The sequence below is a fragment of the Haliotis cracherodii genome, unplaced genomic scaffold, assembly GCF_022045235.1.
Source record: "Haliotis cracherodii isolate W230 unplaced genomic scaffold, xgHalCrac1.p SCAF_19, whole genome shotgun sequence".
NCBI classification, from domain to species: domain Eukaryota; kingdom Metazoa; phylum Mollusca; class Gastropoda; order Lepetellida; family Haliotidae; genus Haliotis; species Haliotis cracherodii.
Window position 1 is genome coordinate 10,444,650 of NW_027266274.1, and position 72,089 is coordinate 10,516,738.

General features: G+C 41.3%; 2 protein-coding genes across 2 annotated transcripts in view; one reads left to right on the forward strand and one right to left on the reverse strand.

The window, feature by feature from the left end:
- Positions 1–6,828: 6,828 nt before the first annotated feature.
- LOC139466752 (uncharacterized) lies at positions 6,829–58,289 on the reverse strand. The gene is made up of 35 exons (XM_071248416.1): positions 58,230–58,289; positions 56,781–56,920; positions 53,770–53,939; positions 52,957–53,117; positions 52,121–52,197; positions 50,288–50,370; positions 49,922–50,132; positions 38,099–38,178; positions 36,199–36,348; positions 35,036–35,138; positions 34,244–34,392; positions 33,494–33,604; positions 33,150–33,216; positions 32,329–32,429; positions 31,241–31,399; positions 30,507–30,629; positions 29,733–29,825; positions 27,973–28,030; positions 26,715–26,864; positions 25,994–26,073; positions 24,576–24,691; positions 23,089–23,193; positions 22,144–22,222; positions 21,315–21,429; positions 20,834–20,914; positions 20,179–20,288; positions 17,910–18,023; positions 16,910–17,071; positions 15,780–15,908; positions 12,881–13,011; positions 12,400–12,528; positions 10,664–10,787; positions 9,903–9,999; positions 8,387–8,494; positions 6,829–7,640 (listed from the first exon to the last, which is right to left on the reverse strand). The coding sequence occupies exons 1-35, from the start codon at positions 58,280–58,282 to the stop codon at positions 7,564–7,566; spliced, it is 3,996 nt and encodes a 1,331-aa protein (XP_071104517.1). The 5' UTR covers positions 58,283–58,289; the 3' UTR covers positions 6,829–7,563.
- An 11,241-nt stretch (positions 58,290–69,530) lies between these two features.
- Positions 69,531–72,089, forward strand: part of LOC139466857 (uncharacterized) — an 8,034-nt gene continuing 5,475 nt past the window's right edge. The window contains exon 1 of the mRNA XM_071248598.1: positions 69,531–69,870. Coding sequence (XP_071104699.1) covers positions 69,531–69,870 — 340 coding nt within the window. The remainder of the gene's footprint in view (positions 69,871–72,089) is intronic.

Here is a 72,089-nt window from a genome sequence, read left to right on the forward strand (position 1 = left end):
AGGTGACTATGCTTGTCGTAAAAGGCGACTTACAGGATCGGGTGATCAGGCTCGCTGACTTGGTTGATGCATGTCATCGATCCCAATTGCGTGGATCGATGCTCATAATATTAATAACTGGATTGTCTGGTCCAGACTCGATTATTTACAGACCCCCGTCATAAAGCTGAAATATTGCTGAGTGCGGCGTTAAACAACAAACCAACCAACCAACCAACCCAAACCGGATGTGATTATTTCCTTAAACAAACTGAGCTGCAGAACTGATTTCATTGTGGTCCTAGTTTCTCTGACAGAAGGTATCCGTAACCAAGAACTCTTAATGAGGCCAGACGCATCTACACTTTTCGGCTATCTAAGTGAGCTATTTCAAACGCATTTCATTATAAATTTATATCAGTGTACTTTGATAACATACCTGCTTGTAAGGTGATTCAATCTTTCATGTAATCAGCACACATCTATTTTCATGACCTTAACTAAAATACAACCGCAGCGAGATAATAGCACTTGTTAGCTGGCATTTGCCTTAATCGGAAAGAACAGGACACAATTGATCGATCATCTTTATTTATGGTAACTACACAATGTGTATGATTTAATTACAGATGTAATCATCTATTGTGACATTATGTTCATAAATGTATGGGCAAAGTCAATAAATGTTCATTATTATGAGAATAACTAACGAGCTACGATGAATCACGGTTCATCTTTCCCGGGGGATTAATGTCATAGATCCTGAGTAATTCCGAGTTGCGAGATGGTTATCCTTCTTACCCATAATCACATTGACACCTTTGAAGACCCCATCCCTGACCACCAAGAAATTTCTAGCGGCTCTAACTAAAACAAAGGTATCTCTATGCAAGCGAGCGTTTCACGTTATATCGGATTGTGTAAAATAGTTCGCTATTACCGTTCAAATTTACTATATTTGTTTCACTTACAAAAACAACACGCAAAACGTAAGAAACGTGTTGTTCCATTTTATTCATTAACCTTAACAAATGCAAGTCAACATCGGCGAGTGCTAGGATGTCTGCATCTTCCCGAGGAAAGAGAGTTAACTGACTTTAAAAGTACAGTTTCCACCCTTGCCGAACTAGGCTGGAATTCCTGGGCTCGATCGTAGCGCCACCAGTGGCTCTTACGAGTTATGTCCTTTCTATGCCTCTCCTATTGACCAATCAGATTCAACCTCTCGTATCACTTGCATTTGCTTCAAACAAAACGGTGGCGCCCAGTCAAGACGATCTGATTGATAATCTAGATCTATATTGTGATAAAACGAGTCTTACATCGCGAAGTGCAGCAAATCACGTGAGCACCTTGATTAAAAGCATGAAAAGATTTAGAAACTATCTGTTGACAACGAGTTAGCGGTGCACATGCTTTGCAAATCCTGCAGTCGACCGAAATCTACATGACACTTTACGAACCGGATTTCGATTTCAGCGCGCGATTTTGATTGGACTATGCACAGACTCGTTAGTCCAGCCAAAATGTAACTCCATAATCACATGTTGACGTAATTTTGCAGTAGCTCAATACGTAAATTTTAAAGTTGATGCCAGACATGCATTCCACCTCATAGATGGACGGATGTGGAATATTTATCAAGTTGCAGTTATTTATTCGGAATCAGAATCCAGAATTATACAAATCAGCACGTGGGTGATAGACTGACAGATCGAACGAATGAATGAAAAGTCCAATGGAAAGCCGAGTTATTTATAGAAATTTGTAATTCCCAAGAGTTGTACAGAACATCTAATACCCTCCATACGGTTTCCTTTCTGGGGACGAAATTGGACTACAGTACACTACGTTTATAACGAACACGCTTATAACGAACTGACCAAAATAAGAACTTATTTTTTAGTCCCGGCCATTTGTTGTATATATGCTGTATATACATGCTTATAACGAACTACGGTTTTACGAACTAAACTTAGTGGTCAATTTGAGCTCGTTATAACTGTTATTTACTGTATATCCAGTAACCTCAGTAACGTACAAAATTATACCACCAGTGCATCAGTATGAACGTTGAATGAAGAGACATCATGATGTTAAGTCTAGTTTGTGAAACAATGTTATGTGGTAGCGTTATTGTAACTGTATTTATGTTGAATGTAATTGACTTGTATAGCCACGTGCATGCACGTGTGTGTGTTGCTGCTTGTACTTGTCCGGACTGATGCCGATTTATGGTGCTAGCTCAATGAGATACCATGCCGCAGTTTAACATGAGTAGCCATCTCAGACACAGTATACTGACTCCGAGACGACCAGTCCTTGTTTTAGCCCCCCAATGCCGAGCGCCAGACAGGGTCACAACAAGTACCATCTTTTAACGTCTTTTGGCATGACGCGGTCGGAGATCGAACCCGGACCTTCCGCTCTCTGGGCGGACGCTCTACCACTAGAGCACGGAGGCGGTCCAGAATATCAGGACTAGGGACCTTTCTTAATTCAGTCTCCATCCACAAGAAGTAGGAGTTAGCAAATGTGGCTGACTAATGTACACAACCTATTTATTGTGGTACCGCATTAATGTTTACATTTCGAAATCACATCGGCATTATCTGCAATAGAAGTGGAACTAGAGATAGTGATATAAAACTGATTTTACCCATATCTTGATAAGTTTCATTTATTTATCAAGAATTAAATCATTTTAAATTGGAAACATGCACATAAAATGTTTGCTATTCTGTGTTAACATAACTGTACACGTCAATACGTAACTAGAGCTCTAGACAACTCACTAACGTAACCATTTTGTGAAAAGTCAAGGGTTCACTGTTGTCACGGTTTGTGATTGTGCACTCTCTGACAAACCCGATATCAACGCCAATATGAACATTATTTACCTAATCAATATATGCACAGAGCTGAACCTAGATAAAGTATAATTTCAAATTATTCTTGTCAATTATGTATCTAAAATAATAATGTAAATGAATTAATACACACTTGCGACCTTTAAGGCGGGGGGATGCTAAAATGTACAGTAATTAACTCACATATATGTATAAACTTATCCGACTATACACTTAAGCTTTGGGCGTGTAACGTATTTCTAGTAGATGGTACTGAGGTGATAAACTACAAATATAATTGATGCAAACTGCCGTTCGCATCCTTCTATGTGTTAAGTAGTGATACCAGCATGGAGATAAGAATGTGGGTGGAAACATCTTTCCTGTCGCTGTCTCAGAAATGGGGTTTAACGTCCTGTCCAAGATTATTGCACTTATATAGCGACGTGCATACACGTGTGTGTGTGTGTGTGTGTGTGTGGCTGCTTGTACTTGTCCGGACTGATGCCGATTTACAGTGCTAGCCCACTGAGATACCATGCCGCAGTTTAACATGCATACCCCACTAAGACACAGTATACTGATTCCGAGCCGACCAGTCCTTGTTTTTGCCCCTTAATGCCGAGCGCCAGACAGGGTAACAACAAGTACCATCTTTTAACGTCTTTTGGTATGACGAGGCCGGGGATCGAACCCCGGACCTTCCTCTCTCTGGGCGGACACTCTACCACTAGACCACGGAGGCGGTTCCATATGGGATGGGGATGTTGTTCCAAATGTCAAGCAAAGATTGGCCCAACTGAGTCGGCGTTGCAGGTTGCTCCGGTCCTGTCGTAGGCGTTGTTTATCTCATTCCAGAAATGTTCTATGGGGGAGAGGTCTGGACAAACAGCCGGCCATGGTAGTACAACAAAGTTATGTTGCCTCAAAGTATGTTTCAAGAAATATCAAGATTTACAACATTCTGGGCCTCAGGGAAGCTTTCGAAGGTTTTATGGTAGACATGTTGACGGCATTTCCAGATTTGACGCATCAGTTACAAAAACAATGTCCGATGTTATTCCTTATTTTGACTTGAACAATATGTTCATAGGTGTTTTCAGGTAAAGAATTTGATTTACTTTTGTGTGTTGGGTGTGACGGGTGCCACCGCTCGGGCAGGATACGCTCATCTTTCGCAAACTCCTGTTGTCATCACTATTTGATATTGATTCATGAACACCACCTCTTAGTATGGCCGGAATCGTACAATCAACGATTTAAGCAGAGATTTCTTATGAAAATGGAAAGGGTTGTGGAAACACGTCAAAAGACGTTTCTGCCTACCTATCCAAGCACGGGTTGAATGATATAAAATTCTCCTCTCAAGAGATAGTTCTGCCTACCTAGCCAAGCAAGGGTTGAATGATATAACATTCTCCTCTCAAGAGATAGTTCTGCCTACCTAGCCAAGCAAGGGTTGAATGATATAACATCTCTCCTCTCAAGAGATATTTCTGGCTACCTATCCAAGCAAGGGTTGAATGATATAACATTCTCCTCTCAAGAAATAGTTCTGCCTACCTAGCCAGGCAAGGGTTGAATGATATAACATCTCTCCTCTCAAAAGACGGTTCTGCCTACCTAGCCAAGCAAAGGTTGAATGATATAACATCTCTCCTCTCAAGAGATATTTCTGGCTACCTATCCAAGCAAGGGTTGAATGATATAACATTCTCCTCTCAAGAGATAGTTCTGCCTACCTAGCCAAGCAAGGGTTGAATGATATAGCATCTCTCCTCTCAAAAGACGGTTTTGCCTACCTAGCCAAGTAAGGGTTGAATGATATAACATCTCTCCTCCCAAAAGACGGTTCTGCCTACCTAGCTAAGCACGTGTGGAATGATATAAAAACTCTCCTCTCAAACGACAGTTCTGCCTACCTAGCCAAGCACGAGTTGAATGATATAACATGTCTCCTCTCAAACGACAGTTCTGCCTACCTAGCCAAGCAAGGGTTGAATGCTATAACATCTCTCCTCTCAAGAGATATTTCTGGCAACCTATCCAAGCAAGGGTTGAATGATATAACATCTCTCCTCCCAAAAGACGGTTCTGCCTACCTAGCTAAGCACGGGTGGAATGATATAACATCTCTCCTCTCAAACGACAGTTCTGCCTACCTAGCCAAGCACGAGTTGATGGAAATAACATGTCTCCTCTCAAAAAGACGGTTCTGCCTACCTAGCCCAAGCAAGGGCAGAGTAATATTATGGAAAGGGAGGTTAAATACGCACTTATTGCCTTTGGCTTGTAAGCTCATAATCTTTGGCAGTTTCTGAAAGTAATCGTAAATGTAGTTTAATTTCTATATAATTACCTATTCTTTCTGTAAACTACATCATTGGCTAAACTTATTGTTTTCCAAATTCATGTAATTAATTATTCTTTTCACTTTTCTATTTCTCGTTACAAACATATTCCAATTTTCCCGTGGTGCATTTTCGTTATGTTCTCATATTGTGCCAAGCTTTGACTGATGAAGTGTCCTCTCTCAGCAAGCTATCTCAACTGTCTTTAATTCATCTTTTCCTTGATGGTAGCATATTACTGTTATGTTTGTGATTGATTTGCATAGCCAAAATAGTCATATTGCATTTTACGTGTTAATTGCAATCCACTGCGAGATCTCGCGCATTGCATGACATGAGGTTATTCTGTTTGGTACACATTGTGGTGCAATTGAGTGTTGCCAATCAAATGTTTTTCTTGCTTTTTTTTCAAATAATATGTTTGTTACAGTGTTTATCGCAGTACATATAAGTATTTTTAATTACTGTTACGAGTCAGAATATCTAGTTAAGCATAGGTGCATCGGGCAAAACATGAGTTTTACTCGTGTTTCACTGCTAATCTGCCTTGTGCACTTTCAGTTGTTTATATGAATGCCGTATGTAAAATTTCAAACTTCGCTTATCATTTACATTGAAAGTAGTATTACTATTTCAAGTTATAGGTGATGATGTCAATGTGTTGCGAAGTAGTAAATTACTGTATCATTTCCGTTATATTCAAACAGAAGCTGCATCAAAACGAATGACTGTCCTGAACAATGTTGCCAATATTGATGGGATCCTCACACGTGCCGGAATCTTGCTGAAAAAACATCAACCGGGTGGACATAAGATCCTGGATATATGGCATCAAGAACCCTACAAAGTGGTTGGAAAACGAAAGCCAAACATCGACATCATTACTCCATTGAATGGTGATGGAGTAAAGAGAGTTCATAAAGAGGGGGTGATTTTACTGCATTATGGATAAATTTCCAAATCAAAATTAGAATATTGATGTCAGAAAAAACAAGGATAGTGCTCTGAGAAAGTATCGTTAACAATAGCTATGTACACACATGTATTGGTTTCAGAACATCAAGAGGCAATTGGTCACTGTTATTGCACGTATCATTTAGGGTGTGAATGTGCATTTAACACCAGTGAGTTCTCCTTAATACGTCTGATGTGTCAACAATGAGGGGATTGTCTTGTTCAGACTCGATTATTTACAGACCGTCGTCAAAAAGCTGGAATATTGCGTTAAACAACAAACAAACAACATTGAGGGAAAACACCTCCGTACACATATGCAGCCAGGAAATATAACACAACACAAGATATCGTTCGGATGCAACATTTGTTGTTTATTCATGAAAGAAGTAATAAACACATTAAAACAAAAGTAGGCTTTCAGCTCTCCTGGGTTTGTACAGAAACATTACGTCCCCCATCAACGGAAGATAAATAAATTAATGCGAAGATAGTCAGTCAATCAAATGTCTGGTATATCAATATGTGACATATGTACATTTTGCAACATCGGAATTATGTGAATTGATATGTTTTCACCAAGGATAACATTACAAGATTCATATAGAAAGAGATTTTGAACAGAGCTGAAAACATAACGACAAAATCGCTTACGGTATTGAAGTCGGCCAAGTAATGTCAATGATCATATTGGATGTAATAAAAAAGTATCATTTAGAGAGGAAGTCATCATCAAGACTTTTAGTAATGCATGTCTCCGTTTTGTGAATGACCATGCAGGTACCCGTAAGTGATTTACAACAAGACGGATGAGTCAGTGTAACACAGCTTAGAATACAACAAAATGATTCAGAATAACATTGGTTGATACTTCAGAAAGGTTTATCTCAAGTGATACTTCACACGCATGATGGAAAAGTTGGTTGGTTGGTTTGTTGTTTTACGCCGCACTCAGCAATATTCCAGCTATATGACGGCGGTCTGTAAATAATCGAGTCTGGACCAGACAATCCAGTGATTGGCATCATGAACATCGATCCACGCAATTGGGATCGATGACATGCATCAACCAAGTCAGTGAGCCTGACCAAACGATCCCGTTAGTCGCCTTTTACGACAAGCATAGTCGCCTATTACGGCAAGCATGGGTTGCTGAAGACCTAATCTATACCCTGGATTGAATTAACGTTTTCATGTCATTCTGAAGCATATCAAAGATGAAATATTATTTGAAACAAGTTGACATGGCTGATCTGTATCCTTTTGTTGGTTGATGTTTGTTGCTGAAGTCGAATGATATACATTGCGGTTGGCCGTGCAACACGTGTGCTCGGTATCAGGCTGACATAGCCCTCATCTTGGATTCTCACACCGTTGAGCGCCTCTCACATCGTGTGAATAAGGCCTTGTGGTTTGCTGATCTACATGTTCTAGTATGTCCCGTACACAAACTGGCTGGTGTCAACTTGACATGCCGTCTGAATAGCCTCCACCGTTGCTGGACCATCTACAAAGACAGAAATTGACTGAATGAGTGAGTAAGGATGGTATTACGCTTTTAGCAATATTCCAGGACATCACGGCGGGAGACACCAGAAATGGGCTTCACACATTGTACCCATGTCGGAAATCGAACCTGGGTCTTCCGTGTGACGAGCGAACACTTTAACCACGAGGCTACCCAACCTCCCCCTGAGCACTGTAACAAGTTCGGGATTGATGTCCTGTGGATCGTTAGGTGGAATAGATGGTTGGTTGGTTGGTTGGTTGGTTTAACGCCGCACTCCAGCTCCAATATTCCAGCTATATGACGGCGGTCTGTAAATAATCGAGTCTGAACCAGACAATCCAGTGATTAATATCATGAGCATCGATCAACGCAATTGGGACCGATGACATGCATCAACCAAGTCAGCGAGCCTGACAACCCGATCCCGTTAGTCGCCTTTTACGACAAGCATAGTCACCTTTTACGGCAAGCATGGGTTGCTGAAGATCTACTCTAGCCGGGAATCTTCATGGGTCCATATGTGTCTACTTGACCGACCTTATGTCATTTAAAAGATCCCAAAAGATCCCATTTTAAAGACATCAAACCACGTTTAATATCTATCCATTAAGAGAAGGTATGCATGTGTCTTAAGACTTTCACTTTTGGATGAAAGAAAGCAAAGTGCTATATTATGGCTCTGGCAACATATTACGCTTGCAAAATGTAGGTCGCATGTCATTGGCAAATGTAGAGGGTTATACCTAGAGGGAAGAATGTGTCCTTTGATATATCTTTTCTGGCAGCCTCGATGGCGTGTTTCACAGCCAACAACGCTGATGTAGCCATGACCAGGGGCGGCTCGCCTACAGCTGAAACAGAAGACCATCTTGATCATTTATGTGAACAAGAATCAACGGCAGGTTAACATAGTTTTTTAGATTGGTGTTAGTAGGATACACAAGTGAACTAGTGTGAAGGGAGAATATAAACATATCATGGTAGATCTTAGTTGGTGGTTCATCATCGTAATACGTCTCTCAACTTTGAATTAGTTTGTATGGTTTATATTCAATATGTGATATCTATCAAACTATTTTACTGTCCTTTTTCGGCAGGTATTCAATAACATGTCCCATCACTATGTGGCTTAAGATATTGCCAGTGCGATGTAAAATATTAACTCACTCACTCGCTTAAAACATCACTCCATGTACTTTGAACTCTCATGTGAATGTACACATTGCGAAACCATCGGGTTTATTTTAAACCTTATCATGAGCATGCGATCGTGAATCCCCATCAAAATAATGATGATACCACGTGTTCGCGAAATGTATTCATGCAGTGGTATCCACAGATAGTCAACAATCTTATGTTGATATAGTCAGGGCTGCTACATACAGTGCCTGACATTTATGTAACAGGATGCAGTGACGTCCACACGTAGTCAACATTCTTATGTTGATATAGTCAGGGCTGCTACATACAGTGGCTGAATTTATGTAATTACATGCAGTGGTATTCACACGTAGTCAACAGTCTTATGTTGATATAGTCAGGGCTGCTACATACAGTGCCTGACATTTATGTAACTGCATGCAGTGATGTCCACACGTAGTCAACATTCTTATGTTGATATAGTCAGGGCTGCTACATACAGTGGTTGACATTTATGTAATTGCATGCAGTGGTATTCACACGTAGTCAACAGTCTTATGTTGATATAGTCAGGGCTGCTACATACAGTGCCTGACATTTATGTAATTGCATGCAGTGGTATTCACACGTAGTCAACAGTCTTATGTTGATATAGTCAGGGCTGCTACATACAGTGCCTGACATTTATGTAACAGGATGCAGTGACGTCCACACGTAGTCAACATTCTTATGTTGATATAGTCAGGGCTGCTACATACAGTGCCTGAATTTATGTAATTGCATGCACAGTGGTATTCACAGGTAGTCAACATTCTTATGTTGATACAGTCAGGGCTGCTATATACAGTGGTTGACATTTATGTAACTGCATGCAGTGATGTCCACACGTAGTCAGCATTCTTATGTTGATATAGTCAGGGCTGCTACATACAGTGGTTGACATTTATGTAACTGCATGCAGTGATGTCCACACGTAGTCAACATTCTTATGTTGATATAGTCAGGGCTGCTACATACAGTGCCTGACATTTATGTAATTGCATGCAGTGGTATTCACACGTAGTCAACATTCCTATGTTGATATAGTCAGGGCTGCTACATACAGTGCCTGACATTTACCTTTTGCCCTCAAGACTCCGCGTGGGTTGGGGGCATTTTTCAGGAACTGAATACGGAAGTCGATAGGAATGTCCTTTCCTAGTGGGGGCTTGTATTCCTGCACAACACAGAATTTCATGTCAGCTACATAAACGTATATGCTACAATGCTATCACAAGTTTAAAGATGTGATGAAACTAGTTAAGCTGCAGTAAACTACGTATATAACGAACACGCTTCTACCGAACTGACTGTTACAACGAACTAAAATTAATTGTCCCTTTGAGTTCGTTATAACCATAGTTTTGAAACTAGTTAAGCTGCAGTAAACTACTTATATAACGAACACGCTTATACCGAACTGACGGTTATAACGAACTAAAATTAATTGTCCGTTTGAGTTCGTTATAACCGTAGTTACTGTATATGGATTAATATCCCATTAACAGTTGTAAGGGATAAACAATTAACATTTAAGAGCTCTCTAGTTTGCAAAAGAGAAATATTAAACACAAACAAAGATCAGTATGAATGCCAGCACATTGCGTCAGGAGCATACTTATGTCGCAAAGGCTGCCCACTTGCATATAAAGATGATATTGTGACCATGTTATCACGACCTAAATAACCAATATTTTTTATTGTGGATAATGAACGTAATTCACACTTTTTTATTCATTTTGAAAGAAAAACATCAGTGTGTGTTACTTCTGATGTTTCATTTGTTGCGATATTTCTGCCACGTGACACAATGTACCAATCCTACCCTAGACACGTCTTACCCATGTGCCATCAGTCAGGGCGGTACCAGTCTTGGGGTCAAAGATCATCTGTTCGGTCATCAAGTAGCCCAAGCCCATCACAAACCCACCCTCAGCTTGTCCCATGTCAATCTCAGGATTCATGCTGAACCAAGGTAGATAAAACAATTATTCAACTATTGCAAACGTATATCATTCCCAAATACGTTTTAAAGATTGTGCGCACACAGTACAATAATTCCTGCCAAATATAATTATTCTTCAGGCTGTTATAAAATCAGAAATTGCCCGGAAGAAGACATACATTGCTACAAAATATTGTGGTTTACAGAAGAAATATTTAGATTGATACTTAAAATATCATTCAGTCCTACAGATGTCTACTCTTAGTCTTACCTCTCTCCACAGTCATACAGGATGTCCACTCTGTTGATCTCACCTCTCTCCACAGTCATACAGGGTATCCACTCTGTTGATCTCACCTCTCTCCACAGTCATACAGGACGTCCACTCTGTTGATCTTACCTCTCTCCAGTCATACAGGATGTCCACTCTGTTGATCTCACCTCTCTCCACAGTCAGACAGGATGTCCACTCTGTTGATCTCACCTCTCTTCACAGTACTACAGCATGTCCACTCTGTTGATCTCACCTCTCTCCACAGTCATACAGGATGTCCACTCTGTTGATCTCACCTCTCTCCACAGTCATACAGGATATCCACTGTTGATCTCACCTCTCTCCACAGTCATACAGGATGTCCACTCTGTTGATCTCACCTCTCTCCACAGTACTACAGCATGTCCACTCTGTTGATCTCACCTCCCTCCACAGTCATACAGGATGTCCACTCTGTTGATCTCACCTCTCTCTACAGTCATACAGGATATCCACTGTTGATCTCACCTCTCTTCACAGTCATACAGGATGTCCACTCTGTTGATCTCACCTCTCTTCACAGTACTACAGCATGTCCACACTGTTGATCTCACCTCTCTCCACAGTCATACAGGTCAACTCTGTTGATCTCACCTCTCTTCACAGTACTACAGCATGTCCACTCTGTTGATCTCACCTCTCTTCACAGTACTACAGCATGTCCACTCTGTTGATCTCACCTCTCTTCACAGTCATACAGGATGTCCACTCTGTTGATCTCACCTCTCTCCACAGTCATACAGGATATCCACTGTTGATGTCACCTCTCTCCACAGTCATACAGGATGTCCACTCTGTTGATCTCACCTCTCTCCCCAGTACTACAGCATGTCCACTCTGTTGATCTCACCTCCCTCCACAGTCATACAGGATGTCCACTCTGTTGATCTCACCTCTCTCTACAGTCATACAGGATGTCCACTCTGTTGATCTCACCTCTCTTCACAGTACTACAGGATGTCCACACTGTTGATCTCACCTCTCTCCACAGTCATACTGGATATCCACTCTGTTGATCTCACCTCTCTCCACAGTCATACACGATATCCACTCTGTTGATCTCACCTCTCTCCAGTCATACAGGATGTCCACTCTTTTATTCTCATCTCTCTCCACAGTCATACAGGATGTCCACTCTGTTGATCTCACCTCTCTCCAAAGTCATACAGGATGTCCACTCTTTTATTCTCACCTCTCTCCACAGTCATACAGTATGTCCACCCTGTTGATCTCACCTCTCTCCACAGTCATACAGGATATCCACTCTGTTGATCTCACCTCTCTCCAGTCATACAGGATGTCCACTCTGTTGATCTCACCTCTCTCCACAGTCATACAGGATGTCCACTCTGTTGATCTGGTTCTCCCCGGTCAGAACGTCCACCTCGACCTCTGTGCACGTTACACCATAGATGTTGTAGTCAGAGAAGTCTCCTGATGGGTACGTGCTGTTGATAGCAATACATGTACTTGAGTGAGTGAGTTTGGTTTTACCCCGCTTTTAGCAATATTCCACCAATATCACGCCAGAAATTGGCTTCACACATTGTACCCATGTCGGGAATCGAACCCGGGTCTTCGGCGTGACGAGCATAGTCGGCATAGATATTAGACCAAGCATATTTATTCTACTTCTTTGCCCAATGTGCACTTAAGCACTTTAATCAGTTCATTGTTTCAATTTCAATTTCAATTTAGCAAAGCAATTAAACCAAAACTTCGCTTCCATAATGTTATAGATATATCCAGATGTAACTATATTTATATTTATCCATTTGTATAAAATTGTTGACGACTTACGAGCAACTGGCTGACAAGTCCACCCCTTCGCTGTAGCACTTAGCAACCAGCTTCTGCCAGGTAGGCTTGGTCATCTTGGCTTTGACCGGAGCCATCCGTGTCTTTAATAGTTGACAGCACTGCATGACTCCCTGTAGATGTTAAAGTTATAACTACGTTATTCTCATCAGGGACAAGCGTTAGCAAGTTGCCAAACATGTTGCGTGAAGTAATTAATGGTAACAGAATCAAGAGACAGTAAGGAACTTTTCAACATATTCAAATCTTTGAATTCATCCACTACCAAATTGGCAGTCTATAGACGTGCGTGCGTGCGTGCGTGTATTGAGAAAGGTTAAAGGGCAAGTTCACACGGAAATGAACCTATTTTTCTTGTACTTTTTCAACATTAAAAATGTTAACCTAGAAATGCCATAGACAAAAATATAAAAATATCACAATTAATTAACATATTTTTCGCATTGAAACTATTTATATTTTTCACGTTTACCAAGTGTTTTATTTCCATAACAAAAACACCATGGCTTATGCCCCTTGCAATATGACGTCATTGGTGCCAATTGATATACATTATGACGTCATCATGCTTTGTTAGAGCCGCTTCACGCGGTGTAGGTACAGGTGTGTGATTCTAGCGTCTCAGATGCCAGCCAGCATAGTGTTATGCTGAGTCACCACTGCGCCGGAGTGTGTCGTAGGCCATGTTGTTTTACCGCAAACTGGTACTTGATATCTTTTGCGTTGAGAATAGACAGGGACCCAGTTTATTGAAATGGCACCAATTACGTCATAATCTAAGGGGGATAACTCAGGCCTGTTTAGCTCGAAAAACGAAGGCCTCATAACGTTTTTGTTTTGTTTGTTGTTTAACGCCGCACTCAGCAATATTCCAGCCTCATAACGGCATGACATTTTCACACTATTGTGAGCTTCCTACTTTCACTGTGAAAAAAATGAGTGTATATTTTCAAACACAGATACTAACTAATTCTAAAATTGCGTTTTGTTTAGAAAAAGAAAGAAAGTGATTTTTGCGTCTACACTTCCCCTTTAAAGGGGTGGAGGGTTTTTTAAATGAAAGTTTGTTCAGAAATATGCTTAAAATGAATAGTCTGTTGGCAGTGGTGATAACGATGAATAGTTTGTGGAAAATACCCAAACATCAAAACATGTGTTAATAGTGACCATTCACTGTTTAATGGTTTTCAGTAAATGAATAGTTTGTGATATAAAGCCGGGGAGCAAAATATATTGTTATACAAAAAATACACTCGAGTATACCAAACGGATGCTCACTACAAATGTTTTATGTGTCATTCGCTTTTTACTTAATCCAATTGTCAAGACTTCAATTCCGATGCAAATAACAGTATCCTATATCTCTTCGGTGGTCTACACAAAACCACAACATCAGGTGTTTGGATAGAGTATCTTAATATCTTAAAATGGAAGAATGAGTTGAAAAAGTGTCTTGCCGGATATATTTTATACTAGTGTAATACTATTTAATATTCCTCGGCTTATCGCCTACTGTTTTCTTTTACGTTTGCTTCTCGCACTACTGGTTACTACTAGTTGTCTCGACCCGTGAAGATCCTGGATAGAATAGGTCTTCAGCAACCCATGCTTGCCGTAAAAGGTGACTATGCTTGTCGTAAAAGGCGACTAACGGGATCGGGTGGTCAGGTTCGCTGACTTGGCTGATGCATGTCATCAATCCCAATTGCGTGAATCGATGCTCATGATATCAATCACTGGATTGTCTGGTCCAGACTCGATTATTTACAGACCCCCGTCATATAGCTGGAATATTGCTGAGTGCGGCGTAAAACAACAAACCAACCAACTAGTTGTCTCACAGGGTGTATCGCATCTGCATCCCTTAAATGAGACATGGACACTTTCATATGTCACTTTCTGTCACGCCTAGCCGAGGAGTGATTTTCTTGTTGCTTCGACATCAATTCATCATATTGATGCCAACTATATATTTTAAGGTACATGCATATATCAGCTTTCTTCATGGTTAGCTAATTAACGCCATTGTAGAATCTGAATCACAAATGTAATCAATTGAAAATGTTCTACACTATCAAAAGGCGTCACGTACTAATTAAACATTAAGCTAAAGCACCATCCTGTAAGTAAGATTGGGAGTGAAAGGTTTAAGTTTCGATTTATTTCATGTATATTATTATATTAACGTCACGCCTAATGAGTGCAACCAAAAGGTGTCATTGTGACATCCAGTTAATAAAGTAACAGTGTTAGGGAACTTTTTTAGTTAATCTATTCATGTATCTATGTAACAAGCTAAGTATTTGTATTAGTGGACTTTTAGCCGAGGAGAAACCATCTTGCTTCCTTGACTGGACAGCGATTCATATTCATGCCAACTTTTTTTAAAGGGTAAAAAACTACTTTTAACCCATATACACTGCCTAAATCTATTTTAATTTCATTTTGGTCAGGACCCTCGACACTAGTAGATCATTTTGGTGTGAGATCATTGTTGTCGACTATTTTGTAACTTCTAAACATCAACGCCAAAGAAACTCAATCTTGAATGTATGCCTAAACATATTCCATAACACCTGTCTCTGTCCATGCTACTGTAAGATAGGTATCATTTCTATTTTTAAAAAAAAACATGCGACAACCAAAAGGTTTCGGTTTGGTTTGGTTTGTTGTTTTACGCCGCACTCAGCAATATTCAGCAATGTTTGTGTGTGTGTGTGTGTGTGTGTGTGTGTGTGTGTGTGTGTGTGTGTGTGTGTATATATATATATATATACATATGAATATATGTATATATGTGTATGTACAAACAGGCACAATGCTGATGTTGTTAGGTGTTGTCGAATTGAGAAGGGTGGATTTATAAACCAGCACATCGTACCAATGCGTTCACGTCGCTGGTGATGCTGCCACCAGATGTAATGGAGTTAGAGTTGGCCAGGGATGAAGTTGCCTTCACCTTGATCGTATCAATGGGGATGCCAAGCTCAAAGGCACAGACTTGCATCATCTGTCATGAACAAAGATAACCCATTATGCATATTTTACAAACAATTACTGAAAGTGTGTTCACATAATTACCATGTTTTCAGACGTATAACAGCTTTCTAAGTGTGAACACAGAACATCGAACCATCGAGACGTACTTCATGTTAAACTGCGGCACAGTATCTCAGTGGGCCAGCAATAAGAGACTAAGGGCTAGAACATTCGTCTGGGCTAGTACGGAAAGACACACACACACATATACACACTATAAGATTAACACACGCGCGCGTCTCTATATAAGTACAATACTCTTGACATTCAAACTTTATTTCACCTCGAACGACTGGCTTGTAAGTAATGAATCAAAACATGAAAACAAAATAGTTCTTACGATACATGAGCTGTAAAACTTAATATTATGTTTGGTTATGTAATGGTTGGTTGGTTTGTTGTTTAACGCCGCACTCAGCATTATTCCAGCTATATGACGGCGATCTGTAAATAATCGAGTCTGGACCAGACAATCCAGTGATTAATATCATGATCATCGATCCACGCAATTGGGTTCGATGACATGCATCAACCAAGTCAGCGAGCCTGACCACCCAATCCCGTTAGTCGCCTCTTACGACAAGCATAGTCACCTTTTACGGCAAGCATGGGTTGCAGAAGACCTATTCTACCCCGGATCTTCACCGGTCGGTTATGTAATGTGTGGAGGATGAAATCCTACATATTGAAACCTATAGGTCAGTAAAATGTTTGGCGCGGAATACTGGTGAACAATTACCCAAGGAGAGATGAAAATATAATCCAAACGCAACAATTCAACAAAGGTTTTAAATGTGCAACAGCCTACAGTGTCGATTATTAGTAACATCATGTAACAACAATATCAAGGCTAATAGTGACTGAAAATGTGCATATTCATTGGTCATCAATATGACAAATATACTCGTGCGTGTATCCCAAATTATAAATATACCCACAAACATGTAGCACTTTGATAATCATCCGACTGACCTTTGTGTTGATTCCCTGGCCATTCTCGATACCGCCGATCGAAATGGCGACGGATCCATCGCCATTGTATATAGTCATATAAACATTATATTTGGCGTGTGTGAACTTCAACTCGAAGCGCAGAGGCATCACCGAAATGCCCTTCTTCTTCCATCTGTTGGCCTTGATAAAATTAGAATGTAAAAGAAAGATAAACGTCTCAAAATAATGATGTTCGGTGGCCAAACGATCTACCTTTCACAAAATGTGTTTGTTTGTTTGTTGTTTAAAGCCGCACGCAGCTATATTCCAGCTATATGACGGCGATTTGTAAATAATCGAGTATGGAACAGACAATCCAGTGATTGACATCATGAGCATCGATTCACGCAATTGAGATCGACGACATGCATCAGCCAAGTCAGCGAGCCTGACCACCCGATCCCGTTCGTCACCTCTTACGACAAGCATATATAGTCGCCTTTTACGGCAACCGTTCACAAAAGGATACAGAGGTGACCCATACGTCTACTGCGCCCTAATTCGCTGTGCAGACTTGCATCCCCTGGGCACGCCAGAAACCTATGATTATGGGTCGAGTGCCTGCTCGCCCCGAATATGCTTCTAGGTTTGTTAGCACCATACCTGTGCTCATGGGTTTCACCAAAGTGGTAAACGTCTGAGAACTGCAACACTTCGGGCTTTCCTCCCACATCTAGCCGTGATTTAACTAGAATACTTCCCAAAGCGGCGTTAAACCCAACTCACAATTCACAACAAGTTCCCTGAAGTTTAAGGTCGACATGTAGAGCAACGCAGTGCATCAAGTTAAGAAGTAACCTTAATATCTATTCAGCAAATATTTCATGTAATTTGAAACAATACAGCAACAGGTCAATTGAAACCTGTGATTTCAAATATTCTCAAAATAATAAATTTGCATTTGTAAATGAACCAGAAATTACTAATACTAAGTCTTCTTTCGTTTCTTTTTCACTGCAAAGTGAAGAAACTCATGTACCTGGTTGAAAGCTGCAACTTGTTGTTTCCTGGCCTGGACATCGGCTGACGTCTCCAGTTGGGCCACCATGTTTTTGATCGTGCAGTATTTCAGAAGCATTCCATGGGCAGTTGTCTGTGACAGAATAAAACACATGTAGTTCGTATATACAAGCTACTTGACATCCTCGCAAATTAGATCTGTACTCCGTTCACTTAGGTTTAGGGTTGTGGGTGATTAGCACAAAATAGATATGGACCTGTGGCAGAATAATGAATAAAGATGGATTCTTAGGGGCTCTTCGCTGTCTGTTACAGGAGTTAGGACAATCTTAATGCTAAGGTCGCTTTGTGGACCGGAGCCCTGCACTCGCTTGTTCCAAAGGATGATATCTTAAGCCCCATTCACATGGACACTTTTACTTACGTGAGTATATATACTTACATAAGTAAATTTACTTATTGTGGCATGTGAACGCATTTGCTTACGTGAGTAAATATACTCCAAGCGACATGAGTACAAGTATATTTGCCACACCTGATGAGGTCTAGTAAAAGTATATTTGCTACACCTGATGAGGTCTAGTAAAAGTATATTTGCTACACCTGATGAGGTCTAGTAAAAGTATATTTGCTACACCTGATGAGGTCTAGTAAAAGTATATTTACTCATAAGTATAACTGCTCCTGGAGTATTTCTGGTCATGTGAACAGATTCTCTATTTGCTTACGTAAGCATATTAAATCCAAGATACGGATAATCAGGAAAATACGGCTGTAATTCCCTGCAAATAACATAACATGTTCATAAAATGTTTCGCGTGTCATGCGAAAGTAATCGAACCACAGTTTATCATCAAATGATCGTTTGACGACATTGTTCCACCAGTGTTGAGAACGTTCTCTCTTCCACAGTTCTCTTTCCTGGTATAATCCTAAGACTAATCCCTTCCTAAGAAAGTATGGAAAGTCTCTCTTCACCTCTGGTTGACTATCTCCGACAGCGACATGGCCTCAAGTGATAAAAGTCCACAACTTATTTATGAAATGATGTTTACTTCTGCCTTGCATAAACTTCATGTGAACGCAATGATAATTTACTTTTGCTTACATGAGTAAATATACTCCATGAGTAAATTTTGTCCATGTGAATGGGGCTTTAATGTAGGGGTATGAGATTTCAAACTTGCAGTCATTCCTATATTCAAACGGCTACGTAACCTTAGAAATATATGTGAAAGAGGTTAAATGGGTCTTAATGTCACGAGGACATGTATAATAATTTATACTTGGACTGACGAAGAATAGCTTCACGCTACTAACTTGTCAGTATTATTTCGCATCATATTTTGGATTCTTGTTATTTACCCATCATTTAATCACTGCCTCTGTGGTCCAGTGGTAAAGCGTCCGACCCCAGAACGGAAGGTCCGGGGTTCGATCCCCGGCCGCGTCATAACAAAATACGTTAAAAGATGGTACTTGTTGTTACCCTGTCTGGCGCTCGACATTAAGGGGATAAAACAAGGACTGGTCTGCTCCTAGTCAGTATTCTGTGTCTGAGTGGGGTATTCATGCGGCATGGTATCTCAGTGGAATGGCACTATATAATCGGCATCAGTCCGGACTAGTACAAGCAGCCACACACATACACACACGTGCATGCACGTCGCTATAAAAGTTCAATAACCTTGGACGCGACGTTAAATTTCATTTCATCTCACCTCACCATAATTTAATCAAGGTTGATTGGTTTATATAATCGAGTCTGGATCAGATGATCCAGTTATTGACATCATGAGCATCGATCCACGCAAATGGGTTGGTTGGTTTGTTGTCTAACGCCGTACTCAGCAATATTCCCGCTATATGGCGGTGGTCTGTAAATAATCGTGTCTGGACCAGACAATCCAGTGATTGACATCATGAACATCGAACCACGCAATTGGGATCGATGACATGCATCAACCAAGTCCGAGCCTGACCACCCGATCCCGTTAGTCGCCTTTTACGACAAGCATAGGCGCCTTTTACGGCAAGCATGGGTTGCTGAAGACCTATTCTACCCTGGATCTTCACGGGTCTATTTAATCAAGGGCAAAGGTAAGAAAAGTAAAGCGGATAACATTCATCTAATTCTTTAGGGACGCTGTGAATGAGTGACAAATATTTGGTAAGACGCTTTTTGGAGGTACCAGAAACTGAAAACGACTTATCGACCTGGTCATACTGGTTGAGCTGACACTGAAAGACGCATGGCGATAGGTTAAGCCAACATGACATGTACCCACCTGGCCGTTTTCATAGAGGTTTAGTTTCCTGAACTCCAGCGGGTCTTTGTTCAGGATTTTGGCGGCGTGGTCCAGAATTGACTCCGTGATGAAGATGGCAGGAGTCGACCCTGGTGGTCAGTAAATTCAAAACGTCAACGCCAGAGACTAATTGTCTCGATTATTTTGCCAAAACTGGCAAAATAATGATGAACATTATATGAATGGATTAGTGAAAGGGACCAGGTGTTCGTCAAAACGGTAAGCAAGTCCTGCTCTTCCGGTAGCCACTAAACAAAGGAAGTTTTTGTTTGTTCGTTGCCTTATGCCGCACCGAACAATAACCTGTTGATAATTGTCTTGTGCAATCTTTGTTTGTTTGTTTGTTTGTTTAACGCCGCACTCAGCAATATTCCAGCTATATGACGGCGGTCTGTAAATAATCGAGTCTGGACCAGACAATCCAGTGATTGACATAATGAGCATCGACCCACGCAATTGGGATCGATGACGTGCATTAACCAAGTCGGCAAGCCTAACAACCCGATCCCGTTAGCCTCTTACGACAAGCATAGTCGCCTTTTACGACTAGGAGGGGCTGCTGAAGACCTACCCCGGATCTTCACGGGTCGGTGAAACATGAATTATGAGTACAAATATTTGCTGATGGTCGTACCTGGAGATCGACAGGCAGTGTTGGTTGGGAGATTAGTCTTCAAAGCAACAGGTTTGAAATCCCATGCAGGACAGTTGTATGCTGCAAAATGTAACACTTTTTTGGTGCTCATATTTTAAAGCAATATCAATATATCGCCACTATTAAACGTTTCAAATTAGAAGCACAGACCTTAAGTCAAATCGTCGATCATAAGACCAATAGTATTAAATTTCTACTACAGGTCGTGTATTGCAGACCGCTAAAATGTCAACTAGATGAGGAGCATTCCGTTCTTTTACTTTGACAGAGTAAATAGTATATCTTTTTAGAAATAAACAGCTGGTCTGACAAAGCCCTAACAAAGAACTAGTAATTATCTTGGAGGCACATTAGTACCTTAGGATAAGAAATACATAAATGAAAATGAAAATACAATACGGCAATTATCTTGGATGCCTAGCCTACATATTCTTTGTTTCTGAAGGATGAGTGTCATTACCGCTATCCATCCATGGTGGGAAACCTCCTATTGAGCAGTCATTGGGCGACGAGCCGCAGTCGGCGTAAACCGTCATCTGTATTCCATTCAGCTTCCCATCATTGGTCACCCCGACCTGGCAACAGTGATATATGCCTTTATTGCCTGGACGACACGGACAATGTTGGTTTGTTTAACGCCGCACTCAGCAATATTCCAGCTATATGACGGCGGTCTGTAAATAATCGAGTTTTGACCAGACTTTCCAGTAATTGACATCATGAGCATCGTTTCACGCAATTGGGATCGATGACGTGCAGCAACCAAGTCAGCGAGGCAGACCACCTGATCCCGATAGTCGCCTCTTACAAGCATAGTCGCTTTTTACAGCAAGCATGGGTTGCTGAAGACCTATTCTACCCCGGATCTTCACGGGTCCCTTCCCTGATTTATTCAAAGGCGTTTAGACAAACATGTGTACGTATTTCTTTTCTATATTATATACTGTGAGTGTACAAAACAGACGGCACGTGAAGATCCGGGGTAGAACAGATGCTCATATTAATCACTGGATTGTCTGGTCCAGACTCGATTATTTACGGACCGCCGTCATATAGCTGGAATATTGCTGAGTGCGGCGTTAAACAACAAACGAACCAATTAAACAGACGAGGTGCGATTGCCGTTACCGGCTTTGCTCAGAGTAAATCAAAGATTTGGTTTGCTTGTTGTAAATCAAAGACGTGCTTGTGATCAACAGTTATGATGAATATGATTCTTAAACCACTTTTAGCAATATTCATAGCCATTTAATCGTCTGCTCGTATTTACTGAAACAGCATAGTCTCACCGTGTAATCCGCCATAAAAGGGTAGCGTTTCCCGATTGACTTCATGTTGGTGTGGAAGTTCATTGCCAGGCGAACAGGTCTGGAATATGTGAACCAAACATCGAGAAAAATTCGAAACCAACTATTATATATATGAAATATGATATGTTTGTTGTTTAACAATTTTAACAATATTCCAGCTATATAACGGCGGTCTGCAGGCAGTCGGGCCTGGACCAGACAATCCAGTGATGAACGAATCATGAAGTATTAATCAGTCGACATAGTCGAGCAAGTTGGTTCAGTTGGTTGTTTTACGCCGCACTCAGCAATATTCCAGCTACATGACGGCGGTCTGTAAAATAATCGAGTCTGGACCAGACAATCCAGTGATTAATATCATGAGCATCGATCCACGCAATATGGATCGATGACTTGCTTCAACCAAGTCAGCGAGCCTGACCACCCGATCCCGTTGGTCGCCTTTTACGAAAAGCATAGTCACCTTTTACGGCAAGCATGGGTTGCTGAAGACCTATTCTATCCCGGAATCTTCACAGGTCTCAAAAGGGCCTTAAAAACATTACAACTAAGGTTAGGGTGAGAATTCCACAATTAAACATATGTACATGCATATACATACACACACATATATGCACACACACACACACACACACACACACACACACACACACACACACACACACAGAAACACATATATATATTTAATGAGAGAGAGAGAGAGACTTTGTTTTTTTCTCTTCATCCTATCATTTGCAGCCACTGGTGATGAAATTGACCATAAAATGTTTGAAATTCTTTTTCACTCTAGCTGAATGGCAAATAGTTGTAAAATAACTGAAATATTTATGCGTTTAGTAAAATGCCTGAATGAAAATATCAGTCATGTTACACATAAAATACACTGTGGACACTGGGTTGTTTGCTGTGTCGGGTGAGACCAACCTCCTCATGACGTGTGTGGCGAGAGCGGCAGCACATGCTGGTAGAAAGCCACGTGATATTTTGGCTCCATACGATCCCCCGAGGCGTTTTACGGTCACGTTGACACTGAAACGCCAACGAAATCTTCTTAAGACACAAATCTACTTCCTTACAATCTTTACTTCTAGACTGTGTGACTGATACATCATTGTTATACGTAGTTTTGTGTTTCTTCAATATTGCTTCTAGTGTTTACAATGTTTGGTTATGTGTCTTCGATTCGTACCTGGACAGCGGGAATATTAACACATCATCGGTTGTTGAACCTGGCGGAATTATTTCACAGAAGCCATGCTAACGCTTCAATATTACTGGCTGCGCCGTACGGACATTTTATGAACTTCGAATATATTTCTGCTGATTTGGAGACATTTCGAACTTTACTCCATGAAGCTTCAATTTCTATGACTTGGAGCCATGGGGGTCATCTCAACTACTAAATGTTGCTGGACAAGCTGACTTCCTATATGATACTATTGCAGAGAACTACATGTAAGTGGAGAGTTGCAAAAGCAAGTGGTGAGTTGAAGATCCATGTCGACGGTTATAGAACCATATGGAGATTTAAAGAACCACGCGGAGAGTGGAGAGTTTAAGAACAATGTTGAGAGTTAAGGAGTGAGTGAGTGAGTTGGGTTTAAGCCGCTTTACCATTATTCCAGTTATATCACGGCGTGTCAGCTTAATGTGGGAGGAAAGCCCGAAGTGATGCACGTCTCAGACGTTTACCACTCCGATGAAACCCACGAGCACGGGTATGGTGCTGACAAACCTAGAAACATGATCGGGGCGTACCGGGATTCGAACCCACAATCATAGGTTTCTGGCGTGCCTAAGGGACGCAACTCTGTACAGCGAATCGCGGCGCCATAGACGACTGGGTCACCCGTGCCCCCGAGAGTTAAGGAACCACGTGTAGATATAAATATCTGTGCACGTTTTTACTTTCTCATGTGCATATGTGATTTTTTTTACTAATTAATGGCATTCACACTTACGCACAGTGGAAAACGAGGGACGAGTATGATCTTGTAAATCTTGTAGGTTCAATAGTAACATATAAACAAAAACAGTTCAGGTAGCTGTAGGACCGCCTCCGTGGTCTAGTGATAGAGCGTCCGCCGGAGAGCGGAAGGTCCGGGGATCGATCCCCGGCCGCGTCATACCAAAAGACGTTAAAAGATGGTACTTGTTGTTACCCTGTCTGGCGCTCGGCATTAAGGGGCTAAAAGAAGGACTGGTCGGCTCAGAGTCAGTATACTGTGTCTGAGTGGGGTATTCATGTTAAACTGCGGCATGGTATCTCAGTGAGCTAGCACTATAAATCGGCATCAGTCCGGAATAGTACAAGCAGCCACACAAACACGCACACGTACATGCACGTCGCTATATAAGTGCAATAATCTTGGACGCGACGTTAACACCATTTCACCATCAGGTAGCTGTACCTGCTTTCTGGGATGTTGAGAACTTTTGATACGATCAGTTGTTCATAATCTGCCCACTGTGTTGCCGAGAGAAGACTCACGCCAACCCCATCCTCGTCTGGATAGCATATGCTCACCTGTGGATGGAAAATATTGTAATGAGGAAAATATTCTAATAATGAAGATTTGAATGACCCAATTACAGGGTCAGCGAGACAAGCAGAACGCAACATCTTACCCCGGCACAATCACATACATTCCGCTGACTTAGTTGATTCATGTCATCGATCCCATATCAATCACTAGATTGTCTGGTCCAGACTGATTATTTTACAGACCGCCGTCATATAGCTAAGTGCGGCTGTAAACAACAAAGAAACGGATTTTGTCTTCAATACGCAGCAGCTGCCTCGCTTGTATCAACCCAAATGGATGTAACACCCGATATTGACACACTTTCACACACACTTTCACACACTTTCACACACACACACACCACTCACTCACTCACTCACTCACTCACTCACTCACGCACGCACGCACGCACGCACGCACGCACGCACGCACGCACGCACGCACGCACGCACACACATATAAGGGCAAGTCAAGTGTTCACCTGTTTAAGTACGAGAACATATAGTACAAGTCAAAATGGTTAATTGCATCGGACATCTTTTGCATTTTATTACTGATGAATGCTTTGACTATATGTTCGTTGTTTGTTTGTTGTTTAACGCCGCACTCAGCAATAGTCCAGCTATATGACGACGGTCTGTAAATAATCTAGTCTGGACCAGACTATGCAGTGATTAATGTCGTGAGCATCGATCCACGCAATTGGATCGATGACCGTCAAACAAGTCAGCGAGCCTGACCACCCGATCTCGTTAGTCGCCTCTTACGACAAGCATAGTCGCCTTTTACGGCAAGCATGGGTTGCTTAGGACCTATTCTACCCCGGGTCTTCACGGGTCGAATCCTTTGACTAACACGAAACCATCACGCAGTGGACACTAAGGAGCAGACTATTTATAACGGTTAAATTTGCAGATTTTAATACCCCAAAATATGCAGAAGCAGAAAAATATATTTTAGAGAATGTATACTGTTTATGACAAAATATACCGTTTTTATATGCTTGTTTGTTTGTTTGTTGTTTAATGCCGCACCCAGCAATATTCCAGCTACATGACGGCGGTCTGTAAATAATCGAGTCTTGACAAGACAATCCAGTGATTGATATCATGAGCATCGATTTGTATATGCAACAGTTACAGCAAACATGCATCAAACACTGTGAATTATTATATACACTACGGTGTATTCTTGCAATACTGGAGTGACACCACAGATATTTTTACAATATCTACCCAATTCACTCGTAACCAGTGCGACATGAGCAAATGTCTAATGCCCTAGTTTTCCAGGTGCTGACTGACCTGTGTCTCCAGGTGGAAATGATACTGATGTCCTAGTTTAATTCGACCGGAAACCTTTTTGTATGAGGAAGCAATTGCAGCTGAAAACAATATGCAAAAATTAGACAATGCATTTCGTGTTAGCTAAGAGTAAAGGTTGATTCATAACCAATTCGGGCGCAGGTTTACATTCTTTTTGATTTCGAGTAAATTGTAACGTTGTTAACTCAGAGACTAATTTAATAACATTTATTGTATCGTGTGTAATTCATAGAGAATCTCACCCGATTGTCTTCTGATATGAAATATATCAACACGAGTTGATAAAAGTGGAAAAATTCCGAGGCTTGCCGGGGATTTTTGCCACTTTTATCAACGAGTGTTGATATAGTTCATATCAAAAGACTCGAAGGTGAGATTTTATTTATCATCCTACATCATTCTTTCAACTTTTTCAATTTGAAGACAGTAATTAGCAGTGTCTTCAGTGTAAAAAGTATTGAAAACAGCTTCGGTAGCAGAGCCATTAGTGATGTTATTTGATTGTGATGTCATGGTAACCAGTGACGTCACAATGGTCTGCAAAGCATTGTGATGTAATTTCATTGCAGCGATTTCTACAGTGTAGATCTCATCCAAGCAATATCTCCTGTGGGTGCCAGTTTGGGATGATAAATGTTTGATAAGGACTGGAAGATCGAGAGAAACAACGTTATGTGTAAACCATCAAGTCAAAACATACCTGCAGCATCCCCTACTTTGAACTCCTTGGCAACATTTGGAAATAGTGAATTCTTCTGAATGGCATCTTCCATTGTAATGATGGGAGGCTGGACGTTCTTGTAGGTAACTTTCACCATGCTGGCTGCTGTGTCCGCTGATAGTTTGTCCACTGGAATACAACACACGTCATTTGCTCATAGCTCGTTTTATTAAAAAAGTAAGTTTCTTAAGGTGAATGAAACTCCCCCCACACACCCACACCCACACACCCGATCTTTCATTGTCCGAAACGTCACCGTCATTGAGTAAATACCGACATCAACGTTTGAAGTCAAAGAGCTTGACTTTTAAATATTTTACCTTAATTTTATTTGTTTGTTTCTTGATTACACAAAACTCACAATATTCAAGCTATAGACGGTGATCAGTAAATAATCGAGTCTGGACCAGACAATTGCAACCCAGTGATTGACATCATAAGAATCGGTTTATGAATAGGAAATACGGTGACATATATCAGGGAGCCTGACTACCCGATCCCGTTAGTCACCTCTTACGAAAATGCATGGTTTGGTGAATATCAAGTCAAAGAGGAACCTTTTCAGGACAAATAGATAAGTAGCAGAATCTAACAATATACATTATCTAAGATTTCAGCTATTTTGGCACAGGTGGTCCCTCCAGAAACACTAGCTGCTGATTAATACAACAGAGACGTTGAATATAGGACAACCCACTCACCAAAACTGACCAATAACAATAAAGAAGGAAATTTGAATGTGCTCGAACAGAGTTGAAACTTACTTCTAATTTTGGACACCGCAACAATCTCAATAAACTTTTCTCTAACAAAATGGACACCTGTGACTGTGAAATACCTGCTCGTCTTACATATAATTATTGGTGTCCCTCAAGTCAAGACAGACCCGTGAAGATCCGGGCTAGAATAGGTCTTCAGCAACCCATAATAGGCGACAAACGGGATCGGGTCGTCAGGCTTGCTGACTTGGTTGATGCATGTCATCGTATCTCAATTACGTAGATCGATGCTCATGATATCAACAACTGGACAGTCTGGTCCAGACTTGATTATTTACAGACCGCCGTCATGTAGCTGCAATATTACTGAGAGCCTCGTTAAACAACAAACCAACAAGCAACAACAAGTCAAGACAATTTCCAGTACGATTTATAGGTACGAATTGGTAGAATTCAGTGTTTTTTCTAGAACCAGGTTAGGGAAAGAGGAAACCCAGTTAATAGACGTGAAGACCTACCTGCCACGATGATACCAATTGGTTGCCCACTATAGAGGACCTTCCCACTGCAGAACAACTGATAACAGACAAGGTTGACAGATTAGTTCCTACCCATAGCATGAGTTGCACGTTCGTGATAATCACCAAGCTACATATTTAAAAGACAGCCTAACTTGTTTTTTTACAGTTCTTTCTTGTCATAATAATTTGCTCCACTTGTTATGTATTCTCTTGGCCTTATAAGTTTAAGGCTACGAATGCTCTGGGAAGATGAAACTTTATATTGTGCTTATCAAGTAAACACATCTTTTGTAGGTGAGGTGAAATGGGGTTTAACGTCGCACTTAAGAATATTGCACTTATATAGCGACGTGCATGTACGTGTGTGTGTTTGTGTGGCTGCTTGTACTAGTCCGGACTGATGCCGATTTATAGTGCTAGCTCACTCAGATACCATAACGCAGTTTATCATGAATACCCTACTCAGACACAGTATACTGACTCCGAGCCGACCAGTTAACGTCTTTTGGTATGACGCGGTCGGGGATCGAACCCCGGACCCTCCGCTCTTCGGGCGGACGCTCTACCACTAGACCACGGAGGCGGTCACATCTTTTTTTAAATGGAATTGATAGGTATGTGAAAACCATCCAAGCGCCGGGATGTCAAACAATGGTTTGTGATACAATGTAACCTTGGGTGAGGTTTGTTCAAGGTGATAACCAACATGGGATGTTGTTTAACACCGATCACAGCCATATTCCTTCCAACTATATGACGAGTGTTTATAATTGAGTGTGGACTTCTGTGGAATTCTGTGATTAATATCATGAGCAACGACCCGCACCGTCTGGGTATACGAAAGCCCATTAGGACCATATTTTATATTGGTATTTTGTTTTTTCCTCTTTTAAAAGTCGTAATTACGATTCAAAACTCGTAATTACGCGAAAAATATCGAAATTACGACTTTTTTCTCTCGTAATTACGACTTTATTCTGGTCATTACGAGTTTAGAAAAGTCGTAATTACGAGTTAAGAAAAGTCGTAATTACGAGTTTTGAAAAGTCGTAAATACGAGTTTTGAAAAGTCGTAAACACAACTTTTTTTCTCGTAGTTACGACTTTTCTTAACTCGTAATGACCAGAATAAAGTTGTAATTACGAGAGAAAAAAGTCGATATTTCGAAAAAACAAAATACCAATATGGTCCTAATGGGCTTTCGTATGGGTACAATGACACGGGCAACATGAACCAAGCCCAGGAGTGTGACAACCAGATCGCCTCATCCGACCAGCTTAGGTTGCACCATGAGGGTACATGTGGTACTTAATGATTACTACAGGTGGCACTAGAAGATACATGTAATACTCCTATAGCCACTGTATCCACCAACTGCTCATCTCGATGCCTTTCACGCCACGCATGCAACACCGTGCTCAGAGCCTATGTATAGGATATAGCCCGCGGAGGCGGTTTTCCAAGGGCTTTTCCTGCGCTGGAGTGCATTATTTTCACGGATAGCCATAGGAGAAGGTTTATATCTGACTTATAAACCGACAGATATGAAGATGCTTTTTTGTTTACATGACATTACTTTAATTCTGAAATTTCAAGTGTAGCACTCGAAATTTCTTTTAAAAGCGCACAGCTCGAGAATCCCGTGGGCAGAGGGATTGTCGGAGAAAAGAACAACCTGTTGTAACAATGGAAATGCATCACTGGAGGTTTATAACAAGAAATAGAGAGTACAGAAGAACATGTTTATTATCCTTACCTCCTCGACATCGGCAGATGGTGCCTGGTAACTGTTGCTGCCACCTTTTGGTATGTCTGCAGCAGAGATGTACTTCAGAACTCCAGGATAACTCTACGGAAACAAAGAACTGCGTGAATAACAGCTTGGGTTCCGCCTATTTTACACAATGTCATTGAGACAGGAGAAAGGATTCTGCCATTTATGTAAACGAGGAATTGACGTGTGAGATAAGCAGACATTCTTAAGTAAGAAATACTCGTCAATGGAGGATGAATAGCTTTTCCCATTATATTTAAGTTTCCAAGAAACGGTAAATGGTGCCTCGGGTTGACAAAAATGGGTTGTCTTGATTAAGAAGATTACCTCTTTGCAATGAAAACTTCTATACATGTTTCGATAGTTGAAGATTCCGGGGTAAAATAGGTCTTCAGCAACCCTTGCTTGCCGTAAAAGGCGATTTTGCTTGTCGTAAAAGGCGACTAACGGGATCGGGTGGTCAGGCTCGCTGACTTGGTTGATGCTTGTCATCGATCCCAATTGCGTGGATTGATGCTCATGATATTAATCACTGGATTGTCTGGTCCAGACTCGATTATTTACAGACCGCCGTCATATAGCTGGAATATTGCTGAGTGCGGCGTAAAACAACAACAACAACAACAACAACAACAAAAAATCGTTTACCTCGACGCCCACGTATAACAGATCAATAGTCTTTTGGGTTTATACACTACAGACATGTAACTGTAATACCCAACAATGTTTTAATGCTGAAAAATATAGTAAGGTTACCAAGGCTGCAGATGTGTCCACGGTGTCAATTTCGGCGTTTCCGACGTTGCTGATTACGAAGGATGCGCAAACCTCCTCCGGGACTGGAGGGACGTCGTTGATGAACCTAACCCTTCCAGATGTCTGAAACACACAAACATCTTTAAGAGTTTTCTAAAGTCAGGATTGAGTCAAAATGGCATTTTGCAAATGGCCAACGTAGATCAATATCAAGACATGAAGAGACCAGATTTCCGTAATACTATCTAATTTATAATGGCACCAAAGGCGAATTCAACATCGCATATAACCTAATGTAATCAGATACATATAACCTAATGTAATCAGATACATATTTTCGGGGAGATTTCGGGGGGAAGATTCCGGGGTAGAATAGGTCTTCAGCAACCCATGCTTGCCGTAAAAGGCGACTATGCTTGTCATAAGAGGCGACTAACGGGATCGGGTGGTCAGGCTCGCTGACTTGGTTGGTGCATGTCATCGATCCCAATTGCGTGGATCGATGCTCATGATGTCAATCGCTGGATTGTCTGGTCCAGACTCGATTATTTACAGACCGCCGTCATATAGCTGGAATATTGCTGAGTGCGGCGTTAAACAACAAACAAACAAAACAAACTTGAAGTTATAAGCACAAGAACAAGCACAGGAACCATGAGCTCGCATTGTTTAACATGTATGTGAGTTAAACCGTGTGAAATAAGTACCACCCTGTTTAGGAAACTGATGTTTACCTGTAGTGTTGCATCTTTTTTCGTCATAGGTTGAGTCAAAGGGTATTCATCTTTACGACTGTCATACGTCTGAATGCCGGAAGACACGGGCCGAATCAAGTTGGTGCCCCCACTCCGGAATCGCGTCGCTGCTTTTTCACCACACATGGCGAGCACGCACTGATTGTAAAACAGTAAAACAATGCTTGTAAAAACAGTAGAACAATCCTTCTAAAACAGTAGAACAATGCTTTTAAAGCAGAAGGACAATGATTGTAAAACAGGTGAACAATGATTTTAAAACAGTAGAACAATGATAGTAAAACAGTAAAACAATGATTGTAAAACAGTAGAAAATGATTGTAAAACGGTAGAACAATGATTGTAAAACAGTAGAACAATGATAGTAAAACAGTAAAACAATGATTGTAAAACAGTAGAAAATGATTGTAAAACGGTAGAACAATGATTGTAAAACAGTAGAACAATGATAGTAAAACAGTAAAACAATGATTGTAGAACAGTGGAACAACGATTGTTAAAAAAGGAGAACAATGATTGTAAAACAGTAGAACAATGATTGTAGAACAGTGGAACAATGATTGTTAAAAAAGGAGAACAATGATAGTAAAACAGGAGAACAATGATTGTAAAACAGTAGAACAATGACAGTAAAACAATGGCAAATTCACAGAACATACAGGAAACTCTGACGACTCAATAATATTTCATCAATTATTCATTTTGATTTGTTTAATGTCCACGTCAAACCCTCCCCCGCTAACCATCAACTGTTATGATTGTTTGATCAAGCACGCGTTTGATATCTAACACGTGCACAGGGTAAACACAGGTGTCTGCTGGGGCTAAGCAGTAGGTAAGAATCAAAACTCACTTGCAACACTGGCAATATATAATCATTGGCATCCCCTTAGATAGTTGTGCAAAGGAGCATATTTTCATTTCATTTTTGCTCTAGTTAATACCATATGACAGCTTGTTGCTTGACGTATATTTAACTGCAGTTACCAGTTGACATGGTGACATTGTATTGCAATGTAATACAGACTTGCCCGAGCGTCAGTCAGACAACAATGACGGGTACTGACCTTGTAGAAGAGAGAGACGGCCAGGTTCTTCCTGTAGGTTGTACTGGACAAGCCAGGGGTGGTGTCGGGGACCAGCTCGGCCAACAGAGTCGCTATAGCACCTGTACATAATACATGGATCAATGTAACTTTCTTCGGGGTACTAAGTTCTCTCTTGTGTGGCAATCGCGACCAATGTCAACCCAGAAAGGCAGCCTTTTTTTTGTACAAAATCTGCCCTCCTTAAATGAACATTGCAGAACCAATTTATGATAGCAGAAACTATTCTACAGCTGACTCAGTGTGATCGAATATTGTGTGTGTGTGTGTGTGTGTGTGTGTGTGTGTGTGTGTCTGTCTGTCTTTCTCTCTCTACTCCCATCTTTCTCTCTTTACCCCCTCTCTCTACTCACATCTTTCTCTCTCTACCCACTCTCTCTACTCGCATCTTTCTCTCTCTCTCTTTCTACCCCCATCTTTCTCTCACTCTACCCCTCTCTCTGCTCCCATCTTTCTCTCTTTCTCTCTCCTCTACCCCCTCTCTGTACCCCATCTTTCTCTCTCTCTCTACCCCTCTCTCTGCTCCCATCTTTCTCTCTCTTTCTCTCTCCTCTACCCCTCTCTGCTCCCATCTCTCTCTCTCTCTCTCTCTCTCTCTCTCTCTCTCTCCTGTTCTACCCCCTCTCTCTACTCCCATCTTTCTCTCTCTACCCCCTCTCTCTACTCCCATCTTTCTCTCTACCCCTCTCTCTACTCACATCTTTTTTCTTTCTCTCTCTCGATCTCCCTCTCTCTCTCCTCCAATCTTTCTCTCTCTCTGCCTCTCCCCTCAGATCACTTACCTTTGAGGACGTTAGGGTCCCCCAACTGTTTGCCCTGTAGAAACGCCTCTGTGTTGCTGGCGTGAACCTAGGGAGTATCCTAATCTTGTACATCATTGTGTCAAGAACAGTAAAACATGTGAATGTAACACTGATCCTCATTACATACTTCATTGGTTTTATTACCATCATGTGTATAACATCTGTATTCCTTCACGGACGAAAGATTCCTTGCGAACATTCAAAACAGTTTCATGAGGGCATATATTTCTGTCCGATGTATTCGTTCTCGTAACATTGCAATGGCTTTTAGTATTTAGCATAATATTTTTGTTCATGTCACGGAATTGATAATTGTTTTTTACCAGTGTCTTGTTGATGCCACCGTACACCAGGGATGGTTTGGATTTGACCGTGAAATTGTTACTTCTGTCCAGCTGCAACCTGAAGCCTGCTGACACGTAGGCGTGGGCATTCTGGAAGAGTGAGTGAGTGAGTGAGTTTGGTTGTACGCCGCTTATGGGCTTCACACATTGTACCCATGTCGGGAATCGAACCCGGGTCTTCGGCGTGACGAGCGAACGCTTTAACCACTAGACTACCAGACCGCCCCATTCTGGAAGAGTCGAGTGGACATGTTAGCTCCGTTGTCACCAGTTTTACCAAGAGCTTGTATGTACTGGTGACGTGGAACATTATCAGAGTGAACAATATGTTCTGTACCTGTAGTCTTGGAGTGGCTTGAAGGTTTTTCCGCACACGTTTCGTGATGGGAATGGAACGATAATGTACCATAGTTGCATACCCGTGAAGATCCGAGTTAGAATAGACCCGGTCTTTAGCAACCAATGCTTATAAAAGGGGAATAACGGGTGGTCAGGCTAGCTGACTTGGTTGATGCATGTCGTCGTATCCCAATTGCGCGGATCGATGCTCATGATGTCAATCACTGGATTGTCTGGTTCAGACATTTTTGACAGACCGCCGTCATATAGCTTGAATATTGCTGAATGAGGTTTTAAACAACACAGGAACAAACAAACAAAGCATAGTTGCAACTACTATACCATCATGCTGAAGGTTACTCCAAAGCGACATTGCTTTATGCTATGTACCTGCTGCCTTTGGGAAACCTTGAAGGTCTTGACATACACGTCTCCAGATGGGAATGTTGGAAGTGTCACAGACAGGATGACCTTGCCCTTCATGTCTAGGCTCAAGAAGTCCATAAGACTGTATGCTCTCTCCGTACCATCACTCGATCCTACACCAACGCAATAAAGGAGATGTGCATACCATGTCCACTAAATACATACTTCCCAAGGAGCTGAGAACGTAAAACCATATACACTGAGTACCAAGGTAATTATTTTTAGCAGCATGGGCATATTATTTGAGTTCCACAAAACAATATCAAATTGCATTAATTCTTCATTGTATTTATCAAAATTTCATACAGTATTTATGGTATTTTAATGTATTTATTCACATAACATAAAAATACTCAACATCTCAACATGCGATAAGGAGACGCAGGGCAGGCAGTTCATGTACATGGCGGTTTGTTGGTTGGTTGGTTTGTCAGCAATATTCCAGCTATATGACGGCGGTCTGTAAATAATCGGGTCTGGACCAGACAATCCAGTGATTAATATCATGAACATCGATCCACGCCATTGGGATCGATGACATGCATCAACCAAGTCCGTGAGCCTGACCACCCGATCCCGTTAGTCGCCTTTTACGACAAGCAGAGTTGCCTTTTACGGCAAGCATGGGTTGCTGAAGACCTATTCTACCCCGGATCTTCACGGGTCTCATGTATGTAAATCTTCTCTTGCAGGAGTATTATATTAGTCTTGTCATACGAAGTTTGTCATGTGTACCATCATGAGCATATATCTCACCAATGAACAGAGTTGCCCCGACTGTCTCGAACATGGTGAAGACGTCAGACGGGAACTCAGTGTGCAGGTTCTTCAGCATCAGGTTACCTGCCCAGCTGCCCAACTGAAACAGATAATCTTACGTTTTAGACTCATGCATATCCCTTCACTGAGATCTGCAGGGAGAACCACAGTCCAACCGTCAACATGTAAGATATTCGTCATTTCTTAAGTTATCCACCTGTGTTCGAAGACGTGAGGGCATAGAGGCAGCCCTCATCATTTCTAAGGACGTTCAAGTGACGGTTGATTTTAGGATTTTTGTGACGTCGTGAAATTCATGACAGCGTTTCGAATTGCGTGTTACAATGCAGTGATACTATGTATTTTACTTCCTGCAAGCAGATATACAATAATTCTGTGTGTAGCTTTACAGTGACGCTGATCCATTGACCCGTGAAGATCCGGGGTAGAATAGGTCTTCAGCAACCCATGCCAGTCATAAAAGGCGACTACCGGCATCGGGTGGTCAGGCTCGCTGACTTGGCTGAAGCATGTCATCGTATCCCAATTGTGTGGATCGATGCTCATGATTTCAATTTCTGGATTGTCTGGTCCAGACTCGATTATTTACAGACCGCCGTCATATGGCTGGAATATTGCTGAGTGCGGCGTAAAACATCAAACAAACAAACAACAAACTTATACATGTATATCTATGTATGATTAATTCAGGATCTAGATCAAATGTTATCCTCTTTTTAAATGAACATATTCACGCGAGACTGTGTGCTCGTTTGATGTCGATGTGTTTAAGATTGTTGATAGATGAACTAATGGTAGTCCATAAATGACCTGATCAAAGTGTGTTGAAACCCGAAAGGATATTGACCTTGTCTCGCCCTCGTGCACGCTACATTTACTAGAGAACCAGTTATCTCTTCACTCGTGTATAAGCTATGTTCGCACTTATTCTCATCATGGCATATGAATACAGATTTATCACACCATTATTATACTAGATATGGACTGTTATCAGCACTGTGTACGTGAGACAGACAATGGATGTCGCCGTCTATCGCGAGCTGGCGAACAAACAAATAAACAAACACACCAAAACGCATAGAAACATTCAGAGAAAGTGTTTTTGACGTCATTGATGTGCGATTTCAAATTTTACTCACATTTCTGACTCCGGTGTTAGCAATGACAGCCACGCTGTTGGCAAAGTCACGAAAGTATGACAAGCCAGGGGTAGTGCTGTTCTTCGTGAAGACCTCCATCAAGTTGGTCAGGGTGATGCTAGGACCAAAGGTCACCTTGGAGGAGTCCATCTGGTGTTTACAATACATCATGAAATATCAGAGAGTAGTGAATTCAGAGGGAAACATGATTCGGTGCCTGGGTTGGTTGGCTGGTTTGTTTGTTGTTTAACGCCGCACTCAGCCATATTCCAGCTATATAACGGCGGTCTGTAAATAATCGTGTCTGGACCAGACAATCCAGTGATTAATATCATGAGCATCGATCCACGCAATTGGGATCGATGACATGCATCAACCAAGTAAGCGAGCCTGACCACCCGATCCCGTTAGTCGCCTTTTACGACAAGCATAGTCACCTTTTACGGCAAGCATGGGTTGCTGAAGACCTATTCTACCCCGGAATGCCTGGGACGTTTATTACAAACCGACGACGTAAGCGCTAGGTTATAAATGTAAAATGTCCGTGCATCGTCGATTCAATAACACACGGAAACCTAACCATTACTACTAATAAAGAACAATGAAAATACGAAAACAATTATGTTATTTCCCGTCTCTCTTTCATCGCTACTGGAACAGTGAAGACTAATGTAACTATTGAATGCTATCACGTCATGTTACATGGATGACGCCTCATGCTTCCGTGATAACTGAACCGTTTAGTTGAATACAGAGAAAAGTCGATCTCTTTCTAAAAACCAAACACATTATATAATCAAGTTTTTAGTTATGTCGTCATAAAAACTGTCAGTTTTCAAATTTGGTACATGATCAAGTATGCATGCAGAGAAACATTCTTTCTCAGTCTACCAGGGGGTCCCAGTCGTCAAGGCGCCGCGATTCGCTGTGCAGAGTTGCGTTCCTTGGGCACGCCAGAAACCTATGATTGTGGGTTCGAATCCCGGTTCTCCCCGATTATGTTTCTAGGTTTGTTAGCACAATACCCGTGCTCGTGGGTTTCCCCGAAGTGGTAAAGGTCTGAGACCTGCATCACTTCGGGCTTAAAGCTGACACACCGTGATATAACTGGAATACTGTTAAAAGCGACGTGAAACCCAACTCACTCACTTTAACGCCCTTGCAAACTGGAGTGGCAAAAGAAAGTATACCACGTTTACGTTTATATATAAATGAGAATTGGAAGAACTGTTGCTAAACTCGATTACGTTTATTTTACCATCACTCATTCTTGCAATAGTTCGTAAAAAGTAATCTGTGACTGAGTAATCTCATGTGCAAATAAGTTGGTTCATAGAAGACTGGGGTAAGAATTTAATGTGCACCTATTCGACTCCTACCATGTTAGCAATGTTATAATGTGTGCAGAAAAAAGGAAATGTATGATTTTCAAAGATAAGATATCTAAGATACCCATCAGAATGTTGTGTATATTGTGAACAAAATGTTTTTTTTAATTTTTAAAAGTTTTATTTCGAATTATTTTTTCAAAATATTTTTATCATAATTATTTTTTCAAAACGCTAGTACACTGTTTTCGATATACTCTCGCTGACCAGTTGTAAATAAAATATATGATAATATAAACTGAGAGGTATATTTTCTGTTGCTCTTTAGCTTATCACCTACATAATGACGACCGGTAAAATAATAGATTATATGGTACTATTAAAAGCCTGAGCAATTACGAACGTCGTTTGGACACGACAGACAGGCACCAGGGTCAACCATTCTAAACACCCGATCCTCATTGGCCCACTGTTCCGTCAAGCAAAAGAGACAGGGGGATCTATACAGACAAAAGGAACCACTTACGGTACCATGACATTTCTGTCTGTAATGAGGTTTCAATTAAACCTACTGAAAAGTCATAGAACTCCTGGATGCCACGCAGATCAATGAGGACATCATACATCCATGGACCGATCTCCTTATACACACCTGGAAGAATTACCAATATACATGTTCATCAACGTTACTGATTACATAACTGATCATATGCGTACAATAATCCAGCGTATTATATCTCCATTCCATTATGTCAAATACCCTGTGCCCATACGCCACACTGCAAACACGAAATCGTCGTTTTTTTCCGTATATGGTCATTGGACGGAAAAACGACTAAATATTCATTAAAATTGATTAATTGGTGAGCGTCTAGAAAGTGTGCAGAAAAGGGTCGAGTTTTTCAAGCGTAAAATCGACGGAAAACGATGCTTTTCGCTCCGCCTTGTACACCTGTTAATGCCCAATCAGATGGCGCTGGTCCCCCGACGCACGTGATTCCTAAGGCTTCCTTTCGAAAGCTTTAGGTTTCGTATTTCTGGCATGCCTTGCTCTAGTATCTGTCGCGCGCAGTGCAGCGAGATTTGCTGATAAGCCAGTTTAAGGATATGTTACATGTTAATGGAATTCAGGCACGCGCCAAGAAGTCAAACCAAACAATGTTACCAAGTTTATTGTGGTAACATATACCTCGGCTATGAACAGTTACCCCTATCGATTAATGGGTTGTGTTTCATTTGGTTATAATAATAACTATTTTTTAATGTGAAGTTTACAAGATATAAGGCTAGGACGAGAGGTCGGTCACATGACGTTCTTCACGTGACTGTATTCTTGAAATGGCGTAAACACTGACTACTTCCACATTCCTGGGGAAAACCCTTGGAATTCCCTGGTACGAATTCATACAGAAGCGTGGTTGCATGCCCGTTTAAGGATACCCTCGCTACAACCCATCCCAGAGAAAAAACAAACGAAAAAAACATCCAAACTATCGTAGTGACAATCTACAGCAATCTATGAATTTACCTTAGTATCTATTTGACAAATCTTTACAATCACCTTTCAACGATCGGCCAATTGATCAGTGATGACAAAGTCTTAAAATAGCCACAGGTTAATTAACAACTTCGGAAATATGTCCCGTCACGTTTATCGTGTCGGCCATTTTGACGTATTGTACTTGTTGTAAATGTATTACGACGCTCTGCCATTGTAGTTCTCATCTAATGAGGATATTGTTTGGAATATATTTCTTGTAAACATACTAAAACATGGGGGGGGGGGGGGGGGGCAGGGAACTATTTTATCCCGGGATGGCCTATTAAAGTTAACAGTTAGTCAAGGCACCATGCGTGTATATGATCTGTTATTATATGTGTTTAAATTACGGTTTGGGGCGTTAGTAAAATCAATTGGATAATTGAATATGCTTTCTTTTACATATTACATAACAGCACTGCACAACATTTGAACATTTGCAGTAACACACTACGGTAATCGCATTAAACACCATTTTCAACTGTACATCCAACGGGTGTTCGGGAAAAGGTGAGCGTATCCTGCCACACAAGTGGCACCCATCACAAACACATGCAAGGACAAGTCAATTGTTCACCTGACCAAAGCACGGAAACACACAATGATGCCCGTCCTCACTTTTACCGAGGATGTAAATTATATTGTCCGTCTAAAACATGGACGAGTATAAACAATATGTTCATTCGCGTAATACATGTCATACATTTTGACAAAATGTATTGACTCGGAGCATTATTGTTAATCACAACGTATAGACTCGGCATGCAGTTGAACTCATCACCCATCCATGTATTGATAATCCTTCTTGAAGATCTATGAAATCAGAAGCTGCAACACTTTATCTTTTAATTGGTATGTCAGACTTCTATTTCATAACTCAGTTTTATTTGCACGGATCACTATGGAAGGGACATTGTCGCATTGTCGCATTGACGCCCTTACAAAAACAAGCAAAACGTGTCAAAATTAACAAAAGCGCGACAATTGGCTATTTGTCGCATTGTCGCGTGTTTGCATTGTCGCTCTTTGAATAATCCTTTTCTTTATTTTACAAAAGGGCGACGATGCCGTAACGCGACATTTTCAAGGTCAAAATATGTCTCGTTGTCGCATTGTCGCATCATCACAAATGTGTATAAAAGGCGTAAAGTTTAGTTAATGCTACAGTTAGGAAGCGATAACCAAGTTACATCTGTCTTAGAAGTTCAACCTGATACATGTAAGTCTTGAAATGAAAACACAAGTCCGTCCGCGAGTCCCTAACGTTTTATTGTGAGCTCTTCTCTAAAAGTGCTTAGTCTTCGATTCCCAGTTCCAAACACGTAGTACCTCATCAACAATCCACATACCTCTAGTGCAGTGGTCTTCCGGATGATCTTACTCTTGACCGCTTAGACAACTGACGAATGCACCGCCTGACCTGTGACCTCGTTGCAACCCTCATGAGGTGTTTGCCGAAGGGAGAGGGGTAGGAAATGTGTGCTCCAGCCCAGCGCAGAGCTCGCGACTCACTGTATACTGAATGTTGTATACAGTATATTGCAGTTGATATACTGTATACTGCATGTGATACTTATTAGCGGAAATGTTACAACTTTCAAGATTCAAGATTCGATTTGCGTTTATTTCATATACAACAGACCGCCGTCATATATCACTGGAATACTGCTGAGAGCGGCGTTAAAACAATTTGTTTTCATAATGGAGCGCTGCAGTCATTTAAAATAGAACCGTAAACATATGTAGTACCAACTCACTCACTCTGTTTCGAATAATCAGCAGAAAATATATTATTAACCAGGTCTTTGGGAAGAGATATCAGATTTTTATAAGCAGTCACATAGGGATGATAAAGGACCCCTCGCTGACTAGGTTCTTGTTTACTTAAGAGCAGAGTTGGCCATGTTAGATGATATAACCAAAATCGAGGAGCTCCGGCGGGGGTCAAGCTGGTCTTGTTAGTGCATGGTATGAGCTGAGGCGTTGTCCCAAGAGAATAATGTAAAAGATGAGACCAACTCAAATCTATAACGATTGGGAAAGTCTAGATTTCCACAGCCCTAGCCTGAAATTAAGAATTGTTCTAGGCTCCATTTTATTTGTATTATGTTCATTTTGTAGACATGGATGGACCAACCAGGAGAGAAAGTGATGGAATATAAATATCACATGTTACCACTGATCCAGTTAAATTCATCACACAATAATATATTGGTATTTGACATTACGGCATTTGATTATTAGGGCATGATCACGTACATGTTCACTGTAGTAATTGTGCACACCAGTCAACTTGATTATAATTTTTATTATAGTGTAGCGCGGCATCAACGATTACTTTATGATATCCTCACTTGTCATCGATGTATTGACATCGAACAATGGACGACAATTCGAAATTCTTATAAATAGCTTCAATAGGGACAGCGCCGGTGTCAGTACAATTTTCCTAGTTAAAAATATGTCTCTACAAAATATAATCTGAAGCAGACAAGAACAATATTTTTTTATTAATGCTTACTTTCATGGATAGAATTGAGGCAATCTAGGCTTGCAAAATCGTTCTAGACTTGAGCCGGGTTCCTTTTAAATTTAGACGAACGGGCGTCAGTATAGCATGAAGAACTGGGACATCCTGAATCAGTGTGATCGGATATGTTGTTGAGTTTCGGTTTGGGGCTGTTTGATGAATAGAACAAGGGCTCATGAACAAGGGCACAATGTAGAGATTAAATCATTACCACCTCTCTTTATATCAGATATGTTATTGTGATTTGAAATCTCTTTTGGATAATTGCGAGTTATGTACAGTATACTCTGTATTCTTTCGTCATGGTAGCATATATATTTTCTATGTTGCTTTTTTAATTATCCAAAAATAATGATAACTACAAAGTAAAACTCTCTCTGGAGATATACAATAATACTACTGAAGGGCATATCTGAAAAATGGGACTTATCGACAAATATTTCTTTCTTAAATACTACCCGTTACAGGCATTCTGATCTTTATATTATACTTTGTACAGTTTAAAAGTCAAATAATGGCAAATTGTGTATCTTTCTACATTTCGAATTAATTATAATTTCTGCAATAAAACCTTAGCATCAGATAGTGATATAAACGAATATGATCTATACTGTGATAAATGAATTATCAATTTCGTATTATGAATTAGATAAACAGAAATATGATAGTAAAACAAATTATTTTAATCTGTTTGTGTGAGTAGGTAACGAGAGATCTAGGCAAATCATTAACGTAGCCATTTGTGAAAAATGAAATATTAAAAGTTTAGGGGGTTGAACATGTACACTGAATGACAGGGAAGAAAGCAACGCAATAATTAAATTATGAATCAAATTATGTTATAAATATAACAGAATATATAGAAATATAATTTTAATTTCTCATTGTTGATGTTTAATAAGAGATTTTGTTTGTTGTTTAACGCCGCACTCAGCAATATACCAGCTATATGACGGTGGTTCGTAAATAATCCAGTCTGGACCAGACAATCCAGTTATCATCACCAAGAGCACCGATCTACGCAATTGGGATACGATGACATGCATCAACCAAGTCGGCGAGCCTAACCACCCGATCATGTTAGTCGCCTTCGAACAAGCATGGGTTGTTGAAGGCCTATTCTAACCCTGATTTTCACGGGTAATGTTTTTAATAATAAGGTACAATGAAATTCTGTATATGTCCATAATAAGTGTGTATAAGTAAATGGATAATATATCGATACACGCCAATTAAACGGCTGCATATGGTTCTTTGATTAACTCTTTTACAAGTCTATATTTCAAGACATGTATTTGATATTCATAATAACTCCACAATGGCGACAAAACGGTACCAGCATCACATATCTATATAATTACTTTTAAGTTAAATCATGTATCTAAAAAGTAAATTAGAAGGATTAAAAATATACACTTCCGACATTTTCGGGTTGTTTTTCGTTTGGATAGAGGAGTAGTGACAGTAGTGACTGGTATCTGATGGGTGCAAACAGGTGTCGAGTGGCTGTCTCAGATGGCTCTAATTTCGTAGCTCTAAAGATCACGACGGCGATACAGACCGTGATGCAGTTTGTCTCACAGTCCCTGAACCATATTATTTTCCCTTCCGCCCAGGCCTTACTGCAATGCTATAGCCCCAAATGAAACAAGCCTAGATGTTCAACGGGTTCAGTTTGAAATTTCCATCTCACTTTGGCTCCATAAATTTAAATATAGTTTCTCGTTTTAACCAAAATAATGTATTTTCAGGGATTAAGCGTTTGTCTAACCGTGAAGTACAACTATCCAAAAGATCCCATGCATGTCTATATATCTTCAGACAGACTCTCCATGTTCATATCTATATGTATCAAAAGACAAATGAATTAAATATTACAGCACTGGTGAATAGGTTATATGCGCATGTAAGCGTCGATCTACAATATCCTTTGCGCAAAATACATATATCTGATGAATTAACGTAGTAATACTACGCAAATATATGCCCAGATGTATACATAAGTTTCATCTCGTGATCTTTATTCGTGCTTTTAGCTCTTTTTCTACATTGGATTATGAGGTGTTACATCACACCAGAAAGCCAGGTCCAAATTCAAGTCATAATTTCATGGTCCGTCTTGTATGTTGGAAACCAATATCGCAACATGGCTGAATATTGCTAAACGTGGTATTTACCCAATTACTCACATAATTATTCCATTTTCTTCGTGCACGTTCTACAAACATCTACGATCATTATCTATAAGGAGGTATATCTATATTCATGTATTAAGCAAGTCCCACATTCTTCCTTAAAAGATAAATGCTAAGCATTTCCTCTGTAGGTATTTATATATGTAAAAATCGTTTTTATGACTACAGTGAATTTTGCAAGGCTACTCTCATAAATGTCGGAGGCCAGGGTTCTTCTATACTCGCATTAATGTGCTGACTTATTATTGCGTTAATTTCATGATTTACAGTATTCATGAAGAACATTTCACGTGGGACCAACAGAGGGAAATATGACTATCGACTATTTTTTTATATTTAGCTAGCTCAAACGATCTATTGGTTTGATTTATTGTTATGGTATACACAAAATAAGTAGGATCCGTTTTTTCCCGTGTTTGTTGTTCTTTGTGTAACGCCACACGTAGCAATATTCCAGTTATATGACGGTTGTCTGTAAATAATCGAGTCTGGACCAGACAGTCCAGTGATTGATATCACGACCACCGATCCACGTAATTGAGATACGATGACATGCATCAACCAAGTCAGCGAGCCTGACCACCCGATCCCTTTAGTCGCCTCTTACGACAAGCATAGTCGCCCATAACGGCAAGCATGGGTTGCTGTAAATCTATTCGGAACCGGATCTTCAAAGGTCAAGTGGGATTCAACTGATATGTTAAGATGAAATAAAACTGAATTATATGTGCTGTTTACATATCAAAGTTTGCCAAATTGTTACAAAATGTTTGGCCACAGCAAGGCTACGTATTCACAACTTATTGTGGTAGGCACAGTATAACTCATGAGTCTGGACTGAGGGAGGGCCGTATTCCTCCTTGTGGGTCACCTGCTTGGCAATATGGGACGGGAAAACTGCAGGGGGTGGGGCAGTTAAGTTGATGGTACAGACAGATAACAGAGATCATTTTACAAATGTCAAACCTCATTCCACAGCGAAAGCTGAAACTTGGTGAGATTTACAGAACAAAGGCAGTTATTTCTAGTTTCTTACTGACTCTCGAGGATACATTTAATAAAAATTCGTGTGTGCGACACTAACTTTGGGTCACAATCTTTCTGTCTTCTTTCATTTGTCATCTGAAATACCATCCCTTCGTGCACTTGTGCTTCCTGCTCAAGTTACCAAACACATCCTGTTTACGTACACCTGCAAGATATATATTACGCCGAGGAGAATTAACGATTATACGTTGATACGTCTAACTGCTGGCCTGGTACGCAATGTCATATTTCTTATCGCCAGGGATCACAGGTGTGATACCAGTCTCCCTCAAGGAGACGTCTGATTAAACTCTTTGCTTCGTCAATGCTTCGTCTAGCCCAAACCGGTAACTGGTACCACTAGCAACGATACAATGGCGTACAAAGACTTACAATGAGTCAAGCATTCGTCACTCGATTTTCATTTTGATTGATTGTTTGATTGATAGATTGATACATGGTGAGTGAGTGAGTGCGTGAGTGAGTGAGTGAGTGAGTGCCTGTTTCACTGGTATGTCCGGATCTGGGTACGGGTCACCGGCTTAGCGTCACCGATCTAGATATATCTATGCAGGAATAGGTCATCCATGCGGATAGCGTAATCTCGATTAATGTATTCAGGAACCTTTCGTGAACAACATTTATTGAAAATGCTACCGAAGAATCAAACAACTTTAAGATTTGGCTTCTGTGGTGGAATCATTCTAATATTTCACATAACCGTTAACGTACTTCTTGAATGTTGTCACGCCATTCATTCAGACAGATCTCGAAGATATGTTAATATCTATGCGAGGACAGCGGATTAGATATCGCGAGGCCGGTTCACAATCCGTAAAAGCCTGTGATATGCCATGAATAGCCCATTGCATCTCCTGTACAAAGACTTTCTTTTGTACGTGTTGTCACAGAGCCACAAACTTAGGTCAATGGATCAGATAAAAGCAGGACTGCTGGAATCGGTTGAGGTGAACCATGACATAAACTCCTACTTGACAACCGCTTTAAGAAAGTGCCGCCATTTATGTTCACAGCCCTGTGGATGAATGAACGACCTAGCGAAGCCAGTAGCGCCACCTAGTGAGATATAATGGAAGAAGAACAACCGAGAGGTTTGACATACTCCGGTGCCATCTGCAGAACCTTGTGAGCAATGGCACAGTGATTTATGAGAGTTTAAGTCAGTCGGATTTTACGCCGCCTTAGCAATATTACAGCAATATCACGTCGGGGGATTCCCACATTGTGCCTATGATATGCAGAGAATCGAACCTGGACTTTCGGCACGAGGAGCGAACGCTTTTACCACTAGGCAACGTAAGCGGCCTTGATCATATGATCAACCTAATGTGTTTTCATTTTTCAGATGTTAAAGTTTGCAATCACAGATAATATTTATCACCACTGTAAAATGCAAGGATATCAGCATATCATCACCATCACCATCATCATCATCATCATCATCATCATCATCATCATCATCATCGCCGTCACCATCATTATCATCACCACCACCATCAGCATCAGCATCGCCACCGGTATCGTTATCACAGGTATATACGATCCCCCACACAGAGATTAACGAAGGGCATCTATTTGATCAGGGGTTAGTTAAATATCTATAACACCTGTGTGTCAGTACATCCAGTTTCTGTCAGTGCAGAATAATACCAAGTCGGTCAGTTGTGAACACGGTTCTTCAGCATCGGACATCAGCTGTCCTTGACACGCACATTTCAGCGCATTTGAATGGATTTAACATCAAGCAAGGTCATCTTGAGCGGGACGGTTTTCATAGGCAATAGACGGATTAGCATATGAACTATGATTCTCTTTAGGTAGAAAAAGATCCACAATGTTCGGCCTGGTAGACGTGTGTAATCAAACCGCACAGCATTGGTCTTTGATTGACTGTGGCGTCAAAACAAACTCATTCATGTACTTGAACTGAATGTTCATCTTAATTGTTATGGATAGTCACGGAGCCGTGATCCAGAGAACAGGGTGTCATTAGATAAAATGAAGTAATAATAGGATTACCAGAAAAACGGGGTATAACACCCAAGCCAATAACCTCCCCTCAGGAACACCAGAGTAAGTCAGTACAAGATTGAAAACTGCCCCATAAGTATGTATGACAGGCTAGTCGGGTATTGCTACTTGCATATGTGAAAACAAAGTTATTAAAATTAATAGCAAAACTGATGAAAGTCACCAATAAACGTGTATAAGTGTTATATCGTCACTGCAAAAATAATGAGTGTTGTCTTTAGTATTAACATTCAAATACGTGATATCTGTATTAACGATATTGTCTACGTTCCACCGGTGAGTAAGCGTTAGCCTTACTATCTCGTAGTATAAATGTTGCAAGAAATTGTATTTCTGATGACATCACGATACAGTTTTTTACGATGCATCACGTCTGCACCAGCGCTTGATAACAGCCTTGTGTTTGGGTGTTTCAGTAGTTTAAACTGCTGTTCTTGATGTTGTTGAATCAACTTTGATACTATGAACAATATAAGGTTATATGAGAGTATGACTTTAGAATGGTAACTTTCGTTAATGTATATCTGATATAGATAAATATATATATATATGAGTAGTACGTCCAGATTAGTGTATAGGCAACATTTAAAAGTAGATAAAAGAACACAATCGTCCGGAATACAATGTATAATTCTAGTGCACTTCCATGTGACTATATAGCATACAATAAGCTTTCGGGTCCAATTTGGGTCGGTTTGGGTGGCAGCTTAGATATCCATAGAGTAGGTTCATCTCGGAATCTCCAATATAACTGGGGCTCCTCTTCATTTTAAATGGAGTTACGTTAATGTATATCTGATATATATATATATATATATATATATATATATATATATATATATATATATATATATATATATATATATATATAATAGGATGACATAAATAGAACAATGAGTAGTACGTCCAGATTAGTGTATAGGCAACATTTAAAAGTAGATAAAAGAACACAATCGTCCGGAATACAATGTATAATTCTAGTGCACTTCCATGTGACTATATAGCATACAATAAGCTTTCGGGTCCAATTTGGGTCGGTTTGGGTGGCAGCTTAGATATCCATAGAGTAGGTTCATCTCGGAATCTCCAATATAACTGGGGCTCCTCTTCATTTTAAATGGAGTTACTTGTTTCTTTCAAAACTATACAGTTTTAGAGACTAAGCATTAGCCTGAATAGATATCACCAGTTTGGAATTTGAAACTAATCTGTTTACAGTAACAGAACACTGTCATGTACAAATGAGAAAGTGGAATCCCGTCAGTTAGGCGGACGAACCTTAAAACTATTAATAAACATTAAAATAAGCAATATCGGGAAAATGTATATGCATATACTATCTGGCAATAAACACCAAGATCACCTTCTAAAAAAATAAGTTTTAAAAGCCGGTTGATATTCTTTTGCGTATTTGACGATTATATAACTTTCGAAAGTATAAATCCTTTTCCTATACTCAGACTTTCTTGAGCCTTGCGCTTTCCTAATTATTTTGACTAAAATTATTACCGTTATCATTGTATTTGTTAATGGGAAATACGTGCCGATCAAGTACGTGCCATAAATTAAAGCGACATTGTACGATTCCGAACTCATCCTGAGACTGTGTTTATGAATCACTGTCAAATAGTGGTGACATATAGTGGAAACAATGCGCGAAATCGCGCATGCACAGAACGGAAAATTTGGACAAGGCATTAAGCAACCCGCATGCGCAGAACGATTGATTTCAGTACTTCCGCTAAGCGCTTCGAGGAAAGCGTCAAACTTGGGCCTGTAATCTGACACGCGAGAACTGACCAATGAAATCTGAGAAGTAGGAATACCGGTAGACGCTGTTGCTTTATTGACAATGCCAATCAAGAAAGGGAGGAGCTTGATGATATCGTTCTCTCCCAGTAAATTCCGATGTCAAATAACGACGTTATTTGGACGGAAAAACGATGGTTTGAAAGCGTCCAAATAACGTCGTTTTTCCGTCCAATGACCATATACGGGAAAAAACGACGTTTTCGTGTTTGCAGTGCCAGTTTCCTTTCAGAAGTGACATCAACATCTTCATTCTTCTTATCATGAACGGAGCACAGAATTTCTCTTGCTTGTGAGTGTAGTGTTATTGTAGGGCTATTTTGAACTTCCTGCAATTCGAATCGAGCTCAAAACGAAGCTAAAGGTAGCGTTTGGGCCCAGGTTATTTATCATCATAGAATACACCATCTTCCCGAGGCAAGTGAGTTAACTGACTATAAAAGTCTAGTTTCTACCCTTGCCGAACTAGGTTGGAGTTACGTTTTGGCTGGACTAACGAGTCAATAGTCCAATCACAATCTCGCAACGAAATCGAAATCCGGTTCGTAAACTGTCGTGCAGATGTTGGTCGATTGCAGGATTTGCAAAGCATGTGCACCGCCAACTCGTTGTCAACAGATATTTTCCAAATGTTTTCATGTTTTTAATCAAGGTGCTCATGTGATTTGATGCACGTCGCGATGTAAGATCCGTTTTATATTATCACAATATAGATCTTGATTATCGATCAGATCGTCTTGACTGGGCGCCGTCATTTTGTTTGAAACAAATGTAAATGATACGAGAGCTGGAATCTGATTGGTCCATAGGAGAGGCATAGAAGGGACATAACTCGTAATAGCCACTGGTGGCGCTACGATCGAGCTCAGAAATCTCAGCCCAGTTCGGCAAGGGTGGAAACTGGACTGTTAAAGTCAGTTAACGCTCTTGCCTCGGGAAGATGAGGATACACCAAGTAACCCAGGACGGATTGCTCGATGAATCGCTGGATTATTGTATGTGTCACAACTGTGTGATATTGCGAAACTGTATCAGATCATTCTGCAGAGGGTTACTTAAACGCTTTGATTAAACCTGACAGTGTTCTATTGGAGGCCCTGGGTAAATAATACGAATACATTTACGGTATTGTTAAAACTAAAATACCAACCACAGAGCCTTACATACAACCAACATGTGTTTGCATACACACTGAATCATTGCAGGTTTGAAAACTGTTAACTTAGAAACACAATATTTGTACCGTATCCTGAATTTCCGAACACGAGTCTGTAGTTGTCCCCCTTGTGTTGGCCGAGGAGGGCGTACAGCTGCTGTCTGGTGGTGGGTTTGTACCACTGTGACCCCTGCAGCACTATGTGGAGGGGGACGTGCTCCGGGTCAGTCTGTCTCTCAGATGAACAGCGTCCAGTGCAGGTCTTCCCGGTTTTGCTGCATATCTTCTTGTCAAGTTCCTGAAAAACGTCATGTTGTTCAATGAAAAAATGTAACGAAGTCTGTAACACAGGTACATCACCTGTTGACGATCTGAAACGGAGGACAATACATCCTTGGGAACGACACTTGTACATTATCAGTATGGTAGAGTACACGACAAGACTTATTTTACCTCAATGTCAATGGTGCCTCCAGGCAGATTTGGCGCGGCATCAGAGGCGAAAGACTTCATGGCGTCCAAGATCGGTCTGTAGCCTGCATGTAGATGTACAATGCTCATATACCCATAATTAACATGCTGATATTTGGCACTGCATTTTATTGTTAAACAATTATCAACTGTTTCTGTTGAGATTCGGTAGAAGCTCATTGCATTGTATTTGGACAATGATTAGTTGTCAGGAATGTAGCACTATTTGATGTAAGCAGTGGTGATGAACATACTATATATGAATGTTAGTGTGATGCGAAGCGTTAGAGATTATTCTGGAAGGTTTATGGGCTATATAAGAGAACGAAGACGTGACTATATCATATGTCACACAGACCGCCGTCATATAGCTGGAATATTGCTGAGTGCGGCGTTAAACAAGCCAACCAACCAACCAACCATCTATTCCACCAAACGATCCACAGGACCTCAATCCCGAGTGTGGCGTTAAACAACAAACACATCCTGCCATGGGACGGCTACACGCTAACAAAGCAGACATTCAAGTGATGAACCAGAAATCCTGCCACACATAGCACATTTACTGATTTTGTTGAAACTAAAAACGAAATAAGGGTAAGAATGTATGGATGAACAACTTCTTTATTACAAATAAGAGCGACGTTTCGGTGTATGTTGTAACACCGTTATCAAGCAAGTGATATACATGGTGTGGTTGGCAAAAACATTGCCTCCTACTTGTATATAGACTTACTGACCACACTCTGTATATCACTTGCTTGATAACGGTGTTAGAATCTACACCAAAATGTCACTCGACTCGATTATTTAAAGACCGCCGTCATATAGCTGGAATATTGCTGAGTGCGGCGTTAAACAACAAACAAACAAACAAATCATAAACGCTACTGAGCTTATGATAAAACTCTGCTATGAAGACTCTGCTAAAACCAGCGTCCACAGTTCCGACTATATCATAAGCCTATCTGACTATATCGGAAAGGGAACACATATCCAAAACACTTATGAAGGTCATTGTGAAGAGATCAACATAGACATGTACGTCACTGTGTTCATACCGGTTGACCGCCAGCTCGCGATAGACGGCGACATCCATTGTCTGTGTCACGTACACAGTGCTGATAACAGTCCATATCTAGTATAATAATGGTGTGATAAATCTGTTCTCATATGCCATGAGGAGAATAAGTGCGAACATAGCTTATACACGAGTGAAGAGATAACTGGTTCTCTAGTAAATGCAGCGTGCACGAGGGCGAGACAAGGTCAATATCCTTTCGGGTTTCAACACACCTTGATCAGGTCATTTATGGACTACCATTAGGTCATCTATCAACAATCGTAAACACATCGACATCAAACGAGCACACAGCCTCGCGTGAATATGTTCATTTAAAAAGAGGATAACATTTGATCTAGATCCTGAATTAATCATACATAGATATACATGTATAAGTTTGTTGTTTGTTTGTTTGTTGTTTAACGCGGCACTCAGCAATACTCCAGCTATATGACGGCGGTCTGTAACATAATCGAGTCTGGACCAGACAATCCAGTGATTGACATCATGAGCATCGATCCACGTAATTGGGATTGATTGATGACACGTACCAAGTCAGCGAGCCTGACCACCCGTTAGTGAAATAGACCAAGAAGATGAAACTAATATATTGTAATTAGAGTGTTGCCTACTAGTTAAAGTGTACACTGCATAATTGGTAAACATTCCTTGAATCACAATAACATATTAATGAGTATTGGAACCTTAAGTTTGTAAAGAATTAATATAAACATTATTAGACTCTAACGTACCTGTACATCGGCAGATGGACGTGTCATAGGCATTTTCTACTTGCTGCATGGTGGGGTTGGGTGTTCTCTTCAGTAAGCTGAAACAGAAACATCGCAAGTTGTGGAACAGTAGCCTCTATAATGGCAAGCAGTCAATATTTGTTTAGACACAACACAATTATGATCCAGTTCTTATACTCTTCTGATCTCATCAGATACATAATAGAATAATATATAAATCATGTATGTTCTGCTCATATTGTTACTCAAGTTAAGCACAGACAGGACCTGTTCTTTCTATAATTAACTATGTTCGGCCGCGACTTTTATATGTGTATTTAAATTCTTATCTATAGATACTCATGTTAGGTTAGGGGGCACGGGTGGCCCAGTCGTCTAAGGCGCCGCGATCGCTGTGCAGAGTTGCGTCCCTTGGACACGCTGAAACCCGTAATTGTGGGTTCGAATCCCGGTTCGCCCCGATTATGTTTCTAGATTTGTCAGCACCATACCCGTGCTCGTGGGTTTCACCGAAGTGGTAAACGTCTAAGACCTGCATCACTTCGGGCTTTTCTCTCACATTAAGCTGACACGCCGTGATATAACTGCAATACTGTTGAAAGTGGCGTTAAACCCAACTCACTCACTCATGTTAGGTTATACGTTTTTATTGAATCCGATGCCCTGAAGACGTTTCAAGAAATACATTTACATATGTATTGCTATATATTGACCTTTGTCATATGACTTCAGACATCTGTAGACAGATTGGAGGTCATTTTTCGCATATATCATGAAAAGCTTACCTAACTACATTCATTAACTTCCATAGATAATACCAATCTTGAATATCTTACCCATACATATTCATGACCTGGGCGGGGCTACAGAAGCCACACTGGGAGCCATTGTACTGTGCCAGACGGTCTTGTATCGGATGTAGACCATCCCTGGGGTTACCCAGACCCTCGATGGTCGTCACTTGCATGCCGTCACACGTGTAGAGTGGAACCAGACACTGAAATGTCGGATCCATTCATACTCGTAACACGCTGACTTGAAATTAATTATTAGAAAGAGTCTTCACAAATCAATTATGGTATACAAGTACTGAGGGACATACAACTGTTTCAAATCGAACCTAGTTTATAAGCAATCGAGAAATGTTATCAGATATGTGCATTCCTACCGAGTTGACTATCGGAAATTAGATGTCTTCAGCACCCCATGCTTGCCGTAAAAGGCGACTATGCTTGTCGTAAAAGGCGACTAACGGGATCGGGTGGTTAGGCTCGCTGACTTGGTTGATACATGTCATCGATCCCAATTGCATGGATCGATGCTCATGCTATCAATCACTGGATTGTCTGGTCCAGACTCGATTATTTACAGACCGGCGTCATATAGCTGGAATATTGCTGAGTGCGGCGTCAACCCAACAAACCAAACCAAACCAAAAGATATTTTACAATATGTTTTATGGTTACAAGGCCAGGTGAATGGTTGTTGATCATCGCCTACAGACATATTAAAGTAAATGTTGGGAATGCCTTCATGCATATCAACATACTATTTTCATGTGTCTTTGTTTAAATACAGCACAGTCTCGTATTATCTACCAACATACACAGTATTATGTTCCAACAACGATGACGTATTGTGTGACGTACCGAGTTGACTGTGTAGGTCTGCACGGCCTTTGTGATGGGATCATACAGTGTGGTAGTGACGAGACACACGCCACACCCTCCCTCCATACACATCGCTTTGGTGCCATAGGACACACCCTGGGACCTCATGAACTCATTCAGGGACAGAGCTGCGGCATACTGGTTGCCAACTGAAATGAGAATTAATGAAATGTATAAAGTGCCCTTACACATCTAACTAATGACGTTTGGGGGCACACGAACTGGCGAACAGTGGGCGTATCCATGCAACCCGCCACGGCAAAAGTGAAAATGCAAATATAATATTGCTACGTGATTAATCGCAAAGAACAATGAAGAACGAAGTGTGGTTAATTTCACTACAAAACATTGTTCTATCATGACGTCATTTCTGGAGATTCGAACATGGGCTCTCAACCTGATGACGTCGTAAATTGGACGACGATATTTTCAGAGGGCAGTGTCTAGTGAGATGTTCCCCATAGGTGTAATGCAATGGCCGAACGATCGCACCCAAAATCGGAAGAGATATGACAATCGGTATTAGGAGAAAAGGTGCAGATAATCCACTAAAAATATGTGAAAATACCAAACACACACACACACACACACACACACACACACACACACACACACCATCACCACCATCACCACCACCACCACCACAACCACCTGTACATAAAGATGAGATTCATCATTTTTTAAATAATTGCAAATGTAATCACGGCTTGGACATTTCATGGAAGGATGTACACAATGTTGAAATCTCATATGAGAAGTAAACTCGTTGTCGTTGTTGATCGTACAATAAAACACTGCAGGGAGAATAAACCACAGGCAACTGCGCCCTTCATGGTTTATTCTCCCAACAGTGTATTATTGTACTAAAAACAACTCCCACTCGTTTTTTTTCTTAAATAAGAGACACTATGATCAAACGAGCCAGTCATAGGTTGACCATGCAACTCTACGGCTCTCACAGTGAGGATTGGGGAAAGGTATCACTGGGGGAACATACTCAGCAGACAGAGACAATGTCAGCTTGTGTGCACCCTTCAGCGGCACAGGGGCAAAGATAGTAAGTCACTGCATGGCGATTGTTGAAGCCCTACGTGGCATAGATGGAGCGGAGTGTCCGTCATAGAGGGTGCCAACATTAGTGCAACCTGATGGGTATGTGTGACAGACAGTGTATGTACTGGTTCAAACTCTCGAGATCAACAGGAACCTTACAAAACAGTGTTGGGCATTTTGAGTATTGGTAAAACTCGTCATGGTACACACAGGGTACAAGAATATCAGTCACAGGCAATGTGAGATATAGTGGTGCATTTAGGATGAAGGGCATCAAGTCAGGGAATTGAGGGACATGCATAGTGAACGTGGCCATCATTGTGATGAAAACCACCACCAGCGCAGAGGGAAGGGAAAATTGTGAACATGACAGACATTGTGAACATGACACATTGTGAACATGACAGACATTGTGAACAGGACAGATCTTGTGAACATGACATACATTGTGAACATGACAGACATTGTGAACATGACATACATGGTGAACATGACAGAAATTGTGAACATGACAGAAATTGTGAACATGGCAGACATTGTGAACATGGCAGACATTGTGAACATGACAGATATTGTGAACATGACATACATTGTGAACATGACAGAAATTATGAACATGGCATACATTGTGAACATGAGGTGGTGAGGTGAGGTGAAATGGGATTATTGCACTTATATAGCGACTTGCATGAACGCGTATGTGTGTGTTTGTGTGACTGCTTGTCCTAGTCCGGACTGATGCCGATTTATAGTGCTAGCTCACTGAGATACCATGCCGCAGTTTAACATGAATACCCCACTCAGAACCAGTATACTGACTCCGAGCCGACCAGTCCTTGTTTTAGCCCCTTAATGCCGAGCGCCAGAGAAGGTAACAAAAACAACGTCTTTTGGTATGAGGCGGCCGGGGATCGAACTCCGGACCTTCAGCTCTCCGGGCGGACTCTCTACCACAACATGACAGAAATTGTGAACATGACATACATTATGAGCATGACAGACATTGTGAGCATGGCAGAAATTGTGAACATGACAGATTTTGTGAACGTGACAGTCTTTGTGAACTTGACAGATATCGGTAACATGACATTGTGAACGCCGATGAAGGTCGCAAGCGCAGAGGGAAATGGAAAATCAGTTGGTTCTATCTGTCGAGGCACAACGAACGAGTAAATTAGTTCAAGTCATATGTAAAGCACTGCTTTTGTATCACATCAGCACTCCAAACAGTGAGCACATTGTTCTCACCAAATGATCATTGGTACGGGAATCCTCCCGAAGGGGTGAGTGTGAGTGAGTTGGGTTTTACGCCGCTTTTAACAGTATTCCAGTTATATCGCGGCGTGTCAGCTTAATGTGGGAGGAAAGCCCGAAGTGATGCAGGCCTCAGACGTTTACCACTTCGATGAAACCCACGAGCACGGGTATGGTGCTGACAAACCTAGAAACATAATCGGGGCGAACCGGGATTCGAACCCCTCCCGAAGGAAGCTGCAGCTGATATGTATGCTTACTCACTCGCGTTAGACGTGAAAATATTTGCCAGAGAACAGTTTTGTATTATAATGGTTGGCTGGTTGGTTTGTTGTTTAACGCCGCACTCAGCAATGTTCCAGCTATATGACGTCGGTCTGTAAATAATCGAGTCTGGACCAGTCAATCCAGTGATTGATATCATAAGCATCGATCCATGCAATTGGGATCGATGACATGCATCAACCAGGTCAGCGAGCCTGACCACCCGATCCCGTTAGTCGACTTTTACGACAAGCATAGTCGCCTTTTACGGCAAGCATGGGTTGCTGAAGACCTATTCTACCCCGGAATCTTCACGAGTCGTACTATAATGGGAATCGTACTCTTTACTGTTGTATTAGTTATACAATAAATCATTTGTACACTGCTTCTTTGATATCAGCCATGTTGCTCAATCGTACCTGTAAAGGAAGTCCCATTGATGGTGAAGGTGACCGAGGACTTGAGAGGACCTGTGGCCTTGAACTTGAAGAAGTGGCCACAGTTTTCACAGGTGGAAGCATAGACGCCATCCTTCAGTGCTCCGTTGGTGGGGACGTGGCTGCGGAGGAACAAATGTATCAATTTTTTAAACGAAACACAGTTTGAACAAAACCGACCATGAATTGCTTAACACGCAATTAAACAACTTAGGAAGAATCGGGAAAAAATGTTCTTTCAAAGGCGTCTGATAATCTCAGAAGCAACTCGTTTTAACAGCTCCATCTTCTTATTATTTCCACCACACACAATGTGTAATTTCGTGCATATTGAACTACCGAAATAACTGGACCGTCCACCAACCCATCCATCCTTCATCCATTTGTTCACCCAGCCTCACATACATCAAAAATGTGAATATTTGGATATGTGTTTAGCTTTCCCCCTATGCCGAAATATCGGGTTAATCTATTCATTCGTTACATATATAAATGTGATTATTTAAACAGATGGTTGGCTCTCTTTTCGCATAAGTTTAGTCGTGTCTGAGGAGAGGTGAAATGAGGGTTTTTAGGGACGTGAATGAACGTGCGTGTGTGTGTTTGGCTGCTTGTACTAGTCCGGACAAATGCCAATTTATTATTGATAGCCAACTGAGATACAACGTCCCGGTTTAACATGAATACCCCTTTCAGACACAATATCCTGACTCCGAGCCGACCAGTCCTTGTTTCAGGCTCTTAATGCCGAGCGTCAGGCAGGGTAACAACAAGTACCATCTTTTAATGTATTTTGGTTTGACGCGGCCGGGATTCGAACCAACGACCTTCCGCTTTCTGGACGGACGCTCTACCACTAGACCACGGAGTTTGCCAGACTCGATGATATGGTATAACTGCGTGTTATCCTACCCCGACGGCGTAAAATATGTTCATAATATCAATAACTGTCTTGTCTGGTTCGATTATTTACAGGCCGCCACGTCATTGCTGGAATATGTCTTAGTGTAGATTTAAAAAGAAACAAACCAAAGTAAATCGTGCAAAATTCATAAGTCGGCAAAAAAGACAGCAAAGTGGTCTTGCCCCTCTTAGTCTGCTCAAGATAATTGGAAAAAAACAGCCGTCTGGGAGAGAGAGAGAGAGAGAGAGAGAGAGAGAGAGAGAGAGTAGAGAAAGGGGGTAGAGTGAGAGAAAGATGTGATTAGAGAGAGGGGGTAGAGAGAGAGAAAGATGTGAAAGGGGGTGGAGAGAGAGAAAGATGCGAGTACAGAGAGAGAGAGAGAGGACACACGTCAGTGTTAATAACTGAAATAATAATAAACGTGTGAAAACGTTGTTTTAAGCAAAACGCCAGGTTTTATAACCATTACAAAGTATCTGTCCCAATGTGTATGTAGATTGTATTGAATGACACAGAACAGATCCTACCTTGTTCTGCACACAGGGCACTGAACGAAGTCTCCTAGTGACTTGGTCGGCATGCTGACGTTGGATGAGGTCACTGACGCCCCTATCTGGGGTTAACTACTTCTTAGCATCACACGACTTTCATGTGATAGTCTCACTATCTTTCTCTTATCACAGCCTTGTAGATAAAATGACAAAATTGTGTATAGTCATGCCGATGATGATAACATAACGTAGGCGTTAGTATTCATCTCAAAATAGTGATTACAGATCAAATAACTTTGGTATCGCTTGGTTTGTTTGTTTGCTTTGCTTTGCTTGTTGTCTATTGCCGCACTCAGAAAAATTCCAGCTATATGACAGGGCGCTGTAAATAATCGAGTCTTGACAGGTGAGGTGAGGTGAAATGGGGTTTAACGTCGCGTCCAAGATTATTGCACTCATATAGCCACCTGCATGTACGTGTGTGTGTTTGTGTGGCTGCTTGTACTTGTCCGGACTGATGCCGATTTATAGCGCTAGCTCACTGAGATACCATGCCGCAGTTTAACATGAATACCCCACTCAGACACAGTATACTGACTCCGAGCCGACCAGTCCTTGTTTTAGCCCCTGAATGCCGAGCGCCAGACAGGGTAACAACAAGTACCATCTTTAAACGTCTTTTGGTATGACACGGTCGGGGATCGAACCCCGGACCTTCCGCTCTCCGGGCGGACGCTCTACCTCTAGACCACGGAGGCGGTCGAGTCTTGACAGACAATCCAGTGGTTGTCATCACGAGCATCGATCAATTGGGATACGATGACATGCATCAACCAAGTCAGCGAGCATGACCACCCGATCCAAGGACAACAGGACAACGAAGGTCACAAGCATGAGCTTCCAATTTCTTTTTTCGGACCAAAATATCTTTCCTTGGACTCCCGTGAACACCACAAATGAAAAACGAAAAACATTGTTTAGTTTTTAATTTCAAATCAAACATGAAGATATTTGTTTCATTAATTGCAAAAATCACGTAAACGAGTGAGCAAGTGAGTATGGTTTTACGCCGCTTTTAGCACTATTCCTGCAATATCATGTGGGGGACACCAGACAAGGGAGGTAATGTATGAAAACCATATTACACAAAAACGATTTTCACAGTTCGTATTAAATGTTAACAATGCAGCATCAGATACCTGCAAACGTGTTTTTTACACAATTTAGATAACATGTTGAACAGTACACGAGTTGTGTATTTATCGGTTGGTTGGTTGGTTTGTTGTTTTACGCCGCACTCAGCAATATTCCAGCTATATGACGGCGGTCTGTAAATAATCTAGTCTGGACCAGACAATCCAGTGATTAATATGAGCATCGATCCACGCTATTGGGATCGATGACATGCATCAACCAAGTCAGCGAGCCTGACCACCCGATCCCGTTAGTCGCCTTTTACGACAAGCATAGTCGCCATTTACGGTATTTATCGGGAGTCATATTCACACAAAAACACAAATTACTGCTTGGCACATAATGACATTACGACTTGACAACCATGCGTTCGAAATTAGTTTTACATAAATATAATGAAAACTGTTATACTCTGGTTTATAGTTCTATAATATGATAAAATATCACAACCAAACACATAACATACTGAACACTGAGTATGAACCATCATCTAATTTGTACTTTGAAGTTATTAAAGCCATATTTTCAATTTGTCTGAAATTAATGAAATATGTTATTCGCGTCTCTGGATCAATGAACATACGTTCAGTAATCGCACAGTAAACATAATAATAATAATCACGTGGTTTATATTTGAAGATTCAGGTTGTTCTAAGTGAATGAGTGAGTTAAAATTTATGGTCGCATCGGCATTATTCCAGCCATATAGCGACGAGACCATGTTTAATGTTAACAATTGAGTCATCTATGCAAAGTAACATTTAAAATCAATTCATGCATACTATATTTAAAAACAATTTATGAAACATATTTGAGCATAACAATATAATACAGTTTAAAACACGGGCTATAGGCCACCAGTAACAAAAGCTAGGCCACCTCGCTGGGGATCATGGGGGCTGACAGTACCTCGGCTTCCTGCATGATATCCCAGCAGGATTTACGTCATCACTTTAGCTACTGGTGGTCGTGTATGATACTAGCCAATATTAAAAGTTGTCTGCAATAAGTTGGCTTTAAAAACAATGGTTGATGATAGTAACATCGATTATGATAGGATTACGTGTCCCACAGAGGGACAATATTTTTACGCTACGTTAACCTCCTGGACAGAGCCTTCAATAATGTCAGTTGATAATAGAATCACACCAAATTTAAAACAAAGCATTTAATTATTCACATACATATTTAAAATTTATTATGAAGACCAATTTCTTTCAAATTGGTGATAATGAGATGACCGCTGACTGACACGGGAAAAGAGATCTATCATATTTACGCTTTGATAATGTGAATCCCTGCGACTGCAAAGTCCACACAATCAAGCAATATATTCTTGACGGTGAACCTTTCACCACAAGGGATACACTTAGGAGGTTCGTCCTCATCTGTCTTAAGCAGATATTCGTGTGTAAACCGAGTGTGACTAATACGACATCGTCGTAAAACGACCTCGTCATGTCTTGACTTACAACCCAAGTAGGTTTGACCGATTGTTGGTTTCAATTCGTGAAGTTTTTTGCTTCCTACCTGGGTTTCCCACCTCTTTTGCATGAGATCCCGAGTATAACTTTTAATAGTTTGATTAAAATCGCTGTACGGGATCAGTAGTGGAGATAACGGTTTGTCAAGAGCTGCTTTAGCAGCAGCATCGGCTTTTGGGTTACCTGTTATGCCTACACGACTTGGTAACCAGCAAAAGACGATGTCACTTTGGCCAGTAGAAAGATCATTGAAAAGTTCTAAAATGTCAAGAATTACAGGATGATTTGAGGAGACACATTTAAGAGCCTGAAGGCATGACAATGAATTGGAGAAGATGATGGAATTTTTAGATTGGTTTTGATGTTTAATACAGGTCAAAGCTGTAAAGGTAACTTTGGCCTCAGCAGTAAAGATTGAACTAGAATCTGGTATTCTTGAGGAGACAATTCTGGATCAAGTGACGGTGGCACTAGCAACTTTGCAACCATCCTTGGACCCGTCTGTAAAAATGGACCTGTGAGAATTATATTTGGTGCGTAATTGGTTATAAGATTGTTGATATACTAAAGGATTAGTGTCTGATTTTTTTAGCTGGGTTAGAATGGGGTCTACTTCTGGCTTCACCATCTGCCAGGGAGGAGAAGACAGAAAACAGTAAGGTGATATAATATTTAGATCTATTTTAGCTGCAGTGATGTGTGGTTGAATTCTGATATGGTTGAATATTCCAAGCATCCAAGTTAGCGAGCCTGACCACCCGTTCCCGTTAGTCGCCTTTCACGACAAGCATAGCATAGACACACCTCTGGGTCCGCCTCTTTATACAGCCAATGTAAATGTTTCGATAAGTAATTCATTGCGGTAGGGCTCTTGTTATCGCCATTTGATCAAATGAGGAAATCACTCCAGAGTGATTTGATCCCGTGGAGTGACCTGATCGTCCAACGCCGGCACAATCACCAGATGCCAATATTATTGCAAATTGTTAATGAAATATAAGAGACGTTGAGAAAAATATAAAAGAAAATCAGTTGATCTAGAGCGAGAGATTCGAGTCGTCTGGAAACTGTACCTTGGGAATACAATAGGAATCTCTAAAATACAAATCCAACGCGTATATTTGAAATATTAGGGACGAGGACCATACACCAGCTGGTCATGTCCCATACACCAGCTGGTCATGTCCCAGACAGGTGGTCATGTCCCATACACTAGCTGGTCATGTCCCATACACTAGCTGGTCATGTCCCATACACCAGCTGGTCATGTCCCATACACTAGCTGGTCATGTCCCATACACCAGCTGGTCATGTCCCATACACCAGCTTGTCATGTCCCATACACTAGCTGGTCATGTCCCATGCACCAGCTGGTCATGTCCCATGCACCAGCTGGTCATGTCCCAGACAGGTGGTCATGTCCCATACACCAGCTGGTCATGTCCCATACACCAGCTGGTCATGTCCCATACACCAGCTGGTCATGTCCCATGCACCAGCTGGTCATGTCCCATGCACCAGCTGGTCATGTCCCATGCACCAGCTGGTCATGTCCCATACACCAGCTTGTCATGTCCCATACACCAGCTGGTCATGTCCCATACACCAGCTTGTCATGTCCCATACACCAGCTGGTCATGTTCCATACACTAGCTGGTCATGTTCCATACACTAGCTGGTCATGTTCCATACACTATCTGGTCATGTCCCATACACTAGCTGGTCATGTCCCATACACCAGCTTGTCATGTCCCATACACTAGCTGGTCATGTCCCATACACCAGCTTGTCATGTTCCATACACCAGCTGGTCATGTCCCATACACCAGCTTGTCATGTCCCATACACCAGCTGGTCATGTCCCATACACTAGCTGGTCATGTTCCATACACTAGCTGGTCATGTCCCATACACCAGCTGGTCATGTCCCATACACTAGCTGGTCATGTTCCATACACAAGCTGGTCATGTCCCATACACCAGCTGGTCATGTTCCATACACCAGCTGGTCATGTCCCATACACCGGCTGGTCATGTTCCATACACTAGCTGGTCATGTCCCATACACTAGCTGGTCATGTCCTATACACCAGCTGGTCATGTCCCATACACTAGCTGGTCATGTTCCATACACCAGCTTGTCATGTCCCATACACCAGCTGGTCATGTCCCATACACTAGCTGGTCATGTTCCATACACTAGCTGGTCATGTCCAATACACCAGCTGGTCATGTTCCATACACTAGCTGGTCATGTCCCATACACTAGCTGGTCATGTCCCATACACCAGCTGGTCATGTCCCATACACCAGCTTGTCATGTCCCATACACTAGCTGGTCATGTCCCATGCACCAGCTGGTCATGTCCCATGCACCAGCTGGTCATGTCCCATGCACCAGCTGGTCATGTCCCATACACCAGCTGGTCATGTCCCAGACAGGTGGTCATGTCCCATACACCAGCTGGTCATGTCCCATACACCAGCTGGTCATGTCCCATGCACCAGCTGGTCATGTCCCATGCACCAGCTGGTCATGTCCCATACACCAGCTGGTCATGTCCCATACACCAGCTTGTCATGTCCCATACACCAGCTGGTCATGTCCCATACACTAGCTGGTCATGTCCCATACACTAGCTGGTCATGTCCTATACACCAGCTGGTCATGTCCTATACACCAGCTGGTCATGTCCCATACACCAGCTTGTCATGTTCCATACACTAGCTTGTCATGTCCCATACACCAGCTGGTCATGTCCCATACACCAGCTGGTCATGTTCCATACACCAGCTGGTCATGTCCCATGCACCAACTGGTCATGTCCCATGCACCAGCTGGTCATGTCCCATGCACCAGCTGGTCATGTCCCATGCACCAGCTGGTCATGTTCCATACACCAGCTGGTCATGTCCCATACACCAGCTTGTCATGTCCCATACACTAGCTGGTCATGTCCCATACACCAGCTGGTCATGTTCCATACACCAGCTTGTCATGTCCCATACACTAGCTGGTCATGTCCCATCCACTAGCTGGTCATGTTCCATACACTAGCTGGTCATGTTCCATACACCAGCTGGTCATGTTCCATACACTAGCTGGTCATGTCCCATACACTAGCTGGTCATGTCCCATACACCAGCTTGTCATGTCCCATACACTAGCTGGTCATGTCCCATACACTAGCTGGTCATGTTCCATACACTAGCTGGTCATGTTCCATACACCAGCTTGTCATGTTCCATACACTAGCTTGTCATGTCCCATACACCAGCTTGTCATGTCCCATACACCAGCTGGTCATGTCCCATACACTAGCTAGTCATGTTCCATACACTAGCTGGTCATGTCCCAGACAGGTGGTCTGGATCACCTCGACTGTTACTGGTCCGTCTGAAATACACACAAGGAACAGGTGTTGCAGTTTATCAACTGATAATAAGAAATAGGTCTGTTGTTATATAGGTATTGCAGTATATCAACTGATAAGAAATATAACAAGAGCAGAGAATAACGGTTTGATGAGCTAAAGTGATTCAGATAGTAGATACTGACGTCGCGTCAAAGATTATCGAAAGATCATTCTAAAAATATTCAAGGTTTTTTTTGTTCTGGTCCGGAAAAGAGCACTACCCTCATTTCCAGTAAAGTCCAACTTGTCACGAAAACTACAACAAAGTATATAAAAGTCCAAATCAAAAGGTATCAGTTCACCACGAGACTGATCTGTAAAGAAAGTTTCATCAAGAAATGTTCAACGGTTTAGGAGTTCTGCTCCGGAAAGGATGACACACCCTAATTTTCAGTATAGGTCAGATGAAATGGTGTTTAACGTCGCGTCCAAGATTGTTGCGCTTATATAACGACACGCATGCATGTGTGTGTGTGTGTGTGTGTGTGTGGCTGCTTGTAGTCCGGGATGATGCCGATTTAAAGTGCTACCTCACTGAGATACCATGCCACAATTTAACATGATTACCCCACTCAGACACTGTATACTGACTCCGAGCAGACCACTCCTTGTTTTAGTCCTTAATACCGAGCGCCAGACAGGGTAACAAAAAGTACCATCTCTTAACGTCTTTTGGTACGACGTGGCCGGGTATCGAACCCAGAACCTTCCGCTCTCCGAGCGGACGCTCTGACACAAGACCACGGAGGCGGTACAGTAATCAATGCGTATGTGTTAAGTGCTGGATCTGGATAAAGAACTATGGATCTGAACTCTTGATCAATGAATCCACTCTCAGATGAGAGACGCCTTAGACCACTGCGTCACAATATTAAACGTCAACGCAAGAGAATGATCATTCTCGATTATCTGCATCAACAGATTCCATTGCAAGTACAAGACAAGGTTTGGTTTGGTTTGGTTTGGTTTGTTGTTTAACGCTGCACTCCAGCTATATGACGGCGGTCTGTAAATAATCGAATCTGGACCAGACAATCCAGTGACATCATGAACATCGATCCACGCAATTGGGACCGATAACATGCATCAACCAAGTCAGCGAGCCTGACCACCCATCCCGTTAGTCGCCTCTTACAAGCATAGTTGCCTTTTACGGCAGGCATGGGTTGCTGAAGACCTAGTCTACCACGGATCTTCACGGGCCTAAAAGACAAGGAAGCAGTGAAAAACATATGAATTGATCACTGAAAATCGGTGACGACACCAGATAGTCGTTAATAGGTATTTTGTAATATGGTTATAGGATTGCTGATCTCTGCAGATCGAGTAACCTATCTTCCAAACACATTCACATGTTTTCCACTATCTTCCCTTGCATTATAAGTCTTTTGTATGTTAAATTAGGATAAAATAAAATATCCATCATATCATTACGAAATAAACTTTCTATATTGTGCCTCTGGCGGTGTCGTAATTAAATGTTGATATCATATCAAAACTGTTTTATCTTAAACGTTAAATATAATCGTAGGACAACAGAAATAGTCTGGGGGAGAATATGTCCTTTGATATTGCGCTTCTGGCAGCCTCGATGGCGTGTTTCACAGCCAACAACGCTGATGCAGCCATACACAGGGGCGGCTCGCCGACAGCTGAAACCGAACGTGTTAACGTACTTTACAACAATTTTAAGATCAGTATACTTTTAAGTGTAGGAAAAATCACGTCCGACGGTTTTTTGGATACTTAATACCGGCATCCGTGGGATAAGGGTTTTAAATATCATAAAAACCGGCGGGGAAGTGTTTTATCAAGGTTATAAAGAGAAAACAACATTTATCAACATTTTTATGTTTCAAAAATACTCAATCTTATTGAAATCAGACCTTAATTCTCGCTACCGCTAAACAAAGATCTGAGGACATCCCGTTAGGGGGCAAGTCAGAACGACCTTTCATCCGACCAATCAGGGCGTCGCTTACCAGATCATGAAAGTAACAGTCTGAATGTGATTTCTAATCATGCAGCCACGAGAACGTTAAATGGGCACTGATCCAACGCAATTCCCCGGACTGGTTGTTGCCTTTGTAATGTTTTTTTCCCCCGTGAGAACCCGGATGATACGCAACGCAACTGAGCGTGACCAGAGACTGGGCTACCGTCTGCAAGGACAGTTAAATAAACTTGGAGGCTGGAGGCAATACTTGTTTGACGCATTTTTGCATAAACACTGATTGGGTAACTGTGATCTATACAGATTTCGACAAAGGGCGCATGTTAATTAATTTCTTCAGCCTAAACAAACAGACAAAAAGAACGGCGGAGCTCATCGGAAGTCGTCATTTGGAAATACCCCAGATTGTTATAGTTTAATACTGAAAAAAGTATCCATGCAGTGAAAGCATTTTCGGATTTCGGATTGCGTCGATAATACGATTACTACTCCCTTGTTGTCATCCACGTTTTCTCGTATAACCCTCCACTTGTGTATTGTCGTCATTCACTTGATGCTCAGTTAATGAATTTATTACAGGTACAATTAATGGTAGCACCACTTAGATTACCTGACAAAGGTTCCCATTTGGCATTTATTGTGTCTGGGGTAATTATTCAATCTAAATCCAGGTTTGAAGTGAGGTGAAATGTGTGTTATGTAATATGCACGTGGCAGCCCAGCAAGAGATGAATGATCAGCTGATTTATTTTTTTGTGTAAATCAACGGATCGTTCCTAGTCATCAAAGGATTAACAGAAAATACGTTGATTGATTAATCACTGTTATCTTGCACAGTGGATATGTCAAAAGTGAGTGTTTACATGTCTAGGTTTACTAAAACAAAGGGAATACACTCATATCATGGAGTGAAGTGCCGATGTAAAAACAACATACTTTGTTCAAAGGGTTAACTGATAATACGTTGATTGATTGATCATTGTTATCTCTCACTCAATGGATTTTTTAGGAACCGTGGACGTTATGAAAATAGTTGTCACGTGGGCTTTCTCAGCCGACCTTTGAGACGTGAGACCTATGTGAACACCTGAAACAATCCAAGTGATCAGTTGAGAAACGAACACGGGTTATAATATCCCGAAACGATATATATCTTTTGAAATATGTGATTGTTACAGTGACATCGAATAAGTTTCTTAGTACAGCTGCAGGCGAATGGGATATTGTTCCTTTGTGTGGATATTCACGGATACATTCCTCGAACAAGAAAGCTGCCTAAAATTTATACACATAAATTTGGTAGGTTGTAATTATGGTATTTGCATTTTGTTTTCCTTCATTTGAACCGATAATTCGTTCTTGTTTCTCTACGTCTTGGTTGGGAAATTCTTCAATGCGCGATAGACGTTGTTTTCACAGGTCTTTTCCTTTGTAAGCGTGTATATATTACCGTCAATTTGTAAAATGTGATTCTCTCAGGCAATTTATAAAATGTGTAAATATTTCAGTCATTTTGAGAATTTGTCAAAATATGTTTCGAAGCGTTGTCGCCAATTGTTGAAGCGTTGTCGCACGAGAAAGCTGTCTGGACATTCCATTGGTCGGTCAAAGTTCACGCAAGGTCGGTCTGGCTTGACCCGTAACGGGATGTCCTCAAGTCTTTGTTTAGCGGTAGCGAGGACTGAGATCTGATTTTAATGAGATTAAAAAATACTTCCCATGAACCTTGAGAAATGCTCGTGAAATATCTTTCCCTGGCGTACGGTACTTGAAAAAGACATTCTTAAATGCATTGTGATGTATCAGCGCCCGTGAAGCCTTGTGGTAGAAAACACTGGGATACAGATACGACGTTTGTTTGTTGGATCCTCGGGAAAATAAAGAAAACATTTGTCATTAATTTTACATTTCATTACATTGTGTTTGAATGCAAAATAAATTTCAAGCGAGAAACATTCATATGTTACAGCCTTACCGGAAGTTTTGTTGATATCATTCCTGGGATATTATATATATTACGTTTCTATGCATTTTGGTTTGTTTGTTTGTTTTTTGTTTTTACGCCGCATTCAGCAATATTTCAGCTATTTGACGGCGGTCTGTAAATAATCGAGTCTGGACCAGACAATCCAATGATTGACATCATGTGCACCGATCCACGCATTTGCTATCGATGACATGCATCAACCAAGTCAGTGAGCCCGACCACCCGATCCCGTTAGACGCCTTTTACGACAAGCATAGTCGCCTATTACGGCAAGCATGGGTTGCTGAAGACCTAATCTATACCCCGGATTTAATTAACGTTTTCATGTCATTCTGAAGCATATCAAAGATGAAATATTATTTGAAACAAGTTGACATGGCTGACCATTCGATCCCGTTAGGCGCCTTTTACGACAAGCATGGGTTGCTGAAGACCTATTATAAATTATAGCCCCAGGGATATTATAACATATTAAATAGCAAAAATCCCAGGGATATTATAATATCCCTGTTTATGAGATTTAATCCCACTGGAGAAATTCTAGGATGACGTCACTGAAGGTTTATAATTTATGGCTAAATAGTGGTAAACTAGTTCAATAATTGACTAGCCTCTGCTATTATGAATGCTGTTGGAGGGGAATTAACAGTATTGTCAGTCAAGTCAAGATTAAGATGGTCGAGGCATGAAACAATGGGAATGCGACGTGATAGTTGCACTCAGCAACTGGGTTGCGTTCTATGCCGCTTTTAACAGTACTGTAGTATCATCATGGCGCGTCAGCTTGTTGTTGAGATGGGGAGATGGTTTGGTTTGTTATTTTACGCCGCACTCAGCAATATTCCAGCTATATGACGGCGGTCTGTGAATAATCGAGTCTGGACCAGACAATCCAGTGATTTACATCATGAACATCGATCCACGCAATTGGGATAGATGACATGCATCAACCAAGACCTATTCTTCCCCGGGATCTTCACGGGTATGGAGACACATTCTACCCTGGGTCCTCACAAGGCGACTTCATAGAGATGCAATATTGATGAGTGTGGCATTAACCAACAAATTTCCATTGGGGGAAAACCCATTGGAGCGGGTATAATGCTTAAAGAAATAAGCTCTATTCTCAGGGCTAGATTGGAAAGAGGGGGTTGCACTTAGCTGATCAATGATGATGTACATTTTTAATGAATATCGTTGGAGCAACACAAATACCATAAGTGAAACAAGTTTAGTCAGAAGAGCCAGAGGATGTCAGTGAACAACATCCCTTGACATTATTCCTGGGTGTATATACACAGAATGGCAGACATGTGTTCAAAGGCATACGCTGCTGCTATTGGTATGTGTTTACTAGTAGAGGTCATTGGATTTGTTTCGTCATGCACACAATGCAAGGATTATCGTCTAGCGGAATTTGATGGAAAGGCTGTTACAGATTTCCACCTCTCTACATTCATGAATGTGATGATGCCGGCATTTTGCAACAGAAGGTGTTCCGAGGACAACAGATGCAAGTCCTACAGGTACAACCCAAGGACAAGGACATGCTCTACTTACGGCTGTGGTTACTCCGTCCTTGGGAAGACCTTGAACCCCGTGACTGACGAGGATGGATCACGACTCTATTCTTTCTGTGGAAGTAAGTGCAACGATTGGTTGGTTGGTTTGTTGTTTAACGCCGCACTCAGCAATATTCCAGCTATTTGACGGCGGTCTGTGAATAATCTAGTCTGGGCCAGACAATCCAGAGATTATTATCATGAGCATCGAAAGTGCAAACGAGAGAGGATTGCATTATTAATATGTAAAATATGTATTGTATTTGTACAAATACAGTTGTCATCTGTCATGAGAGAGAGCTGAAAACAGTCTGTTCCGTATCGATTCCCAAATTGAAACAATTAGCTAACCCATAAATATGTACGTAAAAATATTTATTTTGATACCAACAAACAACTAACAACTGTAAACACAATTAACTAGGTTTACAACTCAATAAAAACAGAGTGGTAGTTCAATAAGCAATGGCAGTATCAAATACAATATATGATGGCAGTGGTGATAGGAAAAAGTTCAGTGATCATATTTTTCACCTATCCGCATTAGTGGTCAAGTTTCCGAGAATCCGGGGTGGAAAGTGATCTTCAGATAACAGCTGATCTTGATGTAATGTCAGATGAAATGTGAGATGAGACAGGCACGTGCCCGCTCCACCCATATGGTCTCACTAGCTTGCCAGCACTTTCCACACAGTGCTTGACTGGTCCAGTGTCACAAGAACATCACAGACTACCCCATTTGTTTCTATAACGCTTAACATCCATCCATGCTATTTCAGAAGTTTACATGGTTGGTTGGTTGGTTGTTTTACGCCGCACTCAGCAATTTTCCAGCTATATGACGGCGGTCTGAAAATATTCGAGTCTGGACCAGACAATCCAGTGATTTATATCATGAACATCGGTCCACGCAATTGGGGTCGATGACATGCATCAACCGAGTCAGCGAGCCTGACCACCCGATCCCATTAGTCGCCCTTTAAGACAAGCATAGTCACCTTTTAAGGCAAGCATGGGTTGCTGAAGACCTATTCTACCCCGGATCTTCACGGATCCGTATGAATACAGAGACATGTAAAATACATATGTCATGTAAATAGTCATCGTCAAGTGGAACTATAATATCAAAATGTTAGCAACACCCGAACACTCCCTTTTCCCACAACAAATCTACTTTAATGAATTTCTTGCGAAACCGCGAAACTACGGTGATGTTTCGAAAACAAGTTTAATCGTTCGTTGACAAGGCCAAGGTCACAACGTCACTTGACCGCAGGCAGAGGGATTCCCCCGATGACAGTCTGTTTTCAAACTTCCTATCACTGGAGACACGTGTCTAATGACTTGTCAGTGCCCTGGTTGAGAAATGGTGAATTGGTGATTGTACCGGAAAAGATAAGAGCTGAGTGTGCGAGACTGGCTAGCTGACACATTGAAAGTTTGGGATGGAGCAGAGACGGTCGACGGTTGGCAAGTCGGAACACAGAGCATTGATTGAGAAGTGCAAGAATCACTAGGCCTGTCATTCAATTTACTGTTATGTTTGTGCTGCTCTTCAGAAATTTGTGAATAGTTATTGTCACTCTGCACATTTCTAAGGCCACTGATTTGCATTATCTGAGGAGGTAGAACATTTTTCTCAGAAAGAGTTTGGACCACATACTTTCGGGCGGAATGATTCGTCAACCGTTTGGTAGATTCAAGTTTTGCATTTGCTGCCATGCGTTTCATTATGGACCAGAACTTGTTGATGCCAACAGGTTGTCGCTTAAACCAAGGATGTGTCGGAGCGGGAGAAATTTGGGAATTTGTTGCCAAGTAAAAAGGCGCGTCATGGCCACTAAAACCTTTTGGTCTAAGGTTAGCATAGCGCCTATACGCAAGGAGAGGGCAGCGATTGTCACCTGTTGTTGCCCAAGCTTTCGGCGTGACAGTCCGAACATCCCGGATGTTTACACCAGTGCGTGTTTTGTTTAGTCGCTCAGCAAATGCAGGTACTCTATGCCATTTCCATCCTGATTTAACATCACGTCACCCCAGAGCATATTTCTATGGTGGGTAACGCTGCGAAGCCCAAAATGTGTTGTATTGGGCATTATTTTGTGTAACCAAAGTGTATTCAAAAAGGATTCGGGAATATCCAGACCCAATTCCCATAATGTGTCTATGTCATTCTGACTTAGGGACTGCGCACGCATAGAAATGTTTCCGAGACCTTCTTGTATTAGATTTTTGTGTTTGGTTTTCAGAACCTTCTTGACGTGTGTCAACTCTGTATCGTGCACAATTGATTTTTCGT

Bases quoted from the DNA above. Each gene is read 5' to 3' on its own strand.
- LOC139466752 (XM_071248416.1), bottom strand. From the start codon at position 58,282: ATGCCGACCAAGTCACTAGGAGACTTCGTTCAGTGCCCTGTGTGCAGA. The intron at 26,074-26,714 runs GTATGTTTTGAC...TATTGTTTTCAG, and splicing joins CAAAGTAGGGGATGCTGCAG to CTGCAATTGCTTCCTCATAC. The intron at 20,915-21,314 runs GTAATGACACTC...TACATTTTGCAG, and splicing joins CCCACCATGGATGGATAGCG to CATACAACTGTCCTGCATGG.